The 71,521-nt window shown below is 37.2% G+C and overlaps 6 protein-coding genes and 1 long non-coding RNA gene across 12 annotated transcripts in view; 4 read left to right on the top strand and 3 right to left on the bottom strand.

Moving 5' to 3' along the window:
* Positions 1–1,434, top strand: part of LOC18767569 (transcription termination factor MTERF4, chloroplastic) — a 21,486-nt gene extending 20,052 nt beyond the window's left edge. For both annotated transcript variants that reach the window (XM_020570194.1, XM_007200976.2), the window contains one exon: positions 1–1,434. This exon is cut by the window's left edge. In XM_020570194.1, the coding sequence (XP_020425783.1) occupies positions 1–1,157 (1,157 nt within the window). In that variant the 3' untranslated portion in view covers positions 1,158–1,434.
* LOC109950622 lies at positions 2,181–5,255 on the top strand. The gene is made up of 4 exons (XR_002272876.1): positions 2,181–3,498; positions 4,057–4,142; positions 4,247–4,349; positions 4,469–5,255. It is a non-coding gene; the product is annotated as an uncharacterized LOC109950622 (long non-coding RNA).
* On the bottom strand, positions 11,092–17,796 carry LOC18766767 (angio-associated migratory cell protein). Of its 4 annotated transcripts, XM_020569642.1 has the most exons (16): positions 17,476–17,796; positions 17,304–17,351; positions 17,093–17,114; positions 16,939–16,975; positions 15,501–16,378; positions 15,231–15,355; positions 15,093–15,122; positions 14,923–14,964; positions 14,097–14,216; positions 13,769–13,914; positions 13,541–13,688; positions 13,282–13,365; positions 12,442–12,557; positions 12,256–12,314; positions 11,612–11,702; positions 11,092–11,448 (listed from the first exon to the last, which is right to left on the bottom strand). In XM_020569642.1, exons 6-16 carry the CDS (start codon positions 15,334–15,336, stop codon positions 11,221–11,223), a joined length of 1,170 nt encoding a protein of 389 aa, XP_020425231.1. In that variant the 5' UTR covers positions 15,337–15,355; positions 15,501–16,378; positions 16,939–16,975; positions 17,093–17,114; positions 17,304–17,351; positions 17,476–17,796; the 3' UTR covers positions 11,092–11,220. The 4 variants fall into 4 exon arrangements, with proteins under 4 accessions (XP_020425231.1, XP_020425232.1, XP_020425233.1 ...); XM_020569643.1 differs by lacking the exon at positions 16,939–16,975; XM_020569644.1 differs by lacking the exon at positions 17,304–17,351.
* Positions 29,871–35,057, top strand: LOC18767375. Of its 2 annotated transcripts, XM_020569641.1 has the most exons (7): positions 29,871–30,044; positions 30,170–30,242; positions 30,625–30,757; positions 30,913–31,016; positions 33,225–33,396; positions 33,534–33,674; positions 33,772–35,057. In XM_020569641.1, exons 2-7 carry the CDS (start codon positions 30,193–30,195, stop codon positions 34,786–34,788), a joined length of 1,617 nt encoding a protein of 538 aa, XP_020425230.1. In that variant the 5' UTR covers positions 29,871–30,044; positions 30,170–30,192; the 3' UTR covers positions 34,789–35,057. The 2 variants fall into 2 exon arrangements, with proteins under 2 accessions (XP_020425230.1, XP_020425229.1); XM_020569640.1 differs by having other exon boundaries at positions 29,876–30,242.
* LOC18767913 (ATP synthase delta chain, chloroplastic) lies at positions 35,076–36,369 on the top strand. Its single transcript, XM_007201312.2, has one exon. The coding sequence runs from the start codon at positions 35,418–35,420 to the stop codon at positions 36,189–36,191; it is 774 nt and encodes a 257-aa protein (XP_007201374.1). The 5' UTR covers positions 35,076–35,417; the 3' UTR covers positions 36,192–36,369.
* On the bottom strand, positions 37,103–37,834 carry LOC18766796 (probable E3 ubiquitin-protein ligase RHC2A). The gene has a single exon (XM_007200727.2). It carries the CDS (start codon positions 37,832–37,834, stop codon positions 37,103–37,105), a length of 732 nt encoding a protein of 243 aa, XP_007200789.2.
* LOC18767636 (somatic embryogenesis receptor kinase 2) lies at positions 40,718–49,033 on the bottom strand. The gene is made up of 11 exons (XM_007201672.2): positions 48,272–49,033; positions 47,196–47,328; positions 47,026–47,097; positions 45,448–45,591; positions 44,619–44,690; positions 44,413–44,484; positions 44,218–44,330; positions 43,175–43,306; positions 42,757–43,098; positions 42,129–42,523; positions 40,718–41,276 (listed from the first exon to the last, which is right to left on the bottom strand). Exons 1-11 carry the CDS (start codon positions 48,360–48,362, stop codon positions 40,962–40,964), a joined length of 1,881 nt encoding a protein of 626 aa, XP_007201734.1. The 5' UTR covers positions 48,363–49,033; the 3' UTR covers positions 40,718–40,961.

Here is a 71,521-nt window from a genome sequence, read left to right as displayed (position 1 = left end):
TAGGATTGTCCAGCGATGACATTAATGAGTACCCCTTGATGCTCGGATGTAGTGTGAGAAAAAATATGATACCTGTGTTGGCTTACTTGGAGAAAATTGGGATTCCAAGGTCGAAACTTGGTGAGTTTGTTAAAAATTACCCGCAAGTATTACATGCTAGTGTGGTTGTTGAGCTTGTGCCGGTTGTTAAGTTCCTTCGTGGGCTTGATGTGGAGAAGCAGGATATTGGCTATGTGCTGCAGAAGTATCCTGAGCTTCTCGGGTATAAACTTGAGGGGACAATGAGTACTTCAGTGGCATATTTTGTTAGCATTGGTGTTAATCCTAGGGATATAGGTCCGATGGTCACACAGTATCCTTACTTTTTGGGAATGAGAGTTGGGACTGTGATTAAGCCATTTGTTGATCTTTTGGTTTCCTTAGGCTTGCCAAAAAAGATTTTGGCTAGGATGTTGGAGAAGCGGGCATATTTACTTGGTTATGATCTTGAGGAGACTGTTAGACCAAATGTGGACTGTTTGATTAGTTTTGGGATCCGGAGGGAAGTGCTTGCTTCGGTTGTTGCTCAGTACCCCCAAATTCTTGGGCTGCCTTTAAAGGCCAAAATGTCCTCACAGCAGTATTTCTTTAGTTTGAAGCTTAAGATTGATCCTGAAGGATTTGCACGAGTGATAGAGAAGATGCCGCAGATTGTCAGCCTTCATCAACATGTGATAATGAAGCCAGTTGAGTTCCTTCTTGGACGGGGAATACCTTCTGAGGATGTTGCCAAGATGATTGTAAAGTGTCCCCAGTTAATTGCATTGCGTGTTGAGCTCATGAAGAATAGCTTTTACTTCTTTAAGAGTGAAATGGGTAGGCCACTGAAAGAGCTTGTGGAATTTCCGGAATACTTCACTTACAGCTTGGAATCCAGGATAAAACCTAGGTACCAGAGGTTGCAAAGCAAGGAGATCAGGTGTTCTTTGAAATGGTGCCTGAACTGTAGTGACCAGAGGTTTGAGGAGAGGTTGCAAGGGGAGTATATTGAAACAGAGACTCCAGGTCCATTATTTTGTATGGGTGGAAAGTTAGAGCTGCCTGGAAATGAAATGGTGTCAGATGAGGAAGATGAGAGTGATGACGAAGTACTTTACAGGCGCACTGTTTCACTGTAATGAATTTTGTTGACATCAGTAAAACAAATTTATCTTAAAATGTTATTCACGCTCATCTGTTTCTGTGTATGTTGTTTATGTTGATTTTTTTTATGTTATACATAGCTTGATTTTCGTTTTTTTGGTCATTTATATGCATCTTATGTAGTTCTTAGGATTGCTCAATGCAATGAAAGAAAAACCTGTTTGACCACCTTATTTGGTATTTTTGTTTTAAATGATTTTAATGTTTCTCAGTCCTTTATTGCCATGATATTGGTGTGAAAAGTCCAAAAAAGAAAAGAAAAAAAATATATGAGTGGGTTACAGATCCATAAAGAAATAGTTATGGTGTTATGCAGCATAACTGGGAGAGTAAGTGGAAGTAGTTGGTTCAATCACCTGAAATGACTAGCTTTACATTTGATTGGTCAGATTCGGATATATAAAATCAACCAGTATTTTTTGCCATCCAACATACTGATTGAGACAGTGCCACTGTCTGGTGTGATGAATTTTGATCGATTTTCACTGGTTATTTAATTTACATTGCATTTTTCTGGTGTGAACAACAGGTTTGCATGCATATCTAAATTGACTAAAGTTTTTGTCCAAGTAGAGTGGGATCAAGTTTTCTGAGCTAAGCTAGTCAAGGCTGGCATATTCATTTTAATTTTTTTTTCATCCTTTTTGCACCTTGAAGTACTGTTTCAACAACATAGAATGTTAGACCTTCGGCCCAGGTAAATGTGAATCGAGACTGGCAATCTCTCTCTCTCTCTCTCTCTCTCTCTCTCTCTCTCTCTCTCTCTCTCTCTCTCTCATTTATTTGGGAAAATGCATTACTCTGCGTTCGCTGGCAGCAAAGATGTACTGTCATTACAAAGAAGCATGGAGATGTAGTGTAGAGTTCTTTTTGTCTGAGAATGCTATCTAAGTGTACATCCCAGGAATGGAGGCATTACAGATAACAGCATAAGAAGCAAGCATCTTCAGAATCAAATTTGGAGGTTTCCTTCTTTCTTTTTTTTTGCGGTTAGTATATGTTGATCTTTAGATGTGCCTTTTTTGGTATTTGAAGATTATTTGATTTGGCTTGTGTTGTGAAATACATATAATCATCAGATCATGTGAACTTATTTGTCTTTCCCTGCCTAACAAATTTTAGGTAGAGCTATAGATGTGGTTGGATATGCTCAAGAATTTGATCAATACGGTCCTCCTGGCAACATTGCCTACCTGAGCAATGCTTGTTTCCCTAATATTATGAAAACAAAAATGCTTGTGTCCTTAAGAAATGTACATATGTAAAATGAAGGCCTGTGGAGATTATCTTTCTGGTTTCTTAACAAGTTGTTTCCTTCCATCGAGTGAATTACTAACTTAATAGTTGTAATTTTTTTTTTTGAAAAGAAACTTAATAGTTGGAAATGATACAAGATCCAAAACGCTGCCTGAAGCTACACTACAGGACCAGGAAACACATATCGCAGATCTGATACAAACTGTTCACTGCCGAAATCACAGCCAAACTTTTTAGCTTTGACATGATATTTTGCAGCATTCTTATCAGTTAATAAAGTTTTGTTTCATAAAAAAAAAAATTTAAAAGTTCCCTTTATTTCTTAATTCATTCATTGTTTCATTTTTTTCAGTAGCAATAAGATTGCCTGTTGTAATTAGCTTGTTGCTCATAACTGCTTATGCTTGACTAAATGGTGAATATTAATTCGTGTATTTCTATTTGCTTCTCTCTCAGTTCGTTGCCAGTTTCTGGGATGGAATTAGCATATAGGTCTTGTTTGTGTGGCACAAAGCTTTTCCTGTAAGTCTGAATAAATAATGGGCAGCTCCATTCAGCAGGATCAGTATATTCTTCAGTTTGTTTTTCGTTTAACTGGTAGTCTCTAAATCTAACTTCATGCACATATTTGTCTGAAATGGTTGTGAGGTGTTTTCTCATGGGTCCTTCCTTATATAAGCACTCCCAAATCCATATTACACCCAGGAGACGGGGCTTTGATTCTGAAACTACTCTGCTCTGTATCCTTATCCAAGTATGCTAGGTTTGCAATTTAACCAGTTATCACATACATTGTAATTTGCAACAAATTCTGAATGTGTTCTTTGTAATTTTCCAAGTGATTTCCACTCATATCCAGACTCATATGAAAGAACTTACATCCTGAGGAAGTTGTTTTATACAACGTAGTACTGACCTGTTACAGAGGAATGTGGTGAACTTTGAAAGAGAAAGAAATTTGGAAATTCATCTGACCTGAGATGAATGTGCTTTTGGATTTGAGGGTGGTGCGAAACAATTGCACATTCTCTATTTTCCTGTTTTTGTATTGTTAACAAGGTTGATTCGACTCCTTGAAGATTTTAAGCTTTTCATTCTGATTTGTTTCAGTTCATACATAGGTGAAACTAGGAATTTTCTTCTGTCTTCTCTTATATCATTTCATGTTATGTTGCGCTTGTATGCTCTTTATTAGATCACTTGTTAAGTTTACGAACTGGCTGCTCAATGTCATTTGTACATGATGCAAATTTCTGGTTTTAGTAATATAAGTAACTTTAACAAATTTGAATATCTGTAGTTTTAGGCCTCTTTTGACAAGTTCATTTTTCGGAATTGTATTTGTATCTAGTTCTTTGGAATTTATAATTGCTTGTTTGAATACATGTACTCGTTATTTTTTCATCAGATTTTCAAATTCTTGATGATTTAAATTGATTTTGAAGGGAAAAAAAAAAATTATTCTGTAATTGAGTATACAGGTATATACAAAATTCTACTTAGGTAACCTCACTATGATGCTCACAGCTTAACATGGCAAACAGCCACAAGTATCATATGCTTAATCGAATCAAGTAAACCAACTCCATCATGTCATTGCTTATCTTTTCTGTGCAGATTAGTGATCAGCATTACCTCCAGCAAATGCTCAACCCCAAACTGCCCCAACTGCAGGGAGCCATATGCATCTGATGCTCTAATGGGTAATGGAGAATTAAGCACAACGAGTGGAGACTAATACACTTATGATTTAGAAATTTTATCGTGAATATTTTTGTGACTCCCCACTTACTTGTGAAACATGCAGGCAAAAAAGTGCTTAAAGATATCAGAGTTGGCGTGCGCTGTGTGCTCTACAAAAACAATTTATCAATGGCGTGAGCTGCAGATATATGTGGAATCAAAACAGGGTAAAGCAAATAGAACAAAGGATAGTGAAGAGGCTTGCCAACTTTATCATCAACTATTAGTAGGAGTGACTAGGTTTATACATGATCTGATCATATATGCTTTGCATTATTGGACGCAGGAGGCTATCAACAGGAATATGCGCATTCGCAAGTCTTCCAGTCGAAACATGTTGCGTTGTAAAGCTGCCAATATTTGGAATGACACAGTACCTTGCAGTCGTTGGGGTTGCAAGATTTTTCTGGTCCTATGCTCATATCAAGCTTGTCATAGCACGTTACCTCTCTACAACTCACTCCACCTGCAACGTTAAGTAGTCGCATTTATGTATAATTTTTCATATAATTTCTACACAGAGAGAGAGAGAGAGAGAGAGAGAGAGAGAGAGAGAGAGTCTACCTGCTGAGATGGCAAAGAAAAGCACAAGCATGAAAGAGAGAGCAATGGCTTTCTTCATATTGTGAACAAAGGTCTTACAGAAACTTGGAATGAGATTCGATTCTGGTGCTGGTGCTGGTACTGTGCATAATTGACTACATGATCTACTTATTTATTGGTGAAGGGTTGGCCTTATCAAATAGCTTTTTGAATGAGTTTGGATTGAGAAAAATCAGACGCAGAGACCAATTTTAGATTGGGGTCAACTAATTAGGTTGATAGAAGAATCCATCATTAATTGTGTGTGTGTGTATACAGCCAAAACAGCCTCTGCTCAACTAAGTGCCTTGACTCGCAAGGAATGTCTCAAATCGATCCTATGCCTGACTCATTCTAAATAAGCCCCTAGCTGGCAAGTGATCCTGTGGGCATGGTAGCATTTTCATTTTTGTCAACACAGATACAATATCGATACGCAAAATAACATGGCTACAAATTAATTTTGTTTACTGCAAATTTAGCACTCAAAGTACGGATGAACTGAAATTCAGAATTCCTCCAACTATTAACTCAACTCCTTTTTCACCGCATTACGTGCCTATTAATTAACGGAATTGACCAATTGAATTTGATTTGCTGACGACACGAAGTGTGATGACAAAATTGGGAAAAATGTAATCTCTAAAATCAATATAACTCTTGCTAAAGAGTAGAATTTTCCTCTCTAAAGAAAAAGAACAACATTTTCCAATTTAAGCTTATTGTTCTAATTAATGTTGACAAATCAAGCCCCTGTTTTCCATTTTGGCAATTTCGTGTCAGATTCCTTATTCAACAGACGTATGTATATATATATATATATAACATATTTACAAGTAGAAAGCAAACGTTTTTGAGGTTTGATAAAAGAGAAGGCTCTCATTCTGTTTTCACCTTTTTTTTCTACAGCAATTCCAAATTTTACTCCATTCTCTCTCTCTCTCTCTCTCTCGCGTGCAACACAGATGGATATTAAATCATTCATAAACATTTCCAAACACAATTCTTTATAACAATGAACATACTGATATTAAATCATTCACACTTGTATCTTCCTAAATCCAAATCCTGAGCATAGCATTTGTGGGAGCGATTTTCGTCCCACTAGAATATTCGCCTAAGATTCCTCTGTCTTCTCCGCTTCTCTTTCTCCCTGCAAAACAGATCGGAGTAAAAGGACCACACACGGGGGGTGTTGGCCAAAGGCCTTCTTATGCCTAAGTTAGGTTGGGTGTTTCAAGGAAAACTGAGTGGCCGGAGCCTTGTGTGAGAGAGAGAAAGAAAATGGCGGAGAAGGGTTTGTGAGGGATAACTTATGCAAAGTTTGAGTAGGAATTCAAACGTACCTCAATCCTTGTGCGTAGCCAAGTATTTATAAGGGGCCTCGGCTAGGTTGGTGGGGGTTGGTGCAGTTGGTGAGGTTGGTGAGGTTGGTGTATTTAGGGATTAGGGATTTAACCAAATCCCTAATTAAGGCGATGATCAAATACATCCAATTTGAATTAGGTAACCTCCCAATTAATTCAAGTAACTCCCAATTAGGTTAGGTAATTCCCAATTAGGTCAAATAATCCCCAAATTGATTGGCTTAATTATTTAACCTAGGGTGAGATAATTTGCTTCCACAAATGCCCCACAGCTTCTGCATGGCACGTGGTGCATGGAGGAGGTGTGGATTAATTGTTGGGCTGTCCACCTGCAACTTGGCTTCTTTCTGTGACTTGGGCTCTTGAATGGAGGAGGCTTTTGACTTGCCAATTGGTCCAGCTAGCATTTTGATTGCGCATACTTTGGAGATTCATAAGTGTCAGGGTCTCCCTTAAGAGACTTCGGGTGTGTTCTGCATATTCCGTATGATGTATTTCCTCAGGTTGCAGCATGTTTGGCCTATGTTCGTAGACATGTCGATGAGAGCGGCGTGGCCCGTTTGGCCTAGTCTAGAGACGTGTCGATGATGGTGGCCTGTTTGGCCTACGTCCGAAGATGTGTCGATCAGAGTTTCCTGTTTAGCCTATGTCCAAAGACGTGTTAATGGTAGTGGCCCGTTTGGCCCACGTCCGGAGACGTGTCGATGATGGTGGCCTGTTTGGCCTACGTCTGGAGACGTGTTGATGGTAGTGGCCTTTTTGGCCTACGTCCGGAGAACGGGCCTACGTCCGAAGACGTGTCGATGATAGTGGCCCGTTTGGCCTACATCCGGAGATGTGTCGATGAGTGTGACCCGTTTGGCCTACGTCCAAAGACGTGTCGATGAGTGTGTCCCGTTTGGCCTATGTTCGGAGACGTGTGGATGAGTGTGGCCCGTTTGGCCTACGTCCAAAGACGTGTCAATGATAGTGGCCCATTTGGCCTACATCCGGAGACGTGTTGATGAGAGTGGTGTGGCCCGTTTCGCCTACGTCCAGAGACATGTCGATGAGTATGACTCATTTGGCCTACGTCCAGAGATGTGTCGATGAGTATGACTCGTTTGGCCTACGTCCGGAGACGTGTCGATGGTATTGGCCTGTTTGGCCTATGTCCGGAGACGTGTCGATGAGTGTGACCCGTTTGGCCTACGTCTGAAGATGCGTCGATGATACTGGCCCGTTTGGCCTACGTCCGGAAACATGTGGATGAGTGTGGCCCGTTTGGCCTACTTCTAAAGACGTGTCAATGATACTGGCCCGTTTGGCCTACGTCCGGAGACATGTCGATGAGTGTGACCTGTTTGGCCTACGTCTGAAGACGTGTCGATGATAGTGGCCCGTTTGGCCTACATCTATAGACGTCTAAATGAGTGTGGCCCGTTTGACCTACGTCCGAAGACGTGTCAATAATAGTGGCCCGTTTGGCCTACGTCCGGAGACCTATCGATGAGAGTGGCTCGTTTGGCCTACGTCCGAAAACATGTCGATGGTAGTGGCCCGTTTGACCTACGTCCGGAGACATGTCGATGAGAGTGTCTCATTTGGCATACGTCCGAAGACATGTCGATGGTAGTGCCCTTCATAAAATTCGCAATATTTACCGGTATCCTTCTTGGCTGGGTTTTCCTTCAAAGGCGATGGTTTCTTCAACCAAGGCATGTTCTTTACTTGGGCCAAGATCTGGTGTATTGGGATAGTGAACCTGGTATGGTTCTCAACTGCTGGAGCATCTCTCTTAGGCTGTAACTTGCGCTTGCCTCCATCATTGTCGTTTATCCTGCCGTTCCTTTGGCTTGCATACTCAACCGGTTGATCGGCTTGCTCGGCAACCTTCTTTGCGGCGATTTGGTCATTTCCCAAAGTACGTAGCGATTTGATGTCGCAAAGACTTCTACTGGTGTTTGGCGGGAAGAGATGGTCAACTCCCGGTATAGCTCATGCTCGGTTGGCAAGCCTTTCTTGAAAGCTGAGGATGCAACTTGGTCATTGCATCCTATGATGTTCACCTTCTCATACTTAAACCTTCTAAGGTAGTCTCGAAGAGACTCGTCTGGCTTCTTGCGTAGGTTGAACATGTGGTTTGCATGCTTTCTGACCATCTTGTAGGAGGTGTACTCCTTTGTGAATATGAGGGCTAACTCCTTGAAGTTGCCTATCGACGGGACGGTAGAGTGTGGAACTAGTCTTGAGCTTCTCATCGCAGAGTTATCGCTAACACTTTGCACATCAGGGCGTCGTCTGCCTTGTACAGGATCATGGTGCTTTTGAAGTGCCTCAAATGGCTCTCAGGGTCAGAGTCCCCCTTGAATGGAGTGATGGATGGCGTTGTGAACTGCTTCGGCGGCGGAGCTTGTTCCACCTCGTCGGTAAAGGGCGAGCAGTCGACTCGATCAATTTCCTTACACAGGGCCTCCAACGTGCTTCCTTTAAGTTGGAGACTTTGGAGTCGGTCATTTACTAGCTTCTCGGCATCTTCTTCCCACAGGACTGGTGGCTCAAGTCGATGTCCTGAGTGCCTCGAGCCCGACTGGCTAACTTCTTCCTCAGCTCCCAAGGGTCGATCCCCTTGGTTGCCCTGCCTGCTAGGCAGATGAGAAGGTTGAGCTTGTGAGGATTCATCTACAGCTTGTCGTCGCGTGTTGGTCCTCGAGCAGGCTAGTGGGCGTCGATCGTTGCGCTCGTCAAGCGATTGCTCAAGAACTCGAGCTCCTTGTGGGTCCAAGTGAACGTGGACATTAGACTGTGGGCCTAGCCTCTTGAGCACATTGGTCCTTGGACCTAACCTCGAACGGCTCAGAGTACTGCTCGTAGCTGTCTACGTCTCATCTGCACGATCTCGTTCTCTCCCCTGCCTATTTTCCCCTATCTGACCAGCCTGGGACCTCTCGACCTGCTCGTGCATCCTCCTCTCCTCGTCATGGGGTCCAAGGTTAGGGCCTTGATTCAAGTTGATCTGCTTGAGTAGCCGGCCAATCAGGTTGTTTTGATTGTCGACCCTTTGTGCGAGTTGATCAACCTGTGAGTTAAGGTCCACCTGACTGTGCGGGTCAACTAGAGTGGTGTGCATCGGGCCCAACGACATATAGGGTAGGACTCCATTAGATGCGTACACAGGTGCATACGTCAAGTGTGGTTGTAGAGGAGGGAGAGAATGGATATGCTCCAAGACTGGGACGACGTCGAAGTAGCCTGGGGCTGTGCAACAGTTCCGGTAGCTGAGTGGTGTGGCTGCTGCTGTTCTCCGACGACAAGATAGTGAGGCAGGGTAGCTCCTGTAGGATGGCGCGGTAGAGCAGCTCCGACAATCGGCGCTTGGGACTGCAAGGCTATAGAGATCACGGGCTCATAGCGGCTGTTCTGCAATTACAGCAGCTGTCTGCGGCGGCTGTTCTACAATTCCAGCAGCTGAAGGTGGGTGCAAAGCACTAGGAGACTGCTGCAAGGTGTTGGTAGCCACGATTCTGTGCGGTTGCATTGAGGTTTCCACCACGAAACCATGAGTCTAGCCCGCCGTGGTGGTATTACTCTTCGTATGTCTTGTATCAACCATGGTTGTTTGAAAAATAGGTGTGAAATATGGATTTGGAGCATGCTTTGAGTATTATCTCGCATTCTCAATGAAAGCACCAATTTGTGGGAGCAATTTTCATCACATTAGAATATTCGCCTAAGATTCCTCCATCTTCTCTGGTTCTTTTTCTCCTTGCAAAACAGATCGGAGTAAAAGGACCACACCCGGGAGGTGTTGGCCAAAGGCCCTCTGATGCCTAAGTTAGGTTGGGTGTTTCAAGAAAAACCGGGTGGCCGGAGCCGTGTGTGGTGGCCAGAGCCTTGTGTGTGAGAGAGAAAGAAAATGGCAGAGAATGGTTTGTGAGGGATAACTTATGTAGAGTTTGAGTAGGAATTCAGACGTACCTCAATCCTTGTGTGTAGCCAAGTATTTATAGGGGGCCTCGGCGAGGTTGGTGGGGTTGGTGTAGTTAGCGAGGTTGGTATAGTTGGTGAGGTTGGTGTATTTAGGGATTAGGGATTTAACCAAATCCCTAATTAAGGCAATGATCAAATACATCCAACTTGAATTAGGTAACCTCCCAATTAATTCAAGTAACTCCCAATTAGGTTAGGTAATTTTCAATTAAGTCAAATAATCCCCAAATTGATTGGCTTAATTATTTGACTTAGGATGAGATAATTTGCTTCCACAGCATTCTTTTTAAAATAAGTTCTACCAAACAATTTTTTTTTTTAAAAAAAATTGTTTTGTTAGTAGCCTTTCTGCAACATTGGACAAGTTACCATTGAAATTTGAAATCATAAATCCTGCGACGAGGTAAAGCAAGCAAAGCATAAAGATCGCAATCGCAATTTCGATCATAAAGCCCGGCTTAGATTATGTAATTCATTTACCAATTACCGATTATGATTATGTTTAAGTATTATAGAAACAATTTTAAGCATTCGAATAGAATATTTACTCTTTTTGGAGTGGAAGGTGAAAGTCGACAAGAACTTCTCTTGGTCGTGTGAAAAACCCCAGTGGTGATTCAAATTTGGTTATGGCAGCTTAAAGCTTAACCAGGCTGGACTCAGGGTTTCGACATTTTTCATAACCAAGTTTAGGGTTTAGGGTTTAGAGTTACATGCAAAACAACTTGTAACAATTTATAGAATGCAAAACCAGGAGATGCTTGTTTCGGTGGGGAAAATGTTCTCTTCCTGCGCCAAGTACTAGTACCTCCAAGCAATCAAGCAAGAGACTCACCGACTGCCAGCAATCAGTGAGAGGCCACCTGCTACCAAGGGTGGAGTTGTCGAGGTAGGGGGCTGGTTGGAGTTGCTGGGTATTTTTCTTTTTTGAAATTATTTTCATTTTGGGGTAAGATGTGAACTTCCACGGAACAAAGTGTTAACAAACAGAGAACAGTAATGTTGAAAATTTTATCAGGAAAGCTTACGTATTGGAATTCATCTCAGATTCTTTGAACACAAGTACTACATAACTCTAGGACCATATTTGTTACAAATATATGAAGTAGGCTATCTTTGCTTACTTATATTCTGCAATCTCAAAAACTCGGGCAGTTCCATCAGTAGATACTGAAACAAGAAACTCTTGGTTGGCAGAAACAGAGAGAGACTGAATAGATTCACTGTGCCCATTGAAGATTCTTACACAATCACCCGAGAGACTATCCCACAGTCGAACCTTCCCATCCCCGCAACCCGTTGCTAGGTACCTCGATCCACCAAGCCATGTCAAGCATGTCACTCCATCCTGGGCACAAGATTGATTTGTTCCATTAGACAGTTGCAGAGATTTAAAATCCTCAAGTATGATCAGCCAACACTAACACTGGCTAGAAGCAAACAGGCTGGTAACTAGTTAAAATATTGCAAAAACAAGGATTTATTATATACAAGAAGAAACTCCAACAGACCTCATGATCACATGTGGAGCGGGCCAACGAATGCTGCAAATCCCAGATGATTAGCTTGTTATCCATACTTCCTATTGCAGCCCACGGGAAGCTGCCATACACAATTTAACAAATGAGTAAAGTGGAAGTATACTACATGAAATAAAGCCGGATTGATTGCAAAGATACCAAGATGGAGTTTCCTTGCGCATGCTTCTTTAGGAGGAAGACAAAACAATGACGGTGAGACAGGCAACAAGGAATAACTTTTTACCACTCCAAATTGCAGAATTCTTGCATTATCTCATAATTTTATCTCATCCCATCCCCTATTAATAAGTGATTAATGAATAAACATGCATAAAATGATGTCTAAACCTGGCAGTTATAGGAAGAATCACTCAAATTAATCACATGTGGCGATAAACAGTCATGGTCAAAGGGATTAGGGACACCAGGTTCCTTTTTGGTTATAATTAGGCACATTGATTTCACAAACAAAAAATGATCATTATTTAAATGAAAAAGGTTGTCTAGAATGGGGTCATGATCAAAGGAGCCTGACAGGCTTTCGAGTTTAAATAAACGAAATGCATGACAACAACAGTTCATGAGAGAGAGAGAGAGAGAGAGAGAGAGAGAGAGAGAGAGAGACTTGAAAGTACCTTGGGGCAAGCTCGATACATTCGACAGAATCTGAATGTGAAGGCAGGGAACTAACAACCTGATAATAGGAAAAAACAATTATACTACAAGCCTGATAATTTTAGATGTGAAACCAACCAGGGAACTAAACAACTAACCAATGATACCCTTCCCGTTGTATTGAATGTAACAAAAGCACATCATACCTTTCCAGTTACTATGTTGACAACATGGATAGAACCATCTTCACAACCAGTAACAGCTAGAGTTGAATCAGAGCTTATTGCCAAACATGTCAATCCTGCAGTATGGTATGGGTGACCTAGAAGACAAAACGAGTCAAAATTGCAAAGCAAAGACCAAAAAAAAATTACCATAATCTGTTTCAAGTTTCTTTTGAAAATAGACAGAACTGCTCGATTTCAGAGACAACAGTTCAGTCTTTCACTTCCTGTTAATAGACCAACTTTGACTAAGATAAGAACGGTACAAATAGGTGCTAGCACCATGATAGGAGAACGTACTTTTGATAAATTATGATAATCAACTGATACAACTAGAAGATGAAAACATAGAATTTTTTTTATGAAAAAAAAAAATCATCATCATAAATAATCAAATTCAGCAAAAGGGTGGAATCCTTCCACCCATGTATCAGTATCGACACCTAATCAAAAATGAAATTTCAGTCGATCTATTGGGTATATACGCCAAAATTTCAGTGTCCGACTATTGTGGAACCTAATGTCTATTTCTTCTCTGCTGTCATATATACGGTTTTCGTACTGTAAGCTTCTTAATGAAGGTTATGTTACACCATCAATGGGTCAAAGGTGAAATAAGCAAAGAGATCAAGCATCTTCACACCATCCTAATGGTTTTAAAAAGTTAAACAATACTACTAGCCCCAAATAATCGGCGATATAAATCATACAATGATTTGGATTTAAGGTTATACTACCTTTTCTATATTGCTTTTTGCTCCAAAACTTCAACTAACTTGGAAGATGAACATAGGAAATTTATATGACAATTTGAACAGATACCTTGTACCACATGAATGTTTTCGCCACTTTTTGGATTCCATATTCTCAAAGTTGCATCAGCAGAACCAGTGCATATTGTTTTACCTTAAGAAACCAGCAAAAGACATGAGAAAATTAAATCAATAGTGGTATTAAAAAAACAACAAAATACTTTTCAAATCAGTTTAAATAAATGAAATGCATAATAACAACAGTTTACAAAAAAAGAGAGGGAGGATGAGAGAGAGACAGACAGAAGCACCAAGATGAAGAAAGTTACCATCGGGGGTAAAATCACCACAACTCACGCTACCACCATGGCCTGAAAACGAATTAAGATAGGAACCTTTGTCAGCATTCCACATCCAAACAATAGAGTCCTCTGTACCAGCCAGGACCAGATGCCCCCTAGGATGCCACCTGACCCACTGAGAAGTCACATAATCCAAATTAAATCCTTGATAAATTACAGTAGAATGGCAGTAAAAATACAGCTTAAAAGTTTTACCTCAATGCCCCCCCCAGGACCTTCAAGAGTGCATTTCAGATTTTGTGATGTGATATCCCAAATTTGAATAATTCCATCCAAGCTTCCGGATGCAAGCAATTGTCCATCAGTACTAAATGCTAAACTAGAAACAGAATCCTTATGACCTGCAGAGTAGTGTTCAAGAAGTTGAATTGGAGAAAAGTGAACATTAAATCTAATAAATCCGTAGTTCACTAATTTTGGAGCTAGGGATCTAAGATAAAATTGGGTTCAGACAAAAGCACTAAAGTGAATAATTATGGACAACAAAGTACGTAAAGTATGTAGCTGTTCTCTTATCACCAACCTTGGAGCTCAAACGCCCAATCTCCTTGTCCAATTTTCCAAAGAAACCCTCTGTCATCTCCACCCCCAGTTGCAACTAATGTAGGATCTGTTGGGCTGCAGACAACCGTGTAAAGCTCACCTGTTCCAGAAAGGGAAAGAAAAATAGTTGAAACCCCAAATTTTTAAGTAATACAAGTCATGGCATAGGCCTAGCTCAGCAGAAAAGCATCAAACTGAAGCCGAAGCTATTTTGCACTCCAATTCTATAATACAATCAAAGATAATCAGTGTATGTGCATATGACAGATAAAGTAACAATAAAAGGTCATATAGATTTCATTTCCTAACCTAAATACAAGCAAGCAACTGTCAAGAACTCCATTGAGAGACATACCAATCTACAGTTTCAAATCAATGGGGCTCGAGAGTGAAATAAAAGTTAAGATTCTGGAAAGTCGCTTCAGTATAAGATTCTGGAAATCCCTCTAACATAGTAAGTTTGTAATAACACAAGAACAAAGAATATTTCCTCTAACGCTCTAGCTATTTTGCATCTAGCGTTATGGCGCCAACATATAATACAATAGGCACAAATGTACAGGAGATGTTTATTTTCCAAAGGTAAAATTGCTATTTAAAGAATGTATAAGGTACCGCCACCATATGCATATAGTGCTTGAAGTAACAATTTGAATTTTGGAAATAACAAATTTCCAAATGTAATTTTCAATTTGAACAACTCGTAGCAAAGCTTATTGACGATTAAGAATACATAATATGCGGGTAACAAGTGAAATGCATAAATAATAAATAAATAAAATTAAAAAAGCAAGGGAATCACTTACCAGTATGACCAGTGAATATGTGCATGGAGTCATCAGGCTCATCTGAAACCACCATAAAGCATAATACCATACCAATCAATCGAATTAATTCAAGGGGAAGGGAAAACAAAACCCATATCATAAATAATGAAAGAAGTTTCAAAGTGATGGGTTCTAGTGAAGTAGCATACCAATAATTTCATCATCTGCATCAGGAAGATCTGCAGTCCACACCAAATGACCAAGAAATTAATAAAACTTCCATATATTATATGCATAATAGAGAGAGAGAGAGAGAGAGAGAGAGAGAGAGAGAGTCGACTAAGGACCTTCATCATCAACATCGACTTCGCCAATAATGTCAGCTTCATCAAGATAAACCTCGCCCTGGTCATCTTCTTCTTCTTCATGAAAATCCTGAACTGGATTGGTCATTTTCTTTCTCTTGTGGTCTCTAATACACAGAGAGGTTTAATGAGGGTTGAGTTCCTTCGAAAAGTAGCCACTGAAGTATTTTTTAAATCTAACCCAGTAAAACTATATGTATCATTCTTTCTTTCTTTTTCTAAATTTCCAGCAGGTAATAGTAAGCTTCTTACCGTTCAAAGTCCTGGCGCTGTTCTTAGTTCCCTGTCCTCTACAAGGGGCTTTGACGTAGCAGCAGGAGGGGGAGGAGAAGGAGAAAGGGATTGGGTGCGGGCGGGTGTCAAGGAGTTTTGGTGGGAGCCAGTGGCGGACGCACGTTGGGACAAGAGGGGTCACACGACCCCTTGGAATGCCGGAAATCTAGCCGTGGACTCCACCAGCGACCCCTTGGCCGTTATCTGAGCGACCCCTTGTGTGCAAGGTGCTCGATGAAAGTCCCCTGTGGGCTTGCCTTGCGCTGCTCTCTAAACTTTTTCCAGACGCAGCTGCTCGGATCTGGCAGCACTAGGCCTGGGCACGGTTTGGGTCGGGTCAAATTTTGACTGACCAGTGGGCTAAACCGACCAATACTGCAGTTCTCGGGTTGGATCGGGTCAAAAATGAAACCCGAAGTTGGGCCGACCCGAACATACAAGGTTCGGTTCTGGTTTTTTGGTCGGTTCTGGGTTGAGCCCAAAATCAATTTTTTTTTCTTTCCAAAAGCCCAATATTGTTGAATTTTCAAAAGCCCAATATTGTTTATTTTTTTAACAATACCAGTTTTTCAAGCAGCCCATCAATTAAAGGTTTTCCTTGCCCAAATTATGTAAATTCAACTATAACCTGTTTTTTTTTTAAAAAAAAAGTATCTAAACTATCAAATTAAATTTCACAATCATCATAAAACTACGAAATTAAATTTTAAAACCCATGACCAAAAAAAAAAAAAAGGTAAAGCACCAAATATATTCACTTGTATCAGTTAAGGGAGCTGCAAACAAAACATGTTTTGCAACTCCCATGGCTTCTCCATCATCATTGTTCCAATTCGACAAAGTGTCAAACCTGCATCCTGATCAAATATCACAACTATAGAATATCAGAGCAGGAAATGATTAGTTCAGCACAAAATGACAGAATCTAAACCTTTGAAAAACAAATATAGACCAGTCATTCAATCAATAAATAATTATTCAATAAAAAAACTAATTAACCCAAATATTAGCATTCATTCATCAATAAGATACTAACACAAACATGCTACATAAGGAAAAAAGGGAGAAAACAAATAAAAGAATGAATGCATTTAATCAACAACAAGTTAAGTAGATTCATGCCAAAAATACAGATTCAAGACAACTCAATTAAATAAATTGAAACAGATTCAAGGCTAACAATCGAACCTAAAATACACAGATAAAAAAATCAGAAATTAAATCTGAAAACAATAAAGAAAGCATCCAAACATAAACAAAACTAAATTCCATGTATGTCTACGTCTAGGAAAATGTAGTAATAGAGTGCAGAAGGGCAAAGCTAAGCCTGAATTTCATCTTTCAAATTGATGAAAACCACATTGCTAATTTATTCATAAATTTTATCACATCGAAATCAATTATATTAATACGATACCTCAGTCCAAAGACACAATTCGAGGCAATTCGGACCACTGTGATCATGTTACAAAGAACAAATTAGATAATTCACAACACTGAGTACAGAAAAATTGAACAGAGTATACAATGAAATCATTGACATGAAAATGTCATAGTATAAGAGTGCTTACCAGAAAGCTGCAACGCAACAATCTGCAGAACAAACAGAACACAGGAAGATTAAAATTGAAGGTCAGATCATATTCACATAAAGAAAGAAAATACCAAAAATCCATACATCTAAAGTAAAGCCATGTGGAGCTGATGATTTAAAAATATATAATTCTAATTCTCCCATTCCTTTTAAGCCACACACAGAGATTGAGATAGAAATATTTATACCTTCAATTTTGCCTATTAATCCAAACCCACAGAGACTAAGCACAACAACTGCAAAATTAAGAAAAAATTGCGTTAATTTCAACAGAATACCAAAATTTCGAAACCCTAATAATCTACTAAATTAGGGAAAATGAAAACAACTAAGAATCCAAACCAAATACATACAAATTACCTTAGAATGAACCAGAGCCCTCCAAAATTTACAAGGATTCGCTCCAAAAACCAATGATATTGGATTGATGTTTGGTTAGGTTTGGAGAAAGAGAATGAGTCTCGCGTCTCTAAGAGACTTAAAGATGTGACTAAGAGAGAGAGAGAGAGAGAGAGAGAGAGAGAGCGAGCGCGATAGAGACGAGTTGACAGAGAGACAGAGAGACAGAGAGAGCGCGCGATAGAGATGGCGGCCGATGAGGTAGGGTTAGTCTCAGATCGGGAGAGAAATAGTGTAGGGTTTCGTGAGTGGAGAAGAGAATAGGGGGGAGAGAGAGAGAGACGGGGTGGGTACGGTGATGGGTTTGTTTGTTTTTAATTTTAATTTTGTATATATATATTTTATTAATATAAAAATATTTTTAGATTAAATTTTTTGATAAAAAAGTGTAAATTAAAAAAGACAAAAATTTAGGTTGTAAAGTTGGTTTTTTTTTTTTTTAAAGTAGAAAAAGAATGAAGACAAAAATAAACAGTTTCATATTCATGTCTTTTTTGGTCATTATACACACTAAAAGCACTTTTGATAAAAATTTACCAAACACTTTGACTACTCACAGCAGTTTTTCAAATACAGTTTACCAAACGCCTAGCTGTTTTTTTTCACAGCTGATTATTATCGCAGCAAAGCAGAAGCAGTTTTTTTTAAAAGCACAGCAATACCAAACTAGCCCTGAGAGGGTTAGTGAAAAAATAATAAATTAAAACTTTAGAGAGGTTCTGATATAGTGCAAGCAAACCCACCCAAAGTTCTTATTTAAGCCAATGAGACAACGCCATGTGTCAAATGTTTATATAATTAAATAATGGTCGGTTCGGGTCAGGTCCAACGGTTTAAAAAATTTTGGACCCGAAGCCTGAATCGAAGTCAACGGTTCGGTTCAGGTCCAGCGTTGACTTTTTCGGTTTGGTAAAAAAATCTTATTTTTCGGTTTGGTTTGGTTTGGTTCGGTCGGTTTAATCGGTTTATCGGTTTTTATGCCCACCCCTAGGCAGCACCACGACTTGAATTTTTTTTGGGTTGCAGAGGCAGCGAAGAAGATGATGTCGGTGATTTGCCTAGCTTATGCCTCATTTTAGTTTAAACTCACCGTTTCACAAGTTGTAGGTTTTTAAAAAAAGTCTGGCCCAAATGTTTATTAATAACCTGTAGGTCTTTTTAAAAGGTTTGGCCCAAATGTTTTTTAATTAAACCTTTTAGTCTATACCCAGTGATATATTTAACCAATATATTAGTACAATAGCAATTTATAAAAATTAATAAATATATTATTTTAATTTTCGTATACGTACTCATATCCTAATTTTTGGAGAATTAAATAAATGTTCTATCTTTATGCTTTTTAGTGTTTTTTTTTAAATTAAAAAAATTTCAACACTTTTACTTTTTGACCACTTAGACCGAGGAGGAATTATAGAATAGTACGGTATTACCACGTCAGCATATGATACTCCCATTCAAAATTTGCCATGTGTCATATTTAAAAGAAAATTAAAACTATTTATACAACTGGAGTTTGACTTCCAATTTTACCCTTTGGAATAAAATTAGAAAAGAAGAAAATAAAAAATAAAAATCCTTCAACTCGGAGTCCTCCTCCACCCCCAATCTTTGTTATTCCTCTCTTTTCCTTTTCAAATTCCTCTGCTTTTCTACATTGAAGGAAAGAAACCCACAGCTCAAACGTCTCCTCCTGCTAATTTTACTACCTGCAATTCTATCTCTACAAACAGCACAAATTTCTCCATCGACCAATCTTTTTACAAGTCCAAGATCCCCACCAACCCACCCAACTCTTCGTAGTGTATCGTCTGTCAACTTCTTTCATCTTCTCCCCATCCTTCAGTTTCTCCATGGAGTTGTCTTCCTCGCCTCAAAACCTCATGTTCCAATTTCTTATTACTTTGTATTCTAACCATCACACTCTGAGGATTACCATGAGGGGAAAACTCTACAGAAAAGCAAACTGAAGTAAAAACCCTAAGAAGTTCTTTTGGGATGTGAATTTAAAACTAACTATAAAATAAAGTGGTAGCTGATGAGGGAGAGGGAGAGAGATGGAGGGTGGATTGTATAAAAGGAAGATGGATTCAATGATATTGTCAAGAAAAAAAAACAAAAAGAAGAAGACTTCAATTGGCAGAGATAAGGGAAAGAGGCGGTGGAGGAGGCAGGGTAGGGTTACCGCCGAGATTGGCTGGAGTATTCTTTTATTTTAATTTTTTTCTAATGTTATTTTGAAGGGTAAAATTGGAGGTCAAAGTCCAGCTGTATAAGTATTTTTAATTTTCTTTTAAATGGGACACATGGCAAATTTTGAATGGAAGTATCATATGCTGATGTGGTAGTACTGTACTACTCTATAATCTCTCTAGACCGAGAATCCTAGATCCACCACTGGTGGGAGCGGACGGCAGCGGGTGTTGCTGGGTAAGGTTGTGTTGTGTGTGTGTGGGTTGAGCGGTGACGGGGAGGTCGTGGGGAGAGTGAGTTCTTAGGTTAGTTTTTTTATTTTTATTTTTATTTTTTATAAATTATTTATTATTATTATTTTTTTACTTTTATAATATTTATTGGTGACGGGGAGGTTGTGGGAAGAGTGACCTCTTACCAGTATCATTTTTGTCCATCAACTAATTTTTTCATTTCAATCGTCTTCTAACTCTCCATTCAGTATTAAATTGGTCATACTATCAAAGTCTGTCAATTTTACCATTAAATTGAGGGGTAAACCTGTCCATATGAACTAAAATATTAAAAAAGTATTGTCACCACTCACCACTCACCATTCACTAGGGGTCATCATGTGGTTTGCAGCTCGCAAGCCGAAGTAGGTAGCTCGAGGTCCGATGGGTCAAAGCTTGGTTTGACCCGATAGTTAGGTCTCTTTGGGCCAGCCTGTTCTAAGGTTGGATGGGAATTGAACTTAGATTTTAAAACCTCTGGTCCGCCCTCAGCCAGACCTGCCCATGGCTCGGCCAAAATAGGCCCACCCATTTGCCTCATTTTGTTTTTTATTTTGCCTTATATTGCCTTATTTCATGTATGATATGTAGTCAAATTTTGATGCACAATAATATAGATTAGTACACATCTACTTGAAAAACTGTTTTCTCTCAAAATTTGACTGAGTATGAAAAATGGACTTTTGAAATACTACTGTTTTCAATGATATTTTTGGCGGTTTATATTCCTTACATCTTAAATAAGCAAACATGATTTTATGAGATTTTAGTATAAAGTATACATTGACTTATTGAGGTATCAATATTGGTATAAATTGTCTCTTATACTAAAATTAGATTTTCATATTTTGATTTGTTGGAAATTTAATTTTCTAGCATTTTTAATTGAATCCAAATGGAGGTACTTCCTTATTTACATTGTAAACTTTAGGGCTAGTTTGTATTAAATATGTTTCCATCACACCCTAAAAATTATTTTAATTATAAAATAAATAAAGTATTATGTTGAAAATTAAATATTTGTATCCAAATGCTTTGAACTAATGTTTCAAGTTAAATCCAATATATTCAATTACAAATAAATATTCTGTCAATAATATGGTCATAACAAAAACTAAACTACTCATAATCAAGCAATCAGATACATTTCTAAGTTGATGAACTCATTAAACTTGAGGCTATATAATTTCTCAATGCCTCCCTTTCTTGTTCTATAGGACCATCTTCTTGTTGTGCATCAATGCTGACAATTTTCGGGAGCCATTTGCAACGTTTTCAGTCGTGGTGAAATAAACATAATATGTCTCTTACCTGAGTCTTGTGGCTTCTTAGGAGTGTGCTTCAATTGATTAAAAAAAAAATGAAGAATAGAGGAGATTCAAGAGAATGAGAACTTTGTGAAAGAGATGGCGTGAAGAAACAAAGGGATTCGAAGGAGAAGACGCACAAAGAGAAGAGATTGCGTGAAAATAGATTGGGGTATTTTTGGAAGTTTGTAAATTTCATTAAACCTAGTGCCTCTTCGAAACTGATTTCCTCATAATTAGAAAATGAAAGCATCTTATTAGTTGATTTCCCTTATAGCTTTCTCTCACATCAATTTTAAACAATAAGTGATTTTTTCATAGTTTACCAAACGGGCTGGGCTTCCCAATTTTTTTTTTTTTTTTTTTATAAAATCACTTATTACCTCAAATAAGCATGCCAAAGGGGCACTAAATGGATAGTATACAAATAAATTAAAGTAAAAAAGACAAGTCATTTACTTAAATGTTTGGAATGGAAATAAGGCAAGGCAAAAACAAAAAAGGCAATGGGTGCCTTGGGCCAAAAATTTTAGGACTGGCCTGACCCGATGACGAACCCTACCACTCACCACCACCACTCCAATCCTAACTCCACCTAACTCATACTGGGCATGCGACGAGTGCACTAACGAGTAAACCATTATGGACATCTCTATAGGGCATTGACGAGTAAAAATTGGGCATCTATGTCTTATGTCTCTCTCTTCCCACCCTTATCAACTTAACCTACATTTTGTGCATTAAAATGAATTAAAATACAATAAATAGCAATAATGAATGATAGGATAAGGAATGGAATTTGGGTTGTGCCTATGGCGGGGTGAGAAATAGAATCTTGCTAAGGTTAGATTGAGTCCTAATTGGACCAAAGGAATCATCGTCTTATTGCTTTTGCACTATCATTGTTCAAATGGTCGCAACAAAGATGCTTCCTTTGTTCATTCTGAAGGGACCCAACTTAATGAAAGTAAAAGTCCCCATTAGAGTTCATTATTCATGGATGTTTCCTTCTAAGGAGCTCAATTTTGAACTTGGGTGCATAATTCGGATTGTAGAAGAATGGTAAGAACTCTAGGAACAACTTTCCTTCACCAGAAGCTTTAATCCTTGCTTTCAACATAGACAGAGAGGGCCTTGATGCGTCAAAGTCCACATCTTTGTTATTTCATTTACCATATTCCACTGGTGATGCTATTTTCTTGGAGGTTTAGCATTGCCCAGCTTTCTCTTGCTAACTCCATCATCGGTTTTTCTGTGATTGTGATTAATCACTCTCCTCATCATTCCATGACATTGCGTTGTTCATGTTGGAACAAGAATTGGGTATGCTACCTCTTACTTAGGTTTCTAAGTCTATGGAAAATTGGAAACTCCTCAATTGCAAGATGTGTTTCTCTAAAATTGTTATAATTTTTTGATTTGTATAATATTTTGCTTTAAGTTTTAATTACTTTATTAATATTTTAATCCAAGAATTAACTCAAAACATTGGTGAATAACATGATAAATCATGTACAAAAATAAACCCAACAAACTTTCCAAACTTATCTTTTACTAGTCCTCAAGCAAAACAGAAACTAAACAAAACTTAAAACAATCTTTCCGAACATTTTCCGAGGAGAGGGCGACTGATGCACATTACTTAAAAGTTTTCACAATAAAAACTCAGTTTTTAGATATCATTCACAATGCGGCAAAGCTCAAAACACAACATGCTCAAGGTGTAGTAGTGTGATAGCCAATTGCAACTCATTCCCAATCTAAGTTTCCGCACAACTTCGAATATCAAACCAAACACAAAATCAACTTTTAATCTCACAAAGTTGTACTCTCATGAATGAATCACTTAAAAGAGGGTTAAAATGCCTCACTCAGTTATAAACATGAGAATTGAGTTAACCCATAAAGGACTTAACTAGCAATAAGAAAATGAAGAACATGCATAAATATGATATGAAGAAGGATGCCAAACACTTAAAAGTATAGAAAGATAAAAACAATTCAACCACATGATATTTAGGATCAATTTAGGTCTTAGCATAGGTTGTAATGAGGCCAAGGGTATAAGGTGAGTAAGAAATGAAAGGTATGGATAATACAAAGTCCAAGGAACTCAAAGAGCATATAGGAACAAATCACATGACTTAGAATCATCAAGCTTATGTTTTTTTTTTTTATTATGATCAAGTAGACCATAAAGCCTTATACTCCATTTATATTGATTCAGACTCCTTTCATTCAATTGAATAGCCACCAATTTACTTTTAGGCCCAATAAAGAGAACTCAAATATGAAATTTCAATCAAACAACAACTAACCACAACGTTTTCTTTCACAAATTGAGCGACTTTTCTCTTTTGTTTTTTTATTTTTTTTATTTACACAATATGTAACATCGCTTCTCAAACTTAGCATGAAAAACACATCCAAATTAACACTCATGAGTTCCCTAGAAATGTAAATTATTATTTTTCAGGCTAAGGTGAGGAAATATAATTGGTATATTGAAAGAAAAGGCTTACAGGTAGGCTTAAAGTGGTTAACAATGGAAAATCATGCTTAAGCATGTATAAGGCTTGAAAAGGCACAAGTGATCCAAAGGGGGCCTTAATATCATTTCCTAGATATTATGTAATCAAATTGCATAAGAGTGAAAGACTTTTAAGTGCTCAAGCAAATCAATGAATAATGAGATCAAACAACTTAGATGACAAGAAAATAAGAGTATGTGTAACACTCATGAATTGAAGCACAAGGCTCAAAAGCTCACATTATGTGGTTGTAAGAGTGCATAGAGGGTTTCAAACATATCATGCTAGAACAATGCCATTAACACTACAAGAAAAAAACCCCTTTACTGACAACTAAAAAAGGTCATTATAGCCATTAGTTGATGGTATGGAACAGCAATACCAGTGTCAGGAAAGGGTATCGCGATTCTTGATCCTTATTATCCGTCAAGGAATAATATTTCCCGACACATAAAAAATGTCACGGATCATTTAAAAACAGTCAGAGAGTACTTTTCTTGTCGCTTCGTACATATTAACAAATATATTTTCTGACATTTAAATGACGATTTTTAGTCGTCAAGAAAAATATAACTGATATTTAAAAATAAAAAATCCTAGCCAACTAAAGTTGCCAAGAAAGAATTTAGTACCAAATTGAATATATTAAAAAAGAACTGAAATTTCACATCCACTAAATAGAATACTTAGAAACAAACGTTCAAACTACAAAAAAGTTATAAGCTGTTAACTATATCTACACAAATGATTTTAAAAACACATGAAAAATGCTTAAATAAACCAAGCTATTTAGTATTATACAACTTCTCACTTAGAAGCTGGACTTTCCCTAACACTTTATGAGCCTAAGACAGTCTTCGTCATTTAAGCCTCCAAGAACACGTCGATTTGTCAAGAAAGTAAACATATGAATCTAAAGAGTTAGGATGTACAACATTTAAATTAATAAAAAGTGATAACTACAATCAAACTTGGCCAACAATCCACAAAATAGACAAATGCATAGCCATAAAAAATAAAAATTTAAAAAAAAAAATAGCAAAACAACAAGCTATAGCAATGATAGTTTTTTTTAATGCATATATCTAAAAGAAAGAAAGAGAAATTGCGTAACACATAAGTGTGACCTCATTTCCACTGCAGTCAGTAGGTCCCTAACTACCTCGCTACCTGCTTCCTAATATTAGATAGATTGCATTCCTTCAAGTCCCTTTCCCAAAAAAATACAATAATAAAAGGTAAAAGACGGATTCGTGCCTCAATCAGGTCGTGCTCAGTAATGGTGGGATTCACAAAACCAATAAAAAAAGGGCTAAACAAGTCAATCTGCTAGTCCTAAAATGTATTCATGTGGTAGGGCTCAGCTCAAGGCGAGAAGCAGGTTTTGAAAAAACTCGTCTTTCAGCAGCCAAGAACATGATATAACACATTCAATCTTTCATAATTAGGGAAAATACGCCCCACATTACTACGTCCCGTTAACACCTATGAATTACTGCTTGCAGGTCCTGAAGAACGAAAGTCTGATCTTTACATTCATTCTCTTGGAAAGATAGATTATACAATTAGGTAGGTGTACGGCTACTGACAAAAAAAAATCGTCCAAGAGGAACGAGAGAAGTGCAGTCTTTTGAGAGTAAAATAGGGTGCCGGGTGGCTAAGGTAGTAATGATTTGCTGCGCCTCACCTTGTGATTCGGTAAGTGGAACCCTAGGGACTCCCGTGGATGGCACTTGATGAGGTTTGACCGCTCATAACTCTTCTCTATTCTGTGTGTGGGCTAAGCTACTTTCTAGTTGATTGAACTATTTTTAGGCCTCTTATTGCCCGATTTCATAGGTTTTGAATTGTGCTGGTCTCTTCAATGATTTCCCTGAAGGGAAGCACCACTTTTTGCCATCTTCTCACATACCTTATAGGATTTCTATTAGTGGAGATACCTATTTTTATAAGGGTGGATAAAGCTTTTTCGAATCTCTCTCGTTGACATCGAAATTCAATTCCTAAAATGAGACTGATTCCATAGCCAAATCAGACATATAAAAAGGCCCCTTTGATCTGTCTGATGTGCGGAATAGGGGTACTTTAAACAAAAGAAAAACCCCGGCTCGGCAAAGCTTTCTACGAGTATTTGTGTTTGGCTAGAAAGCCCAAACCATCAGTAACAAGGAAAGAGGTCAAGCGCAACGGGCGCATCACATCATTCAATCCAAACATCTCTAAAATAAAAGCCAAGATCATATATCACATTAGTATAAAGGTTGAGAAAGGTGTGCTTGTTCTCTGTTCATGTAGGTCAGGAAAATGGTAAACATGTGATTCATGATCTATGTTATGTAGGGGTAAAGTTCATCCATCATTCCATTCTGTAACTTCCAAGAGTCAGTCTCAGCCAAGGGAAGAGCCATCATATGAGATGCACTTGGAAGTTCTGTTATTTAATATTTACCTTCAGGTTGACTTCCATATATTCAAAGGGTGTTGGTTTCACCTCTCTCTTCTGCTTTGCCTCGCTTCAAAACTCTATTCTCGAGACTTTGTCTTCAACACAGCTTCTTTATTCTTCTTAGCTATCCCTTTGGATGAACCATTGGTAACTAGAATTAGCACAAGATAGTTTATCCTTTAATTTAATGCATGAAGTTGAGAAAGAACATAAGAGAGTTATCGCAAAGCAGCTTGTAGATCAAGAGAGGAAAAACGGGATGGGACGGCTAACCCAACTCTTTGCTCGAAAAAGGGGGGATCTTTCTATCACTCTGTTAGATCCAAGGCATGTCTTCATCAAGCTCTCGAATAAAGAAGATATGCACCAAAAAAGAGAAGTTTTTTTATTGAGGGATTGATGCTTAGGGTTTTCTGCTGGAGCCATGATTTCCATCTCCTCATTGGTGATCTAATGCATGCGCCTATTTGGGTCTCGCGACCCCATATGCCCATTGTCTTCTTCTTTGAGTTTCGCCTCTTTTCTATTGTCCCTATTTTCGAAATTGGCCTGACCCTTGATGGTCCTCCGAAGCTTGTCTCAAGCCTCAATGTAGCTAGGGTTTGTGTAGAAATCGGTCTTCTCTCAAGGCAGTTTACTTGCTTACTTGTTAGATTAAGGAATTTTTGTTATAGATAATAGATGTCCTTCGCTTCATTTGCACGGTGTAATAAAGCAAGGTAAGAGGAGCATATAAGTTAGGCTGCTTAATTAAGGTATAAGACTTAGATCAAGCTAGGGCTCGTTCGCTTAGCAAATATCTAATTAGTCTTCTCTGGTGTCGGCCACAGTCCAAGAAGTAGTATTTTTCCATTTGCTAGCAACAAGAAGAAAGTTAGGGATTTGGCGCTTATAATAAGAGAAATAAATCACGTGGACTCAAACCAGCAAACAAAAGACTTTTTATAATATATTTTAGGTCGATCACAGATTCAAGCTATAGCAAAGAAGACTTACAGTCGATCTGGGACTGAGATGCAAAGATAGAGGAATATGGTAGAAGGAGTACAACAAGAAATCAAAGGAATGCAGGCATTGATAAGCGTAGAGGGGCTAGAAAGAGAAGTTAAGGTCGGTAGGCAGAACATGGACTTTGGGAAAGATAGTAAGTACTTCTTATATCAACCACATGCTCCCGTGTTTCTTACTTTTTTTTAGTAGTATCCCATTCCTCTATGCCATTCCCGCATTCACTCTATCCATCCAACAAGCTCTCTCTCCCATTCGTAGGCAGAAGACAGGGGTTTTGGAGGGAACTACTAATGGTGTGTATAAGCCCTACATACAGTGTATGTGTCCATCTAGCCCAGTTGAGCTTGGCTATGAACTAATACACTGAAATTAGCATATAATGAAAGATGGATTATAAGTACGGTGAAACTAGTATCCCAATTGTTAAGTCAACCATAAGGAAATCGGCACACATGAATGACTTTAATTCAATACTTCCTTCGGAAACTATACAATAATTGGTTTAATTGATCGGTTTGAAGTCCATGCCCTGTCCACAGAATCCTTTAATGAGATAGATCGGTCCCTGGAATATGTCGTACTCTTGCCGTCCACAAATGACTTTCTTGAATTAGTTCCTCTTTCTTTCTTGCCTTGTAGCAACAAGAAGTACACGTGAATCGATTTATGTAATTCAATATACCTTCCCTTCGAGATCTCTTTTGAAGGTGCAAAATCTATAAAATTTAAAAATAATAAAATAAAATATATAAAAAAGATGTGGAATCCTCTTATGGTATTGGAAGTTTTGAAAACATTAGCTCAATCCGTCCACGGTTATTTTATTATGAATCCTGACTTCGCCTTTTTGTTAGTAGCTCTTCGATCAAGCCAAGAAAGAGTCCAGAGGCCATGTTTTCTAATCCAAAAGGTCACTTTCATGGCTTGAATGGGTCAAGATACGACCTTTCAAAAGGATCATTTTTTGGGCTTGATTTTGAAGCATAGTTTTCCAATATATATATAACAAGGAGTGGAGCTGGAGAATCTCCCTTCCTGCCTGGTCGAGCTATCTGAGGTGGATGGTGCATTCGGTAAGCTCTTTCGGTATTCATCTCCGGAGCCCGGTCAGATGCTTCAATCCTTCATTCATATTCCGTCTCAATATCTTTCTTCTTCTTTTTTCAAGTCTATATTGTGAGTTTATAGCTAGAATGTTTGACTAGTCTTCTCCTTCCATGTGATAAATAGGCGGTCTCCTTTAGACCTTATTCTGTCACATCCCAGATCGGCTCTGCCATAGCATGATATTGTCCGCTTTGGCCCCCTACCTTCACGGTTTTGTTTCTGGGAACTCACGAGCAAATTCCCAGTGGGTCACCCATCCTGAGATTGCTCTAGCCCAAACTCGCTTAGCTTCAGAGTTTTCATGACTCCTAAGCAAGTGAGCTCCCAAAAGGCCTCGTGCTAGATAGAGGTGTGTATGTACATATAAGGCACATCACCCCCTCTCTGTTGGTCAATGTGGGATGTTACAATCCATCCACTTTAGGGGCCCAACGTCCTCGTCAGCACATTTGCACCACACGGCAGAGTGGCTCTAATACCATTCTGTCACATCCCTGATCTGCTCCGCCGTAGCACGATATTGTCCGTTTTGGGCCCCCTGCCTTCACGGTTTTGTTTCTAGAAACTCACGAGCAACTTCCCAGTGGGTCTCCCATCATGGGATTGCTCTAGCCCAAACTCGCTTAACTTCGGAGTTCCTATGACTCTGAAGCCAGTGAGCTCCCAAAAGGCCTCGTGCTAGATGAAGGTGGGCATGTACATATAAGGCACATCACCCCATCTCCGTTGGTCAATGTAGGATGTTACATATTCCGTCTAAGCTTTCATAGAATTCGTCTTTCTTCCTTCTCTATTGTACATTTGTATTCTTTCCTTCGCTTTATAGAGATCTTGGCTTTTTGGTTTTTTGTTTCTTTGGTCAAGGGGTGCTGTGGAGTAAGAATTTAGGAAACCAAGCATGTAATAAGCGGAAATCAATACACAGGAAAGAAGTTGTACACGAGTTTGGTAAAGCATTCACCTTTCGGTTGTACATCGACCTATCGGGAAACTCGAAAGTCTCCCGCAAGCGTCCCTTCTTAGGTCGGCATTTGGCTTTGGCCTTGCTTGTTCGGCTTTGGCTCATTCTTTAATATGTTCTATCTTGCCATGTCTGCTCCGTCTGATGGTATAGCATATATGTCTTCTCTGGCAATAGCCAATCAAGAAGCCAAAGCTGGAGCCAAGCCGGCACACCGGTCGAGGAATCCCTTACTTGTTCGGCTGGCGGATGCTGTTCTTGCTCTTAAGATATAAATTATAAACTAATGGAGTCTAGCTCCAGTGGAAAATGTCCTTTGACTTACCGATCAATGGTTTTATATTCGAACCCTATGACACCTTGACAGCGCATAAGAAAACTTTCCTCCTCTAATATTACTTGTATTAAAAAAAAAGATATAAATTATAAATTAAATATCTGTTAGTTTGATTAAAATAAAAAAAAACAACATTTAGCAAATATTGTGAATCGTTGAAGGTAGAAGGCAACATCATCAGGAAGGAGAAGGAGCCCCTCAGCCTAAAAAGGCAGTGTTTGGCCCCACAGCAATAAAATATAAGCACACAGACCGCCCGCGCAAACATAGAGCTACGCAGAGCCTCCTTGTCCACTAAGCAAACTTGTAAAACGACGCGTTTTGTCCGTAGCCAAAACTCTGTGTTTCTTTCTTTTACGTAGCAGGTAGTCTCTCTTGCCATCATCCATCTCCTTCTCTGTTTCTGCAACATCACCAAGATTGAATCTTTGTGACACTTATAAGAGCTACCAAAAAGAAAAAGCAAATCTTTGACTTTGTTTGGAATTAGGGATTTGGATTTTCGTCGTCAGCATGTCGATGCTCGATTCGTTCTTCAACAAGGGCTTCAAAGCGGCCAAATGGTACCATCATTGATCTCCCCAACTGTTATTTGCTCCTCTGATCTCTCAGTTGTGTTTCCGTTTCCGATTTTGTTTTTTTTACTTTCTGGGTCTTTTCTGGGTTTGTGAGTTTCATGAGATCGAAAGCTTTGATCGAGTTTCTATTGATGTTTGGCTGTCGAGGAAGTAGTAAATGTTGCGAATAAGTGCAGAAACCTAACTTAGTTGAGTTAATCTTAACATTGCAAGAAATGAAATAATCAGATTATAACAAATTTAGGGCCAGCTGAATATTTTGAGGACATGGGTTTTGAATTATTTGTGTTCTGTAGATGTGCAATGCAAATTTGTTTTTAGTTTGGTTTCGGGTGATTTCATGTAAGTTTGTGCTTTTTATGTGCAGCAAAACCCTGCTGAAATTGACTATTCCGCGGATAAAGTTGTTGAGGAACAGGAGAGAAATTCAGATTAAACAGATGCGCCGTGACATTGCCAAGCTTCTTGAGACTGGCCAAGAGGCTACTGCTAGGATTCGGGTAATACATCTCTTTTCCATTTATGTTTTTACGATTCAATTTTTCTATCACAAAGTATGAACTAGTTAATTTAATTAGAAAGTATTAAGAAAAATTTTACTGAGAATTTTTCTCATGTTCATTTCATAATGGTGTTATTGATATTTACATTTCAGGTAGAGCATATTATTAGAGAAGAGAATATGATGGCAGCTCACGAGATTCTTGAGCTATTTTGTGAGCTTATTGCTGTCCGCCTTCCAATTATTGAATCACAAAGGTTAATCTCTAAACTGGTGATTTTCTTGTACCATGCTTCTGTTTGTTCCAATAATCTGGCATGCAATTTTTAGTTTTGATTTGTCAGAATCCTAAGCTAAAATGATGTAATATCTCAAATTCTCTCTGTAACTGCAACGTTTTCAGTACTGATAAATATTTCATAGACGGAAAAAAACTAAGATGATCTGCGGTTCATGGGTTATAATGCATGCAGCAATTCCTGCTATCTTTTTTAATGGCTACATATGGAAAATTTTGTAAACCTTCATGCATATCCTGGTATGGTGAAAGAACGACTGTTTGTTCTTTGTTAAAACAAAGAATATTATTTTTTCTTCATGTATGCATTACTTCGCGGACTCTTATTTTTAAAAAAGCAATTGATTCGTTGTAATTCTTCTAAACTTGTGAGGTGAAAACTCTGGGGTGTTCTAGGATGGATTTCATGGATTTAGTAGCATGCATGTATTTCTGAAATCATGAACAGATTATGATTTAGGAAAGAAAAAAAATGAAATGCATTGCTGAAATGTGATTGAAAACAAATATCTCAGGTTGATATGAACTGTTGAAAATATTAATTATTCTGATAATCCTTAGTCCATGTGTACTCCTTGTTCCTTTTCCTTGTGGGGAGAGGGTGGAATGGAAGGAGTAGACCATTGTTTATATAATAAAGAATAACTCTCTCTTAATCAAAATGAAAGGTTACCAGTATTCTTTCCATGACCAACTAAACTTCTGTTAGTTGTTGTTTGCAACTTTGCAATAGATTGATGTGACTGGTTTTTCTTCACAGAAACACCAGAAACACTTCAATCTTCTCGGGACACTCCTCTTTAGACCAAGACAAAAGTGCACATTCACAAACACACACATAGTTTTGAGACAATGACATCCATGGATGCAGAGAAAAAATGATTAAGAGAAAATAACAGATAAGAAAAAGAGACTAGAAATATAAGAAGTGATTGGCATATATACATTCTTACATACAAGGACGTGAGACTTAGAATACAAGTCAGAACATTTTAGTTAAAGCAAGACTTCATTCTTTTTTTAATCAGACATTCTGTGGCTTGATCTGCAAAGCTTGAAATTTCCGGTGTAAAACTTAACATTTTAGTAATTGGCTAAGCTTGTACACCAGTCTCTTTTTTCCAATGGTGGAGAAATAAGACTACTGCAGTTTATATTAAAATAGATATGAGATGCTTCAGCTGTTAAAGTAGGGACTGAAACATTTAGGAATCAATCATTTAGTTGACTTGTTTGGAGCCCTGTGAAATAGATATTCATGAAAGAGAAAGGCCCACTTTTGCAATTCAATAGAATACGTGCTTTCTAGTTTCACTACTGCACTTTCTCTCTTTTAGGATGTTCCTGCTTTCTAGTTTCAGACATAGTTAATTTGGTTACTGAAATGTTTCGGGAGAGAAAACAAAGGAAAAAAGAAAGGTTGAGAACTTGTGATTGGTGTATCTTCTTCTGGAACATTAGCACTTCAGCTAAGTTGGACAGTTGTATTAGGTTTGTACTTCGCTTCCAAATTCTTGCAATTAAAAAATCTAATACCACTTTCTATTGATACTTAAAACTAAGCAGAGCTTGTCATAGGAAAATTGCAATTGAGTCACAAAACCCATTAAATGCTAGTGGGGAGCATGGTCTCTGTTCTCCACCCAGTTGTTGAGTCAGGCGGTTCTGGAATAGGGAGTACAGTAGTATCAGTTTGAGGAATTTTTTATGGGTTTCACTTTACTCTATCCTTGATGGATCATGCTTTTACAAACCGTTGTGGGTGTGACAACGGAGATGGCATGCCACGTATTTGTATTGCCATTATCCTCATGTATCATGGGGAAATTTCATTAACTCACATGGCACTGCCGCATAAGCCACCAAGTTACTTTATGTGGTAGTTTGTGAAATGCTTTGTACCTCCTGCATCACTTAGCTTATCATCTTTGTTAGTTTATTATCTTTGTTAGTCATGTGGTTGATTTTCTCATCTTTCCACTCAACCTTTGTTTTTGTAGAATTAAATGTCGTCATATTTCTAAGTCTGCTATTTGATTTACTTAGTTGGCATTTAAGTTTCTTGAAATTTTGACACAAAAAGTTAGTATGCTAAGTTTTTGTAGTTACGTATATGTTAAAATTCACCCAGTCCTTAAAAACTTAAAAACTAAATTTTTTGATACAGGGAATGTCCTCTAGACTTAAAAGAAGCAATATCCAGTGTGTGTTTTGCTGCGCCAAGATGTGCTGATCTGTCAGAGTTGCTACAAGTTCAAATGCTATTTGCTTCAAAATATGGGAAAGAATTTGTATCAGCTGCAACAGAACTCATTCCAGATTGTGGTGTCAATCGCCAGGTTTTATGAACTTTCTTTTTGTAGTGCAACCTTTTCCCCCCATGATATTCATCTTTTAGTGCACTAGAATTGTAACACTATTCTTCAAGCTATTTAGGTTCCTACTTTGTGTTTGTGACTCTGGATTTTAACTGCAGTTGATAGAACTGCTATCTGTTCGTGCTCCTTCGCCTGAGAAAAAACTGAAGCTACTGAAAGAAATTGCCGAAGAGCATGAGCTGGATTGGGATCCTGCTGCATCTGAAGCTGAAATTTTCAAACCACATGAAGATTTATTGGTAAACACAATACTCGGACTCATTTTCTTTTGTCCTTTTTCCCTTTTCCTTTTTCCTTTTTCACCTGTCTGCTATAAATCTGTCCTCTCTTTGTCAGAATGGTCCAACACAGTTTGTCAGTGGGTCTAAACTGCCCCTCCCCAAAGAAAAACATGACGAACCATCGTACTGCGCCCCAGATCAATCTCAGAAAGAACAGTCTGATTCTGATGATGGTTTGGAATCATTAGACTTTCCTGAAGTGCCTACGGTATCACTACGACCAATTGCGAATCCAGCCTCAGCACCTGCGATGCCTCCACCTTTACCAACTCCGCCACACCCTGAAGTTGATCATGGATTGTCAAAAGATTCTGGGGCCATTGAAAATTCGTCCGAAGAGCCATCCTTTGAGTCTGAAGAAGTGATGCAAGCAAGATCAGTGGCTAACAAACACGAACAGTCTCATGTTTCAGTTGATGGTATGGAAGATAAACAGTTCTTGCCATTTATTTCTCCCCCATCACTTTCGTCTGCATCATTTTCTACAAGACGAAGCAATCCACCACCTTCTCTTTCAAGAACAAGAAGTGACGCCAATGTGGATTTTCAGGATGTGTTAGCTGCTGCTCAGGCTGCTGCAGACTCTGCAGAACGTGCAGCAGCAGCAGCACGCTCAGCAGCTAGTCTTGCACAAGTTAGAATTAACGAGCTTACCAAGAAAAACACTGAAGAAGTCCCTGAAAATAGCTGTGAAAACCCATTTCATGTAGACATTCCTAGTGAGTCAGATACTAGAGAAAAACCAGATTTTGATCATCCTATCCGCAATGGTGATTCCGATGGTGCTATACATTCTCCGGGACCGCATCAAGTCAATGAATATGGCCATGGAGCTAAGGTATCAGATCTTAATTCTGTCACTATGGAGCCACTTAATGCAGATTTGGATTCCTCACTTCCCAATGATCATGCTTTTGAACATGAGCCTCTTCGACATCAGCCTCAGAGATTGAGTTCAATGGAAGATGATCCGTACTTCTCATACCCAAACTTATTTACATCACAAAACTCAAATGTCGGATCCGGTGCTCAGTCTTCTACAGATGACTCTTTTCCTTCGCATGGACGCTGAGTTGGAATATTTATACTATGACGCCTCTACTCAATTTTATTTTCCCATTGCTGGTAAAGTGGATATGTTTATACTATCGTAGAACATAGAACTTGTGTTATATGGTGTCTTCGGTTATTTGTATAGTGTACACTTTATATGTAACTTCAATGGCTGAGTTTGTGCTTTTGCTTCTGTTGTTGGGAAGTTCTGTTGGTGAGCATTTGAGATGGCAATGTACCAATCACTTTGCTGCTGGAAATAAATATTTTTTTCAGGCTTTTCTTCACAAGCTTCATAGCTTCGAATAAGTATCACCACCGCCACTAATTTACAAATGGTGAAGGAAGACTTTCTTCTATAAAATATGAAAAATATACCTTATCCTATGAAACCTATCCACGCGTCAAATCCATTATCTCCTTAAGATATCAGTGGCTACTAACACTCAAACAAGGATAAAAACCCATCAAATCCCCACCGTCCCACCCCCTTCCCTACTCACCATCCTAACCGTCCACCCCTTCCTCCTTCATATCAATCAATCCCCAAAACCTTCAAACATACCACTTCCTTTCAGTTCCACAAACTCTCTCTTCGCATCATCAAACCAAGAGTGAGAGTGAGAAAGAGAGCCACCCAATTGACCAATGGCCGCCCTCCAACACACCCCAATCTCTCTCCAATCCCAAAACCCATCATCCCCACCACAACTCTCCTCCACCCTCACCCCCAGAACCTCCACCCTCTCCTTCTCCTTCTCCTCCACCTTCACCCCCATCCCCCTCAAGCTCTCCTCCTCCGCCGCCGCCGTCGTCACCCTCCGCCGAAACGGCGGCGGAGCCCTCGGCGCCAGAATGAACTCCTCCGCCGCCGCCAGCTACGCCACGGCGTTGGCCGACGTGGCCAAATCCAACAACACCCTCGAAACCACGGCGGGCGACGTGGAGAAGATCGAGAAGTTCTTCGGCGAGCCGTCGGTCTTCGACTTCTTCATCAACCCCACCATCGACCTCGACAAGAAGCGCAAGGTCCTCGACGAAATCGCCAACTCCTCCACCCTCCAACCCCACACCGTCAATTTCCTCAACATCCTCGTCGACGCCAAGCGAATCGACCTCATAAAGGACATCGTAAAGGAGTTCGAGGTGGTTTACAACAAAATCACGGACACGGAGCTGGCCATCGTGACCTCGGTGGTGAAGCTGGAGTCGCAGCACCTGGCGCAGATAGCGAAGCAGGTGCAGAAGCTGACGGGGGCGAAGAACGTGAGGATCAAGACGGAGATTGATCCAAGCTTGGTGGCCGGGTTCACTGTGAGATATGGCAACTCTGGGTCGAAGCTTATCGATTTGAGCGTGAAGAAGCAGCTTGAGGAGATTGCTGCGGAGCTTGACTTGGGTGATATTAAGCTCAATTTATAACTGCCCATTTGCTCTTTTGATTTCTTCTTTTTTAATTTTATTTTATTTTGATTATTTTTTTTTTGGTATGGTGTAATGTGTAAAACCACGGTTGAATATATAATGTATGTTTTCTTGTTGGGGAAATTTTACTCCTCTTTGTGGTTTTGGAATTACAAATGATGGAGGCAATTTTGAATGTTCATATTTTTTTTTATGCTTAATGAATGTTTAAATTTTCTTTCAGTAATTGTTTTTTTTTTTTTTTAATAATAATTTAATTCACGTGTGATGTGATATTATTGGATATGTGAGTCCTCCACGCGCGTGGGATGTGACCAACCAAACCTATTTAATCAAGGTCAATTCGCAACCAAACCTATGGGGGTGGCCAAGGGAGCCCATCGGAATGACCCAATTCCATTCAACACAATCAAACTTTCTCTCAGAAGCCTTATCTCCGCAACAAACTTTAACACCCTCACACAAGTTATCAGTTTCCATTACAACCTTGTTAAATCTTTTGAGCTTAGCCAAAGCCAGGGCATGGATGCAACTGACAGGATTGTTGAGGGAAAATTGTAAGGAAAAATCTCCCAACACAATTTCACCCATATTAGAAGAATAGGGTTTTATTATTTTAAGTTCAACTCACTCAAGACTGATGATTAATCTTCTAATTACAATAAATTACTAAAAATAGAGTTATCTAGGTCAAATAATTTCTTATCGAACAAGATAGAAAACTTAACCAGGAGATTAAAAAAAAAAAAAAAAGGAACTTTGAGCCCAAACAAAAGGCTGATCAAAATTCAAGATAACTATTAAGAGTTATCCAAAAAAGTATCTCATTGCTCATTGATTATCAGATCCTTTATTTGCTTAATCTTCCATTACAACATGATATAATATCTAACAAGTAAAATAAAAAATCAATGAGCAGGAGGCATTGGATATCGACACAAAGGACACAAGTGACTCGTCTCCAACCACTGAACAATACAATCTCCATGGTAAAGATGCAAGCAAGGCAAGCGACTAACTTCAACACCGCCCTCAAAGTCCTCCATGCAAATGGTGCACGCCATCTGTCCGGTAATTTCTTCCAAGTCATCAAGCCTCAGCTTCTCCAATTGCTCAATGATCAATTTATCTGCAGGGATAGGCTTGGGCTCATATGTTTGCGTGGATTCCCTCGTAACCCTATCTAGAACCTCGTCGCTTGTTTGACCGTCGTCGCCGATGGTGGTTATGTGCAAAGTCGCATCATTTATGCCCACAACAATGGGGAGCATGGTGTTAGTCTTGTCCGATGAATATTTTTCGACAAGCACACGAAATATTTTTTCGATAAGAGCTGGATGTTCATGCTCGGGGACAAGCATGCTGGAGAGAATATCAACCACGAGGGAAGTAGTGCTAGAAGATTTTAGCATGGTACGAGGGACCTTGATGGTTTCTTGAGTTATAAATACGAGGTTTCTTCGTGAATATGGAACCACTATTGGAACATCATGATCATCTTCTCGAGGGCACCAAGCTCTTGTGGTTGACTTGTAGAGTTTGAATACGATGTGAAGAACGTCGGGTGGAAGATGGGATTGGTTGATGTCGGGTTTTGTTCTTTGCCAAACGAGGGTGTCGAAGTACCTAACGATGGACATGGTAACTAGAGATTATGAATGGGATGGGAAAAGACGAGAGAGACCAAGAATGAAGAAAATGGGATTTTGATAATGCATATATATAGCCTACGTAGTCCTAATCCGAGTGGTACAAGGAGTATAGTAAATATTTATGTATACCCAATCCAAATAGGTTCTTGAAAATCTAAACCTAATCTAAAACTTGAAATCCAACTTCAACCAGGAAACAATTCCAGCGGTTGCTTGCCGCCCTATTTCTTTTGATTTTGTGAGAGTGATTTAGGGTTTCTGTATTTTGAAAATAAATTTAAATTTATTCAGATTATTACAAGGAAAGAAACACTGTCCCCAGATTTTATAGACGGCACCGTCGTGATTTTTAAAAAGACAATGAGTGTTATAAAATCGTCATGGTAAGGTATTTAATACGCTTATAAAATAAAAAGCGTCAGATTAATTTTAAGGAATATTATGATGAAATGCGTTCTTTGTTTCCCCTTTTCTTCATATAACCAAACGTAATAAGATACTAGTTTCTAGTCTTTTCTTTTCCCTTTTTTAGTTTCTCTAGTTGAAAGCGAACCTCAGACACATACCTCTTTATGTGTACTTGGAGAGCAAGTTATAGTTCTTCACCAAAATGATAGATTTTGGAATGCTGACAAGGGGGAAAAAATAAGCGCCATCTCTCCGCAAGATCATGTTGAGAGTTTGAACTATTTGTAATTCATTGTCAATGGACTTTATTTATTGTTGTTTTAATTTCCACACCTACTTTTTTCCCTTGTTTTTTTTTTTTCAATCTTCCCCTTTCTATGTGCATATTTTCTCTTGTAGAGCATAAGTGGATGTATTAACAGTTTCCGATTTGTCTCTTTTTTTCTTTTTTTTTTACGATCTATAAATGAATACTTGAAAAGAAAAAAAAAAGGTTCGAATTCTTGAAATAAAATTCTTATGGGCTCCAAATGGTGTCCCTCGAATAAATTTACTTGAAGAATCTTCAAATTATTAAGAGTCTTGCAAAATTGAAGTAATGTCGTCATTTATTTTATTTTTATGTTTGGAGGTATGCAAATTTAAAACAAAAATAATCATATAATAAAATGAGAGATCAATGCATAATTCTTTTTGGGTAAAGCCTAATCCAGACAGTTATCTCCCGAGAGACATAAGTCCCAACCAAAGCCTAGCACAAAAGCACCATAGCCGTCAGTGCCTCCAGGAATACAGGAGCGGCACACCACTGTAGCCAAAGTTGAGAAGGAGAACCTGCCACCACATAAAAACACACTACAACAAGGCCAATACCCACAGATCCGCCACAAAAACCAATAAATCTTCACCAAACAGAAAAAACAGAAGCACAAACATCCACACGATAAACAACAACTCCACCAAAATGGGGCCCGCCAATGCACCAAAATGAACACAAAATCTACCGACATGGAAGGGTCGACAGAGTGGAATCTAATGTAGAAATCAAGAACCCAAAATTTGCCCCGACAACATATAACTAATTTACTATTAAGATGAAAACATGTTGAACTAGGGACAATTGAGTCAACATTAGTTTGTAATTAAGATAGCAATTAGCGCTTAGTTCTTAATCTAATGATATTTTTTTTCCCAATAATATAAAAGGTCATACGTTCAAATCCCCCGGAAAAAAAAAATTGAAGAATTTTTTCACATTGTTTTGAAGGATATGAAGATTTTTCGAAGGAAAACAATAAGGAAAATATTTGAAGGCCAGTCTTTACCACCACATCAGTTCCTTGACTCACCCATGATTACTGGTTCCCCACCAATAATCAACCACACACTACGGCCACTCAGCCAGTAGAACTGCAGAAAGCCACTACCGCCAGTAGCACCACCAACAATACATGCTACCGCCAAAATCGTTTGTATGATTTTATAAAAGTACATAAAAGTCTAAATTGAATACACCCATACTTTTATAAATATCCTAATTGAATACCTTGGATTTTTAAAGTCTAAATTGAATACATAATTTTATTTTAAAAAAAATAACCCCATATATTAATAAAACCTCCCCCCTATAAAAAGGTGGGCTATACTAAAAATGCTCACACAAATTCATTCCATAAATCACATTCTCTGGGTAATTCCTTCTGCCTGTAAGTTCATTCAATTGAAATTTGGGTTAATCATTTTATTAGTCCTTAAATTTAGACCCGATTTGCATTTGAGTCCAAAATGGTTCTTATGGTCCTTGAACTTTAGTTTCGTTAAGACAAATGGTCTTGCCATCAATTTTGTTAACTTTTCTGTTAAATGCAGGGGGCAAAATGGTATTTTTGTATCAAAATTAATTAAAATATGATTAAAAAAACTATAAAATTAAAATTAAACTCTCTCTCCCTCTATCCCGATTTCTACTCTCCCAAAATTTGAATTTTTTTTTTTGTTAATTTTTTATTTGATTTTCTTTTATTGTTATTTTTTTTCTTTTATTGTTATTTTAAAGATATGATTTTTTTATTATTTTTTTTTATTTTTATATAAAATTACCATTTGCCCCTAAATTTAACAGGAAAAGTTAACTTGACGAAAGGACCATTTGTCCAAACGAAACTAAAGTTAAAGGACCATGAGAACCATTTTGAAAATTAAAATACTCAAATGCAAATCAAGTTTAAATTCAGGAATCAATAAAACGATTAACCCTTGAAGTTTCAATAGCATAACATCTGGCATAACCTTTTGTAGACCTCAAGATGAAACTTGGTGAAAATTTAACTTGCCTACATGAATGAGCAAATTTGGAAACTGATCTCTAACTGCAGGATTTGATTTCATTCAAAGATGAGGCCTCCCATGAATAAACAGATGAGATAATAAAAAAAAATTGACCTGGCATATACATGCAGAGCATGAAAGATTAAAACTGCCACAGCTTCTTATATATAAAATTATGGCTTTGTCAAACTGCAGCAGATGATACAAATTGCACCTTAGTAAAGCAACTCATATGCACAAGTGTAACGAATAAAATGCAGAATGGACTTACAAGATACATTAATCAGGATATGGTCATTAAAGAAAAAATATATATATAGTTAAAAAATTAAGTTGAAAATAATTCCCCCTTTCTTTTTTCACTTCTACCATGCCAAGGTCACCTTGGACCAGATAATTCAACTGCATGCAAATTTTCTGTTGAGTCAACAATCCAATCAGAATTTGGGTGAGGAGCTAACTCCACTTCCTGGCGGAGTACTTCGACCTTTTGCCACTCATCCCATCGCTCTGCTAAGCCATCACCTTCTAGCATTCTCACCACTTCTGACATCTTAGGCCGGTCCATTGGAGAACCTTGTGTGCAGAGCAGTGCAACTTGAATTAGCTGCTCTACCTCAGCTTCTACATAATTGTTCTGGAGATCAGGATCAACCAGCATTTCTAGCTTTTTCTCTTTGAGTAGTCCTTTCACCTGGAAAAGCACTCAGATGTATGAGATCTTGTAGACATTTCATATCTCAGTTTCCTAACAATCCAGAGAAACCCCAAGCACTAGATTGTTGATCATTGCTCTCTTAAATCTAAAGACAGGAGTTAAACAAGACAAGTATCTACATAGGGGAAAAACAACCAAATATCACAGCAGCAACCAAATATCAGAGATTCTCTATACAAGATGTCCCATCTTTAAGATAAGATGTGTTGAGAAAACCTCACTTGTACTCTATTTTATTCAACTTTGATCCCATTTATTGACGTCACATATGTTTACACACACAAAAAAAATATGAGGAAAACAATCCAAACTGCAGTTCTCAAGAGTTTCTTGACTTCATCCAAATATATAATGAGGGCAAGACGAATAAACAATTTTTTTGCTCTAGCAAAGCTTCAGGTCCGGGAACGTAAAATATATATACATGTAAAAAGGTGATTACGAGAGAGGGGGAAAGGGAACCTACCCAGAAAGCATTAAAAAAATCCCAACAGAATCTTCACCTAGTAATTCACATTTGTGTTGTCTCAACATCTATATTTTGTTGGTTATACAGAAGCAAAGTTGATAAGCATTCCTACCCTACCTCAGAAGGTTGATACTCTCAATAACCCTGACCTTCATTCTAAGGTTGGATATCAAAATCAAGAAAGAGCTATTGGTTTCTAGGGATTACTTCAGGGATACAACATAGAGAGTAAAAAAGGTACAACGCGACTTCACAGCTACAGTCCAAGAGATTGTTCACTGGCGGCATTAACTAATAAAAAATAATGACAGAAGTAAAACAAATCCATGAACATGAATAATAATGGAACAGATGCATACCCAATCAAGCAACATGACATCATCATCATTGGCAAGCCGAGCAAGATCAAAAGCCCTCTGACCAGTAATAAGCTCCAGAAGCATAATGCCGTAACCGAAAACATCAGTTTTCTCAGAAGACTTCCCAGTAGACAGGTACTCTGGAGCTATATGACCAATTGTGCCACGTACGGCAGTAGTGACGTGGGTGTCTTTGTAGTCCATAAGTTTAGCCAACCCAAAGTCTCCAACCACAGCCTCAAACTCCTCATCCAGCAAAATGTTTGCAGCTTTCACATCACGGTGGATAATCTTCGGGTCACAATGATCGTGCAAATAAGAAAGACCCCTTGCAGATCCCAATGCAATTCGCTTCCGAGTTGGCCAATCAAGAGGTGGTTGGGATGGTGGGCGTTCTAGAAAAAAAAACATAAATTAAGGCATGAATAAAGGATTGGACACAGAAAATTCATTCCTTTTGTAAATTTGCAACGTTGAACATATCATGGAAGAAATGTACACTAAGGAAGCTATAAGGAAATAGCAAACAGGATTAGACCTTGAAAGCACAAATTGAATGAGATAAAGTAAGCTTCTGAAGCAATAAAGTATCATCCTGAAAGTGTATCAAAATGTGTTGAAGCTCTACCTCTTAAACATGAGGCAACACTGCCATTAGCCATATAAGGATAAACAAGTAATCGCTCAGTTGGTGTCATACAGAACCCACGTAACCGAAGAAGATTTCGATGCACGGCCATGCTGATCATCTCTACTTCTGTTTGAAACTGCAACTCCCCACCAGGGGTGCGCTCTTCTTTCAGTCTTTTCACAGCGACCAGTGAACCATCTGCTAGTCGCCCTTTATAGACCTTACCAAACCCACCTCTCCCCAGAATGTTTTTGTTGCTAAAACTATCTGTTGCAACTTGTAATTCTCGCAAAGAAAACCTCTTAAGCTGCCCAAGATGTACTTCAGGATCCTCCTCAGCTACAAAGAGATATAGATAATATTTTAAACAAACAATTACGCTGAAACTGACCCATATTTAAGTTGAATTACTAACCAGGTACATCAAAGAAAAATTCTTGCGGCTTTCTCCGTCGCCACCATGCAAATGCAATTGCAGGGGCAGCAAATAGTAAAGCAGCACCAGCAGCAACTCCACCAGCGATAGCCCCAGTGGCACTATTCCCTCCTGTATTATGAAGAAAATAAAGATTAGATACTACATACTCAAAGCTTTAAAGCCAATGAAAAGTACACTTGCCAACACTTCAACTTTCTTTTTCTTTTTCTTTTTCTGACAAGAAACATAATTTCATTATAGCTAAATACAACCACAAAGACTGCAAAACAAAGCTAGGCAATAAAGATACATGGCAGCAGACCTAAAAAAACCTAGTATACAGCAGAATTCCAATAATACAATAAAGGTTGAAAAGAACTATCCTAAATTCTGAAGATACCAACGCCCAAAGAGAACCCCAAAAACGAACTCTATCGCATAGAAGATCCACCTGCTCATCCCTTTCTCCCTGAAAAATTCTTCTATTCCTCTCTATCCATACCACCCAAAAGATTGTCATGACAGCACATCTCCCAAACACCATGCCCATCAAAAACTTGGAAGTGCACCAACAAAAACTTGCCAACAGTTCATCAAAATTAAATTTCAGAAGGATAATGCAGTTCATTCATATTCTGGAAGAGTGAAACTACAAAACCCGAACTAAAATGAAGAAACCTGCCTACCAAATTTAACACATATTTGCCTTTGCAGATAAAGGATGCAATAAAGCTCACTGTAGTTCACTATTGAGTAGTAACCAGGGAAGAATAGCGAGAGGAAGAAAAAAAAAAAAAAAAAAAGGTACAGCAAAAGAATAAGAAAAGACTGTCCGTATTGGCCGAGTAATCAATAAAAGTAGAATAAAAGTACAACTACTACATAAATAACACTTCCCAAAGACAATAGAGAAGCAATGAACTTAAGTATCATAACCAAGATGTGAAATCATAGGAGTCCAGGACCATGGAGGAAGATGTGCTATATATAACCATCACCTAAAACCCTGGAGGTTTAATAGAAATAAGAAGATCAATCACCTGGTGTTGAAATGGGGGGTGGTGGGACAAAAGGTGGGGGAGGTGAAAATGGAGGAGATCCTGGGCAGGGGCGACCAGTTACTGGGCCACATAGATTCAAGTTGTTAGCAAAACTGCAAACGACAGAGAACACCTCAGCATATCACCAACATCAGAGTCAGAAAATGCAAGATAATTTCAACATTAAGAAGAAACCTTATGGGAGTGAATAAAGAGAAGGAGCCATTGTCCGGAACTTCTCCAGAGAGGTGATTATTTGACAGATCCCTACATTTAGAAATACAACGTCAGAGCATATAATTCTTGCAATGAACAAATACCACACATGAGACATGAGCGTGAGAGAGAGAGAGAGAGAGAGAGAGAGAGAGAGAGAGATTGAAATCAAAATTTGCACTCACAGTACTTGAAGTGAGGAGATATTAGTCAATGACATAGGGATCGGACCCACCAAGCTGTTGTTGTTAAGTCGGCTATCCTTACAGAAAAGTTTTCAAGAAAATAGATGTTAACATCAACAATCAATCAAATAATATTACTCATTTGAATCATTAGAAAACAACAATATTATAGACTATTTATGCTAGTCTGTTAGAAAGGCACGAGCAAAATGTTTTATACATATTTGTTCTTTGGAATGAAATGTTTGACACGTGTGTAATATAATTACAATGATATTATAAAGCCACTTGATTTTATATATGTGTGTCATGTTGACAACACAAAAATACTGAACTTAGTCTCCTTTGTGCCATCAACATTGCTGTGGTTTTGGAAGTTCAAGGAGGACAACCTATATTTTATTGATGTTACTTTTATATCAAATACGTGTACAGGCTTCTACAATTACAGAGCTTAGTGAATGGAACTTTTACTTTATGAATATAATATGTAGCGTTTCAAATCCTTTACAATCTTAAACATGGAGCAGCAAATTTCTTATATGTTTGTTACACACTTGATAGTCAAAGTACTATGACATATATTCTTTTACTTTCTTCCATTTCCCAAAATCAAAAAATATGGTAAAGTCATAAAATAAATTTGTGTTTTTCTATGCAAATAAATACTTCTTTCAATCTTGTTTTCTTTCCTCTTAGTCTCAGTAGTTCATGAATATATGCTCTCTTTGTTAGGCCCTCAGGTTTTAGAAAACTAGCCAAATATCACGGGCATGTGTGTCTAGAATGTGGACATTAAAGAAACAAGGTAAAAGACAAGTATACCCACAGGAATCGCAGTTTTGACAGCTTGCCCAAGGTGTCTGGGATTAGACCCGCAAAACTATTCAAATAAAGATCCAAGCTCACCAAGCTGGTTAGGTTCCCCAGTTCACTAGGAATTGGTCCACTTATGTTATTACTGTAGAGTTCCCTGTCATTTAAGGGGGAAAAAAATTTAATACATAGCTCTGGAAAAGTTTGCAATAATATCAGATGACTCGGGGAAAATCATAAGACACTGGTAGATCTCATTTTCAGAAAACAAATCAGCATGGACATATTTAACATCAAAACTTTAAGTTACCACACTTTTTGGGAAAATCTAGTTTATGACCTGAAAGCATGTATGTCTAAGTAAAGATAACAGTGTAGATAATATTCATAAGTGAATTCCTGATAATTTGATATGCACCAAACACTTTATTTAGGATTTGGGCGTGCAAAAGGTGTCATTACAATATGTTTTTCCAAAAGAATATCTCGGCGAATGGCCAAAACATGAACATGCCAGATGAAACATATGGTTCAAAAATGATTTCCACTGTTGGGCATAAATAAAAGTGTTCAAAACTTTTCCATTGTAACAATTTAACAATTTTTTTTCATTCAGCTTCTGATAGACTATTTGGGTTCTGGACCAGAAGCAACCAAAAAAGCCAGTTAACATATTTCAGGAACACTGAACGAAAGTCAGATGACATTTTGAGAACATTCCCACAAATACATATGATACACTTAAAAATTGTGAACTGAAAAAAACTTGACTAACATTCAAGGAAAAATCTCTACAATGAGCCACATCTCATTGTTCACAAATGGTGTTCTACCAGACCTGTGGCTACATATAACTTCCAAAGCTTGACATACAACACCATAAACAGAGAACCTTCTTACAGAAGATTGCTACAAAAAGTAGTCTCTCAACAAAATTCCAATCAATAAGTAGATTACGTTTAGGGTTGATCTATACTGATTCCAACTTGATTAAAGAAGGTCATATATATATTTATCCATTCATGCAATCTAAACCCTAAACCCTAAAGTAGGCCGCAACCCACCACCTACCTCATAGACAAAACAGTCTGCCACTTGCCACTAATACTTCTTGTATTTCATAACCTTATGTCCTTTCCTTCAACTAGATACCAGTATTTCTAAGTTCCAACAAAACCGGCAAAATAGATACACAGTGTACACTAAGTTCTTTAAACCTATCCACGTGCTTTAGTTACATTATACGAACTAATTGTTTCTTCCAGGAATTTAATGTATCTGCCATCATATTCCTCATATTATCCTACCTCAAATGTTGTTTTCTAACATACCACAATGTTAATGTTCATAGTATTTGTGTTTCAGTTAAGTATCCCACACCAACCTGATATTACTCACTTGAGCCATAGCCTAGGCAATGCCTTGGTACTAAGCTGCTAAATATATTTATTTCATATGCATAACAATCAAATGACTATGCATGAAATAAAAAATAAAATAAAAAAGCAACCAGAGTAACTCCATTAGGACTAACAACACTTAGAAAAGAATGATAGCCAACAGCATAGAATCGAAGCACAAAGTAACTTACAAATATTGTAAATTCTTAAGAAGGCCGAGCTGTGGAACAAGTTGACCCGACAAGAGTGCATTTCCAAGGTCACTGGAATTAAACACAAAACAAAGCATTGTCAATTGAATTCTTCCCGAGAGGAGTAATACAAGAGCATTTTCTTTGTAGATGTCAGAGAGACAACATACACTCTTATGACGCTATTTTCATTGTTGCATGTGACATGAAACCATGTACAAGGGTTGACAAGGGTAGGATCCCAACTTTGCAGGACATTGTTAGGGTCCTCCAAATTGGTCCTTAGACTATGCAAAGCATCACCTGTTTGGGGAAAAAAAGGAAAAGCCATTAGTTGCTTGCTATATAAACGATTAACACACTTGACATAGCATATCAGACAACGATGTTTGAATTTTGCAAAGCATGCTTCCCTAGAATTTCCAGAAACAGATACAAAACCATTATGCAGGAAGGCCAGATTGCATGAGAACTTAAATCAGCACATATGATGCTTAAAAGGTCATAGACCATTGAGCTTAAAAACCATTGTGCTTTTGCGTTTGAGGAATTTGGCAGACTTGATTTACAAATAAAATAAAATAAAGCCCATCAATCTCGTGCTTGCACAATTGTTCACAAGCAGAAACAAATGGTGGATGTCAGGTTTTCAATCATAAAGTTCTGAGGGTTCACTTCCTTGACTATAGTAGAGATGATTTTAAAATAAGAAGGCCAATAGAAAGAAACTATTACCCTCAAAGTCTTATTGACTCATAACTTTTGACAAATAAATAGAGGTCTATCCAACCAACACACATCATAAAGTCATATTCAGAGAACCAAATAATAGCACTTAATATCAAGTACCGGTTGAGTTATAGCAACCAAAACACCAACAGAAGCCATAAAATTGTATAATTCATCATAGCTTTGTCACACCAAAGTTCAGCTTCCATTTCATTAAATTTAAGAGCTTTGTAAACAAATCAAAAACATAAAAAACTCCAATATTCAAGATTCATAAATGTCTTTCAATACTCAGTACAAGGTAAGTAAGTTTAAATGAGCATACTATATTCCATTAACCCATAAATCTTTACAACAAAAGTTAACAGAACCCCATTTCCAGAAATTCATGAAACCAGTAAACAAAAATATAATTTTCAAAAAAGACAAAAAAGAGAGCGAAAGGAAAAGGAAAGGAGAATGAAGAAACAAAAATCAACCAAAGTGAGCTAGCTCAACAAAGCAAACAACAGCATACCTTCCATATTAGCAAGCACCATTGTCATCCATAGTGGATGAGCCACTAAGATCAACCAGAGACAAAGTGAATTCCCTACCTTGCTCTCCATCTCACTTGCTTTTTTCAAGTCTCAGATCCAAATGGTATCTTACACCCAAACACACCATCACAGAAAACCCACAACCACCCCCCAAAACCCAACTCAGATTACCAAAATCCCAGCTCAGAAATCTCACCCTAACAAACCCACCATTACCCACTTTCCAAAATCCAAAATTTCACCCACTCAACCAAAACCAAAATCAAAAATGGTTTTTTTTTTATAAATAAGAAAGCCTGATCTCACCAGCTAAAAGAACACATTTAAAAAAAACACCTACAAATTTTCAACCATTTTATTCTCTTTCTCTGCTCCCCTTTTCGCCAAACTTACCCTTTTGCTCTTCCTCACTTTCTCTCTCTGTGTCTGAGCATTTGCGTGGGATTCTTAATAGTTATATCTCTTGCAGTTTTTAATTTTTTTTTAATTTTTTTAATTTTCGCTTTTTTCGAGTGAGGCGTGCGCGCACAGAGAGAGAAGAGTGAGAGAGTGGAGTGAGAGTGCAAAAAGAAGAGAGAGAGGTGCCCGAACGGTGCTGACCGCTGCCCGGACGCAGTCAAAACGCCTTGGCGCTACAACGTGGAAAGGGACGTGACTCTGGGCAGCCCCGTTTTCAGTCAAATCCTGGGCTTGAGTACGTGGGGGCCCACACCATTAGACACCTCAGATTCGGTCCAACTTCTTCCCCTTCCACTTTATATTTTAATTAAACAATTAAATAACTTAATAATTGTTTATTCTATTTTATATAAAAATTAATGAACAATAATAATAATTAAAAAATCCAAACTACAACATCCAGCATTCCGTTTTGTGGGTCCCAATCTTGGAGTCTCCTGATAATGAAGCCAAGTAGTAAAGTAGTTTACAAACATAATTTTATTTGATTACGACACTGCCTTTTATTTTTATTTTTATTTTCTTCTGGATTTTAGTTTTCTGTACACTTTTGTATTGTGTGTATGCACATTGGATTTATTATGCTCTACGCCTCTTTGTGCAAAAAGCAGTGGCTCTCTTGATTTTAACATACCAAAGATAAAAGTATAAATTGGCTTTCAACGATAAAACAAATAGTATGAGGAAAATAAGACAGTCAAACGAATTGCATGCGAAACATATTCTTTCTCATTGGTTTTGCTCACTTTTGACCATGTTTATCCCAAAAGTATTGCTTTAGAAATAATTAAGCAGGATAAAACTTTAGCTCATAGTCCACTCACATAGGCTTTGTTTGGTGGGTAAGATAAGTAGAAGGATTGGATTAGCTTAATTCAATACTATGTTTGGTGCTAAAAGAATGGATGCAGATTGGATAAAAGATAATCCCACTGTAATCTCGTTATGTGCATTTTTGTAAGATGACTTATCATACTAAGAAAGTGGGATACATAATCCACTCCTCCAACCCCTTGACTTTGAACTCAATATCGGGAGCTGCAAAACAAACCCGGGGCACTAGTGCTAATGAAAGATACTTATCATTTCCAATCCAATGTAATCTATTGTAATCTAATCCTACCTCTTAATCCAATCCAAACCTGGTCACCAAAAATGATGAGTTTATGTTGAATGATATCGGCTTAAAAAATAGTTTTGATAGGAATGTAAAGAGATAAGGATATGAAGAAAAGATAAAAATAGTTTGGGTTGGAGTATGACTTTTAATAGAGAGAATGAATGAGTATGGGATCAACTACCTCTTAATTAATTCAATTTATGATATTAGGCCCCATTTGGTAGTCGTATTGAACTGGTTATGATAAGATTTGGAGTGTTGGACTGGGCTAGCTTAGGTTGTGCTAGACTTTAATAAGTTGTTTGCACATTTAAGTTGGGCAGACTGCACTGGACTTAAGTCAAGTTCGTAGTTTGGTACAAGTGCTGGCTGGAATGCATTGAACTTCAAAATTATTTTATATTAAAATTAATTTTAATGTTTATTAGATTTTTTTTAAAAATATCATAAATAACTAATTTTAAAAAAACATCCACACAAAATTAAAAATAAGATACATCCATAAAAATTGTCCAAAACTTCACAAAATTAATAATAAATACATACTTCAAATGATCACCAAATACTTATGTTGATGTTGAAAAATAAGGAAACAGGTGAAGAACCAATAAGGTATTTGTGGAATTTGGTAAGATGTTGAAAAAAAGGACATAGGTGAACAACCAAAAATGTGTTTGTGGAATTCAAACTTCTCTTCACATTAAACTTGAATACTGAATACAACTTAAATAGCAAATTAACAAAGCAACTAAGCTAAATAATAGAAACAACTACTGCACAATTAAACGATGACATGTAGTCACTAACCATGACATCTTGGACTCTCCTATTAACTAGCAACTAAACAACCAAGTCCCTAAAGAATAGGACTTCCATAACTTAACCAGATAAACATAAACATAATAAATAGAATAATAAATATTCTTAACAACCTCCCTTAAAGTGTTCTGCAGACAATCAGTTTAAAGGTAAAACTTCAATTCTTCAACCTTCAGGGGCAACGAGCAACATCCTTCGAAGAACTAACTCCCAATATATTTCTCAATTTCACGTACACAAGTGGCAACTTGAGACGCTTGGTAAAAATATCAACAATTTGGTCCTCACTTTTACAATAAATCAGATCAATAACATCATCCTTAGGACATACTTCATATGATGATTTCACATTCATATGAAACCTGTCCAAAACTTCTTGAACATACTTCTTTTGTGAGATTAAAATTCCAGCAGTGGATTGATTCACTTCAATGCCCAAAAATTAGTGCATTAACCCAAGATTTGACATGTCAAACTCAGTCATCATGGAATTTTTAAACTGATCAAACATAGCCTTATCACTCTCTGTGTAGATCAAATCATCAACATATAAACATACAATAAGAATCTTTTTATTTTTTCCAACTTTAATATAGAGAGTATGTTCATATGAACACTTGTGAAAGCCTTGGTTAGCAAAGTAAGCATCTATGCGGTTGTACTAAGCTCTAAGTGCTTGTTTCAGCCCATAGAGTGATTAGTTCAATCTATATACCTTTTTCTCCTTCCAATGTTGCATGTATCCAGGAGGTTGCTCAACATAAACCTCTTCTTCCAACTCCCTATGCAAAAATGCTGACTTTACATCCAATTGAAAAATTAGCCACGAGTTTTAAGCAGCCATGGAAAGAACAGGGCGAATTGTATCCATCCTTGCAACTGGTGCAAACACCTCCTTGTAGTCAACACCAAACTCATGCTTGTAGCCCTTTGCTACCAAATGAGCCGTGTGCTTGTTTATCTCACCCTTTTCATTTAGCTTGGTTTTAAAAACCCATTTCACTTCAATCTTTTTCTGCCTATTTTGAAGGTCTATCAGAACCCATGTTTCATTTTTCTAAATGGCCCTGATTTCTGCGTCCATGGCCTTTTGCCACTTTGGTTCCTTCACAGCTTCTTGAAAACTTATTGGATCATAATACGAAAACAAGGCAAAATGTGCAATCATGTCATCGTCATCATCAGATTGAACAACACCACTGACCTCATAGTCTATTATCCATGTTGGCCTCTTCCTCAAGCGTCGGGACCATAGGCTAGATGCCTCGCCTTGATGATTTTCGCTGGAATTAATTGACAGTTGTTGTTGTTGAGCTACTTGTTGTTGTTGGGCTAGTTGTTGCAGTTGCATGTTTGATTGGTCATGATGTATGTATGACGGGTCAACCTTCTTTTCTTCTTCTTCATAAAAAATTACAGGAATGAGTTGTTGCTATGAGAAACTTTCAATCCAATTCCACGTGTTTTCCTTATCAAAAATTACATCTCGGTTGATGACAATCTTCTTGGTGATTGGATTGAATAACCTATAGGATTTGGAATGGCCACTTATGCCAAGAAAAACACATTTTTCGCCATTGGCATCAAATTTCTTCCTCTTCTCATTAGGTACATATGCATATGCAATGCAATCAAAAATTTTGAAGTGATCTACAAACGGTCTTTGTCAATTCCAAGCTTCTTTTGGTGTCATGTTTTGAACAAAAAAAATGGGACTTCTGTTCAATACATGAACACTCCAATTCACTGCTTCATGCCAGAAATTTTTTGGAACTTTCCCTTTCGCTAGCATGCTTCTCAACATATTGAGAATGGTTCTGTTTTTTTTTTTTATCTCTGACACCCCATTTTGTTGGGGTGTATAGGCTACTGTCAGTTGCCTTTGGATGCCTTGCTCATCACAAAAAACTTCAAACTCTTTTGAACAGAACTCTCCTTTATGATATGTAAGAAGTGTCTTAACGGCTCTCCCAACTTCAATTTCAACATGAACCTTGAAACTTTTAAATGCTTTAAAAGCCTCAGATTTCACATGCAAAAAATATACCAGGTTTTCCGATTAAAATCATGAATAAAAGAAATAAAGTATTTATTTTTTCCATCATGTTGGGTTAATGGGACCATATAAACCAGAGTGTATCAGCTCCAGCAGCTTCTCAGCTCTCCATGCCTTGCCTTTGGGAAATTGATCACAATGTTGTTTGCCAACAATACACTCTTCACATACTTTGGCGGGAGGAGTGACCATAGGTAGACCAGTCACCATCTGCTTATGATAAAGTGTCTTAAGCCCATTGAAATTTAAATGGCCATAACTAAAGTGCCAAAGCCATGTCAGACCAGTCACCTTGGCCACCAAACCAGATGGATATTCTTGATTTGTAACTGAAACAACCTGTTAGTTGTCACCTCAACCTGTGCAATCGCACCTCTTGCAGGATCATAAATTATGGCACCTGAAACACTGAACGTTGGCCTTGTTAGCCTTGTATAATAATCTGAATGGTAGTCACCAAAATTGTGGCACCTGAAACATTGAATGTTGGCCTTGTCATTCTGTTGACGGTTGATATTCTGTTGTTTGCGTCCTCCCCCTCTACTATGAGAGTTTGAGGATTGTTGATCATTAGACTTCTTAGCAGTTGCTCCCTTTTGTTTGTTTCCATCTCGATTTCCTTTATATCCTTGTCATCTGCCTCTGCCACGACCTCTTCCTCTTGAACCTATGGTTTTAGTATGACTAGTCATCCCAGTAGCTTGGGTTGACGCGTGCTCTTTTGTCGTGCTTCTGTTGAATTTATGTTCATAGACTAGCAAGGAGCTCTGTAGTCATGTGATTCTTTGATTGAACAAACAATATAATCAAATTTGGGTGCCAGAGAACGTAGGATCTTCTTAACAATGACTACATCTTCTATCGCTTCACCATGGATTCGCATCTTATTTGCAATCCTCATGGTTCTTGCAAAATAATCTGTCACATGCTCTCCATTTTTCATTTGAAGGGTCTCAAAATCCCTCCTCAAAGCTTGAAGCTATGCACGCTTCACTCTAGTTGAGCCTTGGAACTTCCTCTTCATTAAGTCCTAAATTTGCTTTGAAGTATCTGAGAATGGTCTCCAAAATTGCTCGATCAATGGCTTGAAACAAGTAATTTTTCACCTTCAGGTCCTTCAACTTTAGTCCATCTATCTTCTTTTGCTATGCTTGTGTCAGCTCGCCTTTTGGTTTGACAATGCATGTTCCCACTAGATCCCAATATTTCTTGGATCTCAGAAAATTCTCCATGAGCATGCTCTAATGATCGTAATGACCATCAAAACAAGGGATTGCTAGTTGCACAAAATTCTCAGGTTCTCTATCAGACATCTTTGACACTTGCTAGGGCAAGAAACGCTGATGCTACTCTTTGATAATTTATACGTCAAGCCCAGTGGGGGTTCTGATACCAGATTATGCAAAATAAGGAAACAAGTGAAGAACCAAGAACATATTTGTAGAATTCAAACTTCTCTTCACATTAAACTTGAATACTAAATACAACTTAAAGAGCAAACTAACAAAGCAACTAGCTAAATAATATGAACAACTACTGCACGACTAAACCATGACTCCATGACATCTTGGACTCTCATATTAACTAGCAACTAAACAACCAAGTCCCCAAAGAATAGGACTTCCACAACTTAACCAGATAAACATAAACATAATAAATAGAATAATAAATATTCTTAACATGTTGCTCTATTTGACATCCAGTCATTAAACATCTCAATAGTCAAATTATTCCTACATGTAGGCCATTAATCTGATGCGACAAGGGTATCAATATTGCCATGATCTACATTGTTCTCATTGAGGGGATCATAATAGATTTCTTGCTCCTGTTTCTCTAATTCTATTGCAACTAGAGTTGTCACAATCTTCCTCTTTTTCTTTCAATCCATGTCTAGACATAAAAAGTATTTAGAGAACATTAAAAACAAAAACCAACTGGGTCTAGCCCAGTGAAAAATGGCCTTAACACTACTACAAAAAAGCAAAAAGACGACGGTAAATCACCGTCGTGTATTCGATTTTTCAATGGTCGTGGAATCTACCGTCATCTTTTCCCTCATATACCACGACGCTAAATCACCGTCGTTGTTAAAATATACAACGTCATCAACAAATACAAAACGACGTCTTTGTACTGCAAAAAGATCTAAAAAAGCAGTCGAGGATGAGAATAGACGACCAACTCTCTAAAAAAACCGTCGTTAAAAAGGAAAAATATGACACATATTAAGAGAACAAGGCCGCAAGATAGACATACAACGACGGAAATAAAAAAACGACGCCGTTAAATATCATTTTCACGACAATAAAAAATTTGACGTCTTTAAATACATTAGAAGAGGACGTTATTGATACCTACTACGTTGCATATATAAAAACAGCCGTCGTAAAATTAATTTTCCACTTCGATTTTTCGATAAAAGATGACGTGGAAATAGTTGTCAGTGTCATTATTTACGACGTATGTATTTATTGAGTAGACGTTGAAAAACGAAACAACGTCGGTTACAAATATATGAGAGTCGTATTACAAAATTTATACGTCATATTTTCAGAAACAAACAACGACGATAAATATTAGACGTTGTTAAATAAAACAACGTTGGAAAACAATAAAAACAGACGTGTTTAGTCTGCTAAAGTTCTAGAAAATAGTCGAGGATGAGAATAGACGACCAACTCAAACAAATCACCGTCGTTAAAAAGGAAAAATATGACACATGTTAAAAGAACAAGGCCGCAAGATATACATACAACGACGACAACTAAAATACTACGCCGTTAAATATAATTTACACGACAAGAAAAAATATGACGTCTTTAAATACATGAGAAGACGACGTTATTGAAATATACTACGTCTCTTATTTACAAACAACCGTCGTGAAATAAATTTTCCACTTCGATTTTTCTAAAAAAGATGACGTGGAAATAGTTGTCAGTGTCATTATTTACGACGTATGTATTTATACAGTTGACGTTGAAATGCGAAACAACGTCGGTGGCATTTATATAGTCGACGTTGTATTTATATCTATCATCATTACTCACGACGCACTTAATAATATAGACGACGTTGAACTTCTAAACAACGTCGGTTCCAAATAAATGAGAGCCGTATTACAGAACATATAGACGGCGTTGATTATGATGAGAGCCGTATTACAAATAACGTCGTTTAATTGTTATTAGACGGCGGTTATAATGAATTTCCGTCGGAATTCATTTCGTTCCTCTTCGTTTATAAAAGAACTTGCGACGTGGAAAATGTATGATGACGTCGTATTTTTTAACGTTCAGATTATATATCTCGTTTTTTAGACGTCGGTATTATGGGATTGGAGTCGTGTTATTTTGAATTACATGGCGGTTCTTAATCCTTCCCCGACGTGATATCCTGAATAATTGCTTCACAATAGCGTCGTGGTTCTTCATTGTTACATTGCTTTAAGACGTCGGTAAATATGCTGAATAACTGGTTCACAATAACGTCGTGTTTTATTTGAACGTAGAAAGTGAAGAAATCACATTACAATATATTACAAAATTAATGTCATACACTGCCAATTACATAAGCATCATTCAATCCATATATCTTCACACCCATCTCGAATATTTTGACCGCCTAACTCACCCACCAGTTCATCAAATGTGTCAACATTTGGCATCCCTCTAGTAAATGGCTCACACTCAATTATCACATCACCTAAGACTTCATCACCAATAACATCATTATATTCTCTATTAGGCATTGATAACACTACCGACCAACCACGATGCATCGGGTCGTCAACAAAAAATATTTGTTTGACTTGAGAAGCCAAAACAAATTGGTCATTCCTATGTCCAATTTTACTCAAATCTACAAGGGTAAATCCAAGTTCGTCGACTACAAGACCAGAACTATCTATCCAATCACACCTAAAGACTGGGATTGTAAACTTTTGGTAGTCAAGGTCCCAAATTTCTTGAATGACACCATAGAAACCCATATTTGAGAGAATTGGGTTTTTATCCTTGGCACTAGCAACTTGCATGGTATGTGCAAGTAAATAAACTCCACTATTTTGAGTTGTCCGCACATCATCTTGTGCCTTGATATTGAATTTAATACCTTTAATAAGATAGCTCCTATATAATGGCACTGACATGTTTGGACCAGCTGCTAGCCACCTTAAATTTTCTGATACGCCATGATTGTCTTCCTCAAGTTCACTTTGAACCTGCAAATTAATCATATCTTAATTCAATCTAACATATAAATAAGAAGAAAATTAAAAGAGAAATATGTTATTCAACAATATATACCTTGAAGCGTAGCCATTGAATGAAAGTGCTATTGTGCTTATCCTGCAGCCACTTTGTTCTCTTTCTAAATTTTGGATAAGCAGTCTTGATGTGAATCATATGTTGCCTACATGACACGAAAAATTCAAGCATTACGGTCCTAAATATAGAAGATAAACATAAGAAATAATTTAAAATGGAAACTTAAAGAATAAAGCTCATAAGTAATACAAACGACGGATTTTCAACAGACGTCGTCTATTATAAGTAATACAAACGACGGTTTATGAAAAAACCGTCGTGTATAAGTAATACAACGACGGTAGTTTAAAAACACCGTCGTGTAATCGTCGTCGTATGCCTTAAAATTCGTCGTATCTCAGTTTATTTTCAAGAACACAAAACCCATTAAGAACACAACATATATATGAAACCAAGCAAGAAACCAACATATACATGAAACCAAGCATGAAAACAATAAATCCATTCCCAATTCAACATAACATAGGGTGATTAAAAGATACGACAAAATTAAATCCATTCCCAATTCAACATAACAGATAATGTAATCCATGAACCCATTAAACAGAAAATCCATGAACCCATACCTATAAGCACATTATTAACAGATCGCAAAGCATACACATAAAACCCTTTAACAAAACAACCTAATATAACTCGAATCGTTACTAGAATCATCACTCGAATCCCCATCTTCATTATCAGTTTCTTCCTTCGTAGATACTATTTGCTCCCCATCATTTTCTCCATAACGGAAAATGACAAGATCAAATAAAGGTGTACTTTTGCTGGAAATCATTTGGAAGTTGGTGATCTGTGTCTTTTTGTGTTGATTTCCAGCAAAAGTACACCTTTATTTGATCTTGTCATGAACCCATTAAACAGAAAATCCATGAACCCATACCTATAAGCACATTATTAACAGATCGCAAAGCATACACATAAAACCCTTTAACAAAACAACCTAATATCATTCAATGAATTTACAAGGGGAAGATAGGGTTTGTACTTACAGGTTGGACGAGCTCACAGATTCGACGGAGCCTGGAGAGTGCAACTTTTAATTAGAGCAGAAGTGAGAGAGCGAAATGTTATGTCGCGCAAAATCTGAAAATTTTAGGTTTCAGGGTTCGAAGTATAAGAACAAGAGCCAAATCTAAAAAAATTTAGGTCGCGCGAAAATTTTTAGAGTTCGCGCGTTTTAAAACGTCGAAAGAAAAACCAAGGCGAAAGTTCTACACGTACCGACGTAAATTTAATATTCCACGACGGAAACTTCATTTTTCGGATTAAGAACATAAGGCCGTTCATTTTGAAGCTTCATTTTTCGGATTAATTTTAAATTTATTTTGAATTTTTTATATAACGACGACTGAAAAACCACGTCGGTGTTAAGAAATTAAAGACGTTGTAAATTATATAAACCGACTTACATATTAAAATGACGTCGTTTAAAGCGTAAACCATGTCGTATGTTTTTCTGTACGACGTAAAATATGTATTCCACGACGCAACCACCGTCGTTAAAAATTAATACCCTAAACCCATAAAACTAAATTATACAATTTAAAAAATTAAGTTTATAAAAGGTTTTATGGTTTTAAAGCCTAACATATACCCTAGACTACCCAAAAATTATACTTTAAAAATAAACCCCAATAAATAACAACCCTAATCTCTAAACCCTAGACTCTAAACCCTAAACCATAAAACTAGAAGTGATTTTATGACTCATCAAAACAATTTTGTTTTGGATGGTCATTTTAAATTTTTGTTATTCAAAATGAATTTTTTCAAGGTTTATGTGGAAGAAAATATATCAATGACTTCATAGGAGTTGACTTTTCAATTTTCTGATTTATTTTAAATTTATTTTGAATATTTTGATATAAAAATAATAAAATATTCTTACCACAACAACAAACCACGTCGGTGTTAATAAATTGTAGACGTTGTAAATTGTAATAGACTACTAAGTCGTTAAAATGACGTCGTTAAAATGAGAAACCATGGCGGCTATTTAACTATACGACGTAAAATATATATATCAACGACTTAACCGCTGTCGTTACATAAACGTCGTCGATGATACCCTGAACCCTTAAGAAATTGAAGATGTTGTAAACCATAAACGACTCAATTGTTCAAAGAACGTCGTCTAACTATATTTTTACGTCGTATTTGTTTAAAACACGAAACAACAAAATACGACGGTTTTTGACTTTATTAGGTCGTTGGAAAAGTATTACACGTCGGTTAAGCAATTTGTATGTTTGTTTTTTTTTAATTTAAGAAAACCTCAACAAATTTTTACATTACATATTATAGAGAAAATTTGTACATTATACATAAATATCAAGTGTTCAATAATTGCCCTGTTTAATAATTTGGAAAACAAACTCTGCCCATTCATTCCGGACTTCATCAATGGCTTCTTGGGGGTATGAAGCTTCCTGGTTTCCCTTGGCATACTGCATAAACAATGACTATTAGGGTTTATAAATAAAAAGAAATTCAATCACAGACGACGATATTTTTCATAACCGACGTAGTATATCCATTCAACGATGTTAATTTTACATGACCGTCGTTGATAATACAAAAAACGACGTGAAATGTATGAAGATAATTTCTTCTTACCTTATTCTCAAACCCCAAGGAAGGATCCATGATGATGTCCCTCATGAAGCGCATCACATAGTACCCGCATTCGACATTGCTGGGTTGCTTTGGTGTGCCTGAGAGAGTTTTCCAAATTACATTTTTACGTCCTGCACGGGCTATGTGGGTATTATATATTTTTAAAGCACTGTTCACGATGTTTTTGGCCTCTTCATCGACCACACGATTTCCTGGCAGAGGATCCAGAAAATAGACGGTTTCTCTCTTTGCTCTTACAATCAGCAAAATCCAATGACGGCTGCACAAAATTAATATAAAAACGACGGTTATTTACAAAAACGACGTATTATAATATTTCACACGACGAAATAAAGTAGCAATCGACGACATTATAGCTGTCTCACGACGATAAATAACTACCGACGTGGTTAGTAGTTTCAGACGACTAAATAAAATAAAACACCGACGTGGTTAGTTTATAAGCTGTCATTTATTGAAAATCATAAAAACAAAATCCTAAGGAGACTAACCCTGGATTGTAAGGCATCATGAAAATCTGTTCACCGTCTGTCTTCTGAAGTCGAGCTGCTACGAGTCGTGATCTTTCAGTTATTGTGCCAGAGTTGGCACTAACTGTAGCAGGGTCGATAAAGCCAACCATGCTGCACATATTGGCTTCTTTCAAAACATCGTGTAAGTACCTAAATACATAAAATGATATAAACAAGTCAGCAAAAACAAACACGACGGTTATGTATAAAAAAACGACGTATTATAATATTTCACACGACGTACTGAAAGAGATAAGGACGTTATAATATATTTATCACGACGGTAGTTAGTTAAGACGACGTGGTTAGTTAGTTAAGACGACGCAATATATAAACCAACGAGTTATTATCTTAGAAGTACAAACCTCATATATACAGCCAATACAGTAGCTCCAATTTCTTCCATGCCTGCAAATTGTGTAATATCTTTAGGCAGGAGGAAGGTATCGCGCTCACCACCAAACACCTCCTTATCAATTGTAAATTGGAGTGTCTTATCCTCAGGCAGGAGTGTCGTTTCCACAAAACGACAAAGGGTTTTTAAAGAAGATGGCGCCTCCATATTTGAATAAGCACCAACTTCAATAACTTGTTTAAAGAAATAAAAAAAATGACGTGGTAATTCAATAAAGACGACGGTTTAAGGAATAAAACGTCGTTTTAAAAGGATTTAAACGACGGTGAAAAAACTGTCGTGGTAATTCAATAAAGACGACGGTTTTATTAATAAAGCGTCGTCTGAAACCATTTAAACGACGGTGCAAAAACCGTCGTTTAAATATTTTATAACGTCTTAAAAAAAGTCCGCCGTCTAAGTTTTAAACAAACGACGGATTAAATAAAAATATCGACGTCTGAAATTTTGAAAAACAAATAAAAAAGGCAAAGTTATGTGAACATACCTTGTCGTCATGCTTTTCTTCATCTTCTTTCTCCTTTTCTTCTTCCTTCTCTTCATCTCTTTTTTCTTCTTCCTTCTCTTCATCTGGCTGATGTTTCCCCATTTTGGCAGTATCATCCTCCAAATGTAGGGATCTCACATCACCTCCAGAGCAGCTAGCTTTGTCAGACATTGGATTTTTGGGGCTTTGGCTAATTCTTGGTTTAAGCATGCTTGGATCAAAATTGGGAATTAATTGGGAAAGCTGACTCAGGAAATGCTCCCTCTCAGCCTCTACCAATTGTTTTGTCCTAGCCTCCATTCTTAAGGCCTCTTCCCTTGCCTTAGCCTCCATCTTTTTAGTCTCTTCTTGAAGGAGAACTCTTAAACTGTCCTTCAAACGGTCGTCAAAGCTCACCCTCTGTGGTTTGGGCAAATTGAAATATTGCCTTGGGGAAACACCAGCACCAACTCCCCTCAGTCTGCCTGGATGCTCGGGGCCCAAAGCCATGGTCAGCACATCATTGCTGCCATCTACTCTGACTTTGCCTTCCGAGACTTGTTTCTGCAATTCATCCTAAAAAAAGATAAACAAAAAAACACACGACGGTTATTTATGTACAAACGACGTATTATATAATTTCACACGACGCAATAACGTATAAGCCGACGTTATTATAACTGACGTCTTATGCTATAATTAAAGAAAACAAAGTAGTGATTCCTATTTAGACCGTTAACGACGACGTCTTATGCTATAATTAAAGATAACAGAGTAGTGATTCCTATTTAGACCGTTAACGACGTTTTTAAAAAAGTTTCGACGTGGTAATATCATTCACACGACGCGAAAATGAACCACCGACGTCTTATGCTATAATTACAGAAAACATAGTAGTGATTCCTATTTAGACCATTAACGACGTTTTTAAAAACTTTTCGACGTGGTAATATCATTCACACGACGAAAAATATAACATACGACGTAATAAGAATAATTCACAGTTTAATAAAAATTTAAAACAGAGTGATAGTAGGCTTACAATTAATTTTGCTTTCTCTGCCACCTTTGGATCAGGGATGTTACCATGTTTGTCCTGTCTAGCTCTCTTCCATAAGGTAGATCGATCAATTTCTACCCCAGGCATGGTTTCCTCCAATTGATCCTCCAATCCAGCATATCCTTTTCGAGACAATCGATGATTGTACTCGAGTTTCTCCCTAATCTGTGCATGTTGAGAATGCACAGACTCAAAATCTTTGGATAGCCTTGAAGCTACAAAGGCATCCCATTGTGCTTTCTCTATGAATTTATATGTTTCAGGGGGTTGGCTTAATTTCTCCCTGTCATTGGTGTATGGAAGGATATAATGCCTCGTTAGTGTAGACTTGAAATCCTTCCATTTCTTGGAAGCAGAAGCTAAAACAGAGGTCTTGCCCCCTTGGCCTACGACAAAAGCCATGTCAACTGCTTCCCAAATCTGCTCCTTTATATCCTTGGGGATTTGGGACCATTTCTTGTCCACAAGTGGGATCCTGGAGCGTGCCAACACACCAATATACGACTGCATCTCAATATGTGCTTGGCCAACACCTTTCCCCCTTTTATTGTACTCAACAATTGGCCTCAGTTTCTGAAGCTTTCTCTTCACAACACGAGGCATTGTGCTCATACCTCGACCAGTCTTTGAATCATCAGAGATTGTTGTCTGGCTGGTTTGTTCTGTCTCAGCAGATGTTGAAGCAAACTTCATCTTCTTCGAAGACTTCATCTCCTTCGAAGACTTGTCTTGAGGAGCTACCATTCCAAGCTTCTTGGAGCCAGAATCCTTAGTTTGTTGTTGAGAAACCATTTTAACAGACAAAACTGCAAGTGAAAATATTTCAGGAAAACATTAAGAACACAAACGACGGTATTAAAAAAATACGACGTATGATATGATTTTAGACGACGCAATGAAATAATCTCAGACGTAATAAATGTTTAAAACCATTATTTATATAACGTCGTGGTATATATGTTCACACGACGTCAATAGTAATACACCGTCGTGGTAAACTATTATTTATATAACGTCGTGGTATTTATGTTCATACGACGTCAATAGTAATACACCGTCGTGGTATTAACATTCACACGACGTAAAACAATAAGATATTTTGTCGTCTATATTAGATACCAACCCTAGTTTCTTTTTCTTTATATTTTATCAAATAAGGGAAAAACAAAAACCATTGTTCAGAGAAATCAAACCTGCAATTAAACAAGCATATAAAAAAAGACTATTATTTTAAAAACAACTTTGTCAATTTTCAGACGACGCTAGAACAACTGACGAACCGTCGTGGTCTACCGTCGTCTTATTTAGTTGAGGTAGTTGTCTTCAAAGTTGGAAACTTTCCCTCTTTGTCTGTATATTTTATCAAACTTGGAAAGAAGTAAAATGATTTTGGCCAGAAAAAAGGTAAAAAGATTTTTCAAACAAAAAACGTATGAGCATGCAAAACAGTAACCAAAATAGTGAAAATGAAAGCTTACCTTTTGCGTGCAATGAAAGCAAGAGGAAGATGATCGATGTTTAAGTTCAGAGACGACGAAGAAGACGAGAGGAAGACGATGAGAAACTCTGACAATGCTCTGACAAGGAAAAAAGACGAAAAGGTTTCTCTGGGAGATTGAAATTTTTAATCGGGTTTGGAAACAGTGCATGTGTAAGTCGAAAAGTTGCTTACATATAAAACCATTTCAAAAAAATAATACGGCGGTTACATTTAACTACGTCGTTTTTAACTAACACGATGCAATATTTTTCGTTCGACGTGGAATCATTTCATTTAACGTCGTTAGGTTTAATATAACCGACGTGGATTTTAATTTTTAAATTATGAATAGAATTTTTTTTCCCGTGACCTTTCAGTTTATTTTTCAATTACAGTGCGTTATAAATAGAGTTTTTTTTCCGGAGGAAATTTAAAACGAAGGAAATTAATATTCTGCAATATGTAAAGTTTCGTTTTTGGATGACAGATTTAAATAAAATAAGAATATAAAAACAACAAATGTGTAAGTCAAGTAGACGAAAAGTTGCTTACATATAAAACCATTTCAAAAAAATAATACGGCGGTTACATATAACTAAGACGTATAAATTACAAAATACGACGATACATTTAACTTCGGACGTGGTAAATAAATACGACAGTAGTTTGTAGGTACCGTCGTAGTAAACTCAAAAATTAAAGTACATAAGTAATAACTCGCGTCATGGTAGATTATTTAACACGTTGTTTTTATTAATTTACCGACGTGGATTTCTGTAATATACGTCGATCATACCGACGTTGATTTTACAATTTAAACGGCGGTTTTTTTGTAAGGACCGCCGTTGGTTTTAAAAATTTATTCTATAAATTTGTCGCTTTCATTCATTTTCGGTTTACATTTAAGGTTCCAAGTTCTTCCTCTCTCAGTCTCTCATGTCTCAAAGACAATAATTTGGATGTTTTCTCAAAGAGAAATTGAGCTTACTCGCATCAAATATATGTCCACAAGAAGAAGCTTGTCAACTAGCCTTCTCACTTCCTTGATCAAGCCTGATAGGACACTTAGTGCTTCTGAATACTCCTTGCTTTCCATCAAAAGAGATGCAAGCCTGGCCTCCACTCGCTGTCGAAGGAAAGTTCGCTTCTCAGGGAAATCTGAAGATCAGATGTGCCTGATCCTCTGCTTGATTTTCTTGCCTAAGAAGATCCGTCGGATTTGTGATAGCCTCTTCCTTTATCCGTAGAGCTTCAGAAGAAGAAGATGGGTTTCAAGAATGCGATAAAGAATAGAAATGGCTTCAGATGGCCTCTAAAGCATGAGCAATTGAATCAGTAGTTTCTGGGAGATATGATGAAGACATTGTCAATGCTTTGAACTACACAAGTCCTGCAGAAAGATATGTTAAAGAAACTGAAACAACGGCGGTTTTCTGTTCTACCGTCGTCTTTTCTCGTCGTCTATATTAAGTTAAGATGGCGGTAGATTTATAATTACCGACGTAGATTATTTTGTTAAACGTCGTTAAGTGTACTACAACCGACGTGGATTTTAATTTTAAATTATAAATAGAGTTTTTTTTCCCGTATTCTTTCAGTTTTAGTTTTCAATTCCAAAGCGTGATAAATAGATTTTTCTTTCCCGAGGAAATTTAAAATGAGGGAAATTAATGTTCTAGAATTTGTAAACTAACACGACGCAATATTTGCAAATCTGTGTCATCTGTTAAGATTATGATGTGGAACAGAGTTCCATCTGGTAAGATTTCGTAACCCTTGGGATCTCAGACAAATCTGATTATGTCGGCGGTGTTCTATATAAACCGTCGTGGTTATTTCAATTCTTGTCATTAAGTAGATCTACCGATGTAGGATAAGAAAATCAAAGAAAAAAATTGTTAACAAAAATTCTTATTAAGACGACCGTTAAAATTAAAGGTACGACGTATAAAATGAATAAATACGACGATAAATTTTATTGTACGATTTAAAGATAACGTCGTAGAACTATACGAGAATGACGTCGATATATTTATATTTTCCGTCGTTGTAAATTAATTTAATACGGCGATATTTTATATTTTAAAGCCGTGGATTTGTTTGTAATTATACGGCGTCTTATACGAAAACCTCGTCGTGTTATTTTATGAGTAAAAACGGCAGTTTTTATTGAAATCGTCGTCTTTACTTTCTACGTCGGTCGATTCATAACTTCTGCCGTTCTTTGTTGGCATTGATTTTACACTGCGGAAATCTGTTTCAAATAGACGTCGGTTGTTTAATTATGTACGTCGTTGTTTTTGAACAGCCATTTGAAACTCCATTTTTAGTTGTCTAAGGTTGTATTACACGACGGTGTTTTTAGAACCGTCGTCTTTTTATAAACCACGACGGTTTTCACTTAGACCGTCGTTGTTTTCTGGTCGTCTTTTTCACTTTTTGTAGTAGTGTAACTTGGAGACCAAAGGTCTCAGGTTCGAATCCCTATGATATCATAGTTGTCTCTGTGTGTGTGTGGGAAATCCCCCTCCATAGAAGATATCATAGAACCTTTTTCTTAGCTATCTGATACTCATGGAAAATGGTATCTACCACAAATGACAATTTTTCCTTGTATTTACATACACCTCACTTGTATTTACAGACACCTCACATGATGCTAAGCCTCTACACAAATTGGGTATAGCAAAAGAACCTAAATTAGGACTGTATTTATAAATACAGAGCAAGAAAAATTAGGCCCACCCATAAATAAAATAAATAGAACAATAAAATTGCCCTAATAATGTAGAAATGAAATATCAATGTAACAATGGTATAGAAATAGAACAATAAACCACTTAATTTATTATGTATTTGTAACAATGTAATTGAAATGAAATATGTAATATTTATGTGGACTTAATTGAAATAATGTAATATGTACTATGAATTAATTAATTTTTTATTTTGTTTTACACCTGTTATTAGGGCTCGTCAATGGGTCGGGTCGGGCTGGACTTTAAAGAGGAGAGAGAAAATATCGGGTCGGGCTTTTTTAGAACATTCAAAGCCTAAGCCCGACCTATGAGCCGGGCTTGAGAAAGCCCATCGGGCCGGGCCGGGCCTAAACGGGCCTTACTTCATTAAAAAAAAAATCATAAACTTAATCATAAGGGCATTTTAGTCCAAATTTGAGATTAAACTCACTTAATTCTAATATTTTCACATAAAACCAAATTCATAAAATACCCAATAAAGTCACACAACTTATAAGATTTTCCACAAAAATAATAAAACCAAGTATTATTTTTGAGGTTATTACATAATTAGATCATAATACATTAATATTTTAACAAATAATAAGTATCAAAAAAATATTTTTTTAAAGGATGGTATGAATAAATATGCAAATATTTGGTGATGTGTTCAAGAAAAGCATGATTATATTTGGTGGTACGATTATGTTTCGTGATATGATTATATTTGGTGATGTGATATGCTGTTCATCTTATATATATATAATTGTTGAATTAATAATTGACACAAATTAATGTGCTAATCATCCAATTATAAACTAGGAATGAGTAAAAAAAAGTAAATGAAATGAAACAAATTATATATGTGATTTAAGTGATATAATCATAAACCTAAACTTTTATTTATACATAATTATATATGTATGCGGGCCTAACGGGCTGGGCTTTTGTGGACGGGCCGGGTCGGGTTTTCTTGGGTTTAATCGGGCTGGCCTGGGCTCAGACTGGTCCGGGCTCAGACACCCAAGCCCAAGCCTAGCCCGGCCCAAAGCGGGCCGGGCCATCTCAAAGCCCATAACGGGCCAGGCCGGGCTTTTTTTCGATGGGCAGGGCAGGCCCCCATCGGCCCACGAGTCCACGGGCCAAATGATGAGGCCTGCCTGTTATGATTGAAATTAATTTTTTCAATGTTATCTAAAAATTTGTAACAAAAAAATTTAAAAGACTTAGAAAGGAAAAAAAAAAAAAAAAAAAAAAAAAGCTTGGCACGTCTCAGCTCACCAAGTTTGCTAAGTCAAAATCCTTATAATTTAAGGAAATTAACCTATGATTTAGGAAAATAACCAATTAAGGATTCTCTCTTTTTTACATAAGATTTGATTTGAGTGATGATGCTTCCCGTATGCTGACATGTGTCATATCCAATGTCCATTTTTGTCTTGGTGAGTCATGCGCTACGTATATTTCGTGTGGATCCATAATTCGATTGAGTCAGCTTTGACTAGTCAAAATGTCAAACTTTAAATCATAAACTACTGGAATTTTGATGCCTACGCTCCTATTTATGGAGGGAGACAGAAGAACAATCTGATTTCTTAGGTTGTTTAAATACGCATTTAACTATGTTTGTGAGATCACTCAGCAATATCGCCGGCAAAAATAGACCAAGGAAAAGAAGAAGACGGAGGGGGCTTTTTTAAAAGATGAAAACTCTCATTTGCTGTAGCCGGAGAAGAAGATGGCTGATTTGTTTTTTTGGGCTTTTAAGAAAATCTGGGCCAGCTTAAACAATGGGCCAGCTTTTGTAATGAAGAAATAACTAATTTATAATATTAGAAAAACAGATCTTCACAAATTGGACATTGGAAATTGAATTTTTTTTTAAATTTCATATTTTTTGTACTCAATCAAGGTACATGAAAAATATACTCTAAACTACGGAGAAGAGGATTCAAACTCGGATGCAGAGTAGAGAGTACATCCGCTCTAGCCAACTTAACTTACTAAGCCCATATATGACGATTTCAATTTAAGTACTTAATTATTTCAAAGTCTCTTATTAGCTGGAATCATGTATACAATGTCAATTTGTTAAAATATTTTTAGGGAGACTTTAGAAAAGCCCAAAGGAGAGAGAAAATTTTTAAAAGAAGCCAAAATGGACAAATTTGCCCTTATTTATTTTTTGATTTCCTAAGGAATCCTTTACATTTGCATGTCTTTGGTTTGAAAGTTGAGAGGTTTTTCTGTCTTTTTTAAAAAAGCTTTGGCTTTTTCCAAAAGTGAAAGTTTTTTTATAGGTAAAACCTAAATTTACTATATTTTTAATAGCTACATTGATCACTTCAATTTGAGTACTTAATTAGATCGAAGTCTAATTAGCTGTGATGATAGAGAAGCTTAATTTATATAATATGAGATTAGGTAAATGACCACTAACCAATAGTCAATGGATTAATACCATTCATCTGACATATTCCTTCTTCAATAGAGTAGGTTTTTGCATAGCTGTTACTTTGCCTCGTAACACATGCATTATATACAAGTCGTTGTATTTTAGCCTGATTTTAGTTCCCACGCGGGTTATAATTTTGCTTTGACTAAGATAGAAAATGACCCATATGCCTACCCTCAACAAAAATGACTACATTAGCCCCCTCCCCTATTAGAAATGTTTGAGAAATTTAAACCCATAAAAGGGTTTAGGGTTAAAAGAAAAAAAAAACTGACATGCCCTTCAATTTTCCAGTTGAATACGTACTCAAATTCTTATTATGCGTTAATAATTAAAGAGAAATTTATAATCACACTGTCAAATTTAGGCTAGGAGTTATGTATAACCTTCTATATAGTGAGAAGAGTGACTAAAATGAGAAAAACTCATGTGGAGTTTCGAATGTTGTAGAACAGTCTAGTCTAGTTAAAATATGATACCGACTCTAAATTCAATAACTAATTTTAATTTTCTTAAACACATGTTATATTTTAACTCAATTGTTATTTTAAATTTGTAATTAAGTACAAGTCAACCAACACAAAGAAACCAATTATTTGTTTATTGGGTCAAGGAAAGAAACCAATTATAATTATAATTATTTTGGTCAAAGAAAGTCCAATTAAATTTATTCTGAAGGGAGAGAGGAATCCATCTATTTAATGTAATGGGAGGGGAGGGGAGGGAAGAAGAAACTAAAGTAAATTAAGGATATATATCATAAAATGGAAAGGTCTTCACCACCAGCAGCAATATCAGGAGAGGAGGCGATGATGAGCACTGTTGTATTCGATGGGTTTAAAGTGAGGAACTTTGAAGCAGCAATAAGAGCTCTTTTTAATTGTTTTGGTGGTGAGAGGTAACCTGCAGCCACAACAACAGAACCAATCCCAGAAGCTGATGCTCCTGCGGTTGAAATAACCCAAGAAAGCTCCGTAAGTACAACGATGATCATGAGCATCTCCAACAGCCTCTTCAACAACATTTGAATTCTAAAATAGGCGAACCCAGTGGCGGACATTGAATTGTGACCTCAGAGACTTATAGTGTAAAACTCTTGAAATTTTTTTAAGAAGAAAATAATATTAAGAAACAGAAAGATAATACTTCTATTAATAATTTAGGACAAAACTAACAATACAAACTATATTTTATAAATTGGAATATTATATGTATCTATGAAAAAAGGACTAAAAGCATAAACACATATAAGTCGAAGAAGAGAACTTTGCTAGATTATCCAAGACCAAAAAAAAAAAAAAAAAACTAGGTTAACATAAAACACATAAAAAGAATATCTGAAGAAATATTTCTCAATACATACATACTTCATGTGAATGGAAGTGTAGAATGAAATAGAATGACATTTAAGTGGAAAATTATTATGCTCTTGACGCTAAACATTTTATCTAGGGAAATAGAATCACATTTAAGTATTTTATGGCCCAAGAAACTCTTTGGTTTACCATTCATAAAAAACTAGTGTTATTAATTCACGTGTTATAACATAAGTAAAAACTAAGTTATTTTTTAGAATTCGTATTAATAAACAAAAAACATGTTGTAACATAAGATTTAGTTGGTGGTGTGTCTAGCCGTCGCCTAGAACCATCCCTACCTATACCTTATTGTATATGTTTGTTATATGTATATGTGTGTAAATTAACTCATATTAATTACTACATCCTTTTGAGATATTAGTATATTGTTTTGTATCACTTTCATGGAAATAATAATAAAAAAACTCGAATAAATAACAAATACCAAAAAGGCATGACAGTATAAGTTTTCAAAGTTTAGAAATCTATGTAACCGTCGAAGAAACCCAGACAAAAGCAACATCAAATCTGCTAGGAAGAAAATGTGAAAGTAAATTGGGTTTTGGCATTTTGGAGGCTGCTGGAGTCGGGTAAGAGCTGTGGGGTTCTTTTTTATTTTTTAAATTTGGAACAAAACGACGCTATTTTGAAGCGGGTCATTTTAAAAAAATTGAATGCGCCTAGACCAAAACAACGTCATTTTGGTCAGGCTGTTTTTGAGAAAAAAAAAAAAGAAGAGGAGCGTTGCCTGTGCTGCGCAAGGCAGTAGCGGCGCAAAGTTCTCTCACGCATTTCGTCGAACAGCTAGTATGTGCCTTGAGGTTGCACACCAGCAAGGGTTGGGGTCGCTTGAGACCTCCACAGCTGATTTACCGGATGCCATGTGGTCGCCTAACCCCATTTATCCGTCTGTGCGTCTACCCCTGGACGAGCCCCCTAAACCCTATATTCCTGTTAAAGTAGCAAACAAGGATCGATACATATTCCTGTTATTATATATACATGAGCTCGTTAATATAATGAAACGTGTAAGGGAAAGTTAGCAAACCAAATACAAGTATTATGTTTGTCAAGACCAGTGACCGCTAAATCATCAATCACCATGTTGACTTTCAGATAGACATCTCTAGCTCTCTGTCAACTGAATCAATTAATTCATGTGATCTTCATTATGTAGGGGGAAATTCCTGTTACTTCTGAGCGAGGCTCTTAGCTAGCTTACTTCTACTTAACAAATAGATATATTTAGTGGTATACCCATTTATAGCACTAATATTATAAATAAATCCTACACAATTAAATTTCTATAAACAAATTCA

The sequence above is a fragment of the Prunus persica genome, chromosome G8 (assembly GCF_000346465.2).
Source record: "Prunus persica cultivar Lovell chromosome G8, Prunus_persica_NCBIv2, whole genome shotgun sequence".
In the NCBI taxonomy this organism is placed as follows: domain Eukaryota; kingdom Viridiplantae; phylum Streptophyta; class Magnoliopsida; order Rosales; family Rosaceae; genus Prunus; species Prunus persica.
The sequence above is the reverse complement of the archived record's forward strand: the minus strand, read 5'-3'. Positions and strand labels throughout refer to the sequence as shown.

Bases quoted from the DNA above. Each gene is read 5' to 3' on its own strand.
- LOC18767913 (XM_007201312.2), top strand. From the start codon at position 35,418: ATGGCCGCCCTCCAACACACCCCAATCTCTCTCCAATCCCAAAACCCA.
- LOC18766796 (XM_007200727.2), bottom strand. From the start codon at position 37,834: ATGTCCATCGTTAGGTACTTCGACACCCTCGTTTGGCAAAGAACAAAA.
- LOC18767636 (XM_007201672.2), bottom strand. From the start codon at position 48,362: ATGGAGAGCAAGGTAGGGAATTCACTTTGTCTCTGGTTGATCTTAGTG. The intron at 44,691-45,447 runs GTGGGTATACTT...CTGTAAGGATAG, and splicing joins CTGTCAAAACTGCGATTCCT to CCGACTTAACAACAACAGCT. The intron at 44,485-44,618 runs GTGAGTGCAAAT...TTCTAAATGTAG, and splicing joins ATCTCCTCACTTCAAGTACT to GGATCTGTCAAATAATCACC.
- LOC18766767 (XM_020569642.1), bottom strand. From the start codon at position 15,336: ATGACCAATCCAGTTCAGGATTTTCATGAAGAAGAAGAAGATGACCAG. The intron at 14,217-14,922 runs GTAAGTGATTCC...TTTCTGGAACAG, and splicing joins CATATTCACTGGTCATACTG to GTGAGCTTTACACGGTTGTC. The intron at 13,915-14,096 runs GTTGGTGATAAG...ACTACTCTGCAG, and splicing joins TTGGGCGTTTGAGCTCCAAG to GTCATAAGGATTCTGTTTCT.
- LOC18767375 (XM_020569641.1), top strand. From the start codon at position 30,193: ATGTCGATGCTCGATTCGTTCTTCAACAAGGGCTTCAAAGCGGCCAAA. The intron at 33,397-33,533 runs GTTTTATGAACT...TTTTAACTGCAG, and splicing joins ATTGTGGTGTCAATCGCCAG to TTGATAGAACTGCTATCTGT. The intron at 33,675-33,771 runs GTAAACACAATA...TCTCTTTGTCAG, and splicing joins AACCACATGAAGATTTATTG to AATGGTCCAACACAGTTTGT.